The sequence below is a fragment of the Zingiber officinale genome, chromosome 8B, assembly GCF_018446385.1.
Source record: "Zingiber officinale cultivar Zhangliang chromosome 8B, Zo_v1.1, whole genome shotgun sequence".
Lineage (NCBI taxonomy): Eukaryota > Viridiplantae > Streptophyta > Magnoliopsida > Zingiberales > Zingiberaceae > Zingiber > Zingiber officinale.
The window spans coordinates 99,432,811-99,504,899 of NC_056001.1; the positions used below are offsets into that span (position 1 = coordinate 99,432,811).

Consider the following 72,089-nt stretch of genomic DNA (forward strand, 5'->3'; position numbering starts at 1 on the left):
ATCATCTGCTACAACTTTCCTTACTGTGTGCTACTTCAAAAAAACTTTAACAACACTATAACACTCCACCAACAACTAGACTTCAAGCTTTACTTAGTTTTCTTTATTGTTGGTAATCTTTCATATATAGTTCTTGTACTTCATTATTGTATCATTTCAAACTATTAATGGATTATGCAACGAAAGCACTCGACAAGTGTGGGCCTTGGAGTAGGAGTTATCGAAGGTTCTGAACTAAGTAAAAAATTACTTGTGTTAGCGCGCGCTTATTTTCTTCCTAGTTTCCTTTTTTTTATTCCACTGCGTAATTCATTTTAACTCTTGATTTTCAAATAACGCTATTCATCCCCCTCTAGTGTATTTACGGTCCTACAATACTTAGTTCTTAGATCTTGTTTTAGATAACTTAGTTTCTTCAATTGAGGGTTCAAGTAATTCAAAAAATTGTTGTAAGTTTCATTAGTGATTTTCGTAATCCAACATTATTTAGTTGGGTGTGGTTCTATCAAGTCATAGTGTGTTTCTTAAGCTCCCATTAACTTTAATTTTGTTAAGAAGTGTTTACATTGGGGTCATTGTTAAGTAGCTTATTAGTGAATTGTTTAAGTAGGTTTCTAAATTGTAGTTGGTAATTTAGTTTCAATAAAGTCTCAAGTAGTTGTTAATTTTTCAAGTAATTGTTAATCTTGCTTAAGCTTAGATTTTGGCTTTGTTGAGTGGATTAGTTTTCTATTAGCTATGATTTAATTACTATTTTAGATTAGATTTATTCACTTGTCATTCCCTTCATTAGGTTGCATTTCATTATGTAATTTAGGATTTAAATTTGAAAACTCAACAACCCCCCATTTGTAAGGAACCCCAAAAATAACTTCAAGTCTAAGGTAAACATCTGATTGTTAGTTCCTTGAGATATTTGATCTTGGAATCTTTATTACAACATCATTGTGTAACTAAAGCGTTCATTGAATATAAATTATTAATTTGAAGTCCACCCGCAGACACTAATAGTGTGTGTTTGTTTTTAGATTGTGCATAGTTTTATCTTTTCTTTGTTTCTATTTTCTTGATTTTATTATCTATTTACTCATGTCTAATCATTGAATTTGTGTATGACCAGGTCTTCAAGTGATAAACTATTTGAGTTTAATCTAGAGATTAAGAGGATTTTTAGAGCTTTAGGGATTCAAAAGAGGACACCAAGAATTTCTGAAAGTAGTCCTCAAGTTTTAGTCACTTAAATGGCAGAGAACAACCTGACTATGAAGGAGCTTGCGACTCATGATATGACCTACAAGGATTCTTACATTACTTATCCAGACTTGGTAGTGGATTTTGAGCTCAGATCAGGTTTAATTCATTTACTTCCTAAGTTTCAAGGATTATCAGGAGAAGATCCTAATAGGCATTTGTATGAGTTCCATGTGGTTTGCTTCACCATGAAACCATAAGGCATTTCAGATAAGTATATTAAGTTGAGAGCCTTCCCATTTTCCTTGTTAGGAGTAGTGAAAGAATGGTTATATTATCTTTCAACCGGATTCATTACAAGTTGGATTGATATAAAGAGGTTATTTTTGGAGAAATACTTTCTAGCATCTAGAACTACAACTATAAGGAAGAACATTTATGAAATTCAACAAGTTGTGGGGAAGACTCTTTATGATGATTGGAAAATATTCAAGAAATTATATTCAAGTTGCCCTCAACATCAAATTAGTGGCTAGTTGCTTGTCCAATACTTCTATAAAGGGTTACTCCCTATGAATAAGAGCATGATTGATATAGCAGCTGGAGGAGCTTTGGTTAATAAGACTCCAGAACAAGCTAGAGAGCTCATTGCAAATATGGCAGAAAATTTACAACAATTTCGGAGTAGAGCACTTCCTACAAGAGGTGTTGGAGAAGCTCAGTTGTATCTAATGAGCAAAAGGAGATCAAGAGTTTATTGTTGGAGTTGACATCTTTAGTCAAACAAAAGACATTGAATAGTGCTAGCCAAACTTTAGCTTTTCCAGTTCAAGTGATGAGGGTTTGTGGTATTTGTTCGAGTCAAGTTCACACTTAAGAATTATGTTAAAATCTCCCTCAAGATGAATCTCTGGCAACTATATCAAAACCTCAATTCCAACAAATATATGACCCTAATTCACCCAGTACAATCCGGGTTGGAAGGATCATCCTAATTTGAAGTATGAAAATTCATTCTACTAACAACCACCTCTCAATCAGAATGTACAAAGTTTTTAGCAACCTCATCAGAATGTACAGCAATCTTACAGTCCAAATCAATTCAACAGCAACAATATCAGCCACTTGCTATTCAAAATATTCCAAGTCAATTTCAGCAACAAAATTAGTAATTTCAACTTCCTAACCAATTTCAGTAGTAATCATATGCTCCATTCCAACAACAATTCCAGCCACAATATCAGTAAACCAACTTTCAACAGTAATTCTAACTTACACAGAATTTCTAAAACTTTCAGCAACCTTATTCTTCATTTTCTTTTCAACCAAGACCCCATGTGATTCAAAATAGCCACAACAACTCGTATGTGTCAAATTCACAGCAACAACAACAAAAGATGATGGAATTAATGCAGCAACTTTTAAAGCAGCAACAACATCAGCAAAGGACATATTTAACTCTATAAAACATTGAAAGATAAATTGGCTAGCTACCAACCAACATGAATCAAATGTAAACTCAAGGATCGAGTCAATTACCTTCACAAACAACTCTAAATCCTAAAGGGAATGTTAGTGCATTGACTCTTCAAAGTGGAAGAACTACAACTGCACCAGTGAGGAAAATTCTAGCAGAATCATGTGAGCAAAACCAACAACTAAATTAGAGATCAACCTTAGCAAAGATTCAAGGAAGTCCAGAAACTTCAACAAGGTCATTTCTAGCTTAAACAAATTTTAATACACCAGCATCAATAGGGTCTGCACTTTCACTAGATTTTGCTCAGGAAACTAGCATGAGTCAAGTTCAAATTGATCAAGTAATTCCAACTCAAGAACCAGTTCCATAGATCCCTACAAATTCAATTCTAGAATTAATTCCAGCAGCACTAAATCAACATTTGGCTCCATTCTCAGCTTCTAAACCAACTCAACAAAATATCCAGCAAGTACCCATTTCGGTTCTAGATTTAACTTAAACAGTTTTATCCCATTTCAAGTAACTTCATCAAATTCACCTTTAATTGCAATTGAAGATTTGAAGAATCCAAAGTTCACATTCCATTACTTTTTCCTCAAAGAAAAATTCAACAAAGAAAGAATGTAGAGGAAGAGAAATCTAGAGAGTTTCAAGACCTTGTGAATTTATTTAGGAAAGTGGAGGTGAGTGTGCCTTTGTTGACTATGATCAAGAAAATTCTAAAATATACCAAGTTTCTCAAGGATCTATGTGTGCACAAAAATAAATTGAAGGGGAGTGAATTGATTAGCATGGGAAAGAATATTTCAACACTTATTCAATCAGTTTCTCAAAAATATGAAGATCCTGGAGTTTTTATCGTCCCTTGTGTAATTGGAAGTTGCGTTTTTGAAGATGCTGTGTTGGATTTGGGAGTATCTATTAATGCAATGCCAAAATCAGTCTTTCAGATACTTGGAATTGGTCCTCTACAGCCTACAGCAGTTGGTATTCAGTTAGCTAACCGTAGCCAAGCTCATCTAGCTAGAATGATTGAAGATGTGTTGGTGAAGGTGAGAGAGTTTATTCTTCCTGTAGATATTTATATCATGGATATGGTGGGGGATTTACTAGCAAATAAGTCTCCACTCATTCTTAGTAGACCATTCTTGAAGACTGCAAGAACAAAGATCGATGTACATGCAGGGACACTATCGATGGAGATAGTAGATACAGTGGTTCAATTTAGTCTTTTTGATGCTATGAAGCACCCATCGGTGGATCACTATATTTTTAGTACTGATATACCAGATGAGCTGATTAGCATGAATTTATTTTTAAAGTTTGTTTCATAGTTGGATATTTCTAATATTGATGAGTTTGGATATGATTCTGAGGATTCTAATGATGTTGATGGTGATTTTAGAGTAGATAAGTTGAGACCTATGTGTGGTCCATTTTCATTTAAGGGAGAATATGTCAGTGAAGGGGATTGTATAGTGGAAGCAATACCCTAAGAATCACATATGTTGATTGAAGTATCACCTGAGTCAAGAAAAGGTGAATATGTAAGTGTAAAGAATTGCACAATGGGAGCAATACCCCAAGAATCACTACTCTCAGTTATTGAGTCACAACAGCCATAATTGAAACCCTTACCTAAGCACCTCAAGTATGCATATTTGGGAGAGGGTCAGTAACTACTTGTTATTATAGCCCAGAATTTGAAGTCAGATCGAGAGGAGAGATTATTGGAAATTCTAAGGCAACATAGAAAGACTATCAGGTGGACACTTGCTGATATACAATGCATTAGCCCTTCTATTTATATGAATAAGATTTATTTGGAGGAGGATGTGAAGCCAGTGAGATAACCACAGAGATGACTCAACCCATTGATTCTTGATGTAGTAAAGAAAGAGGTGACTAGACTTTTACAGGCTGGTATCATCTATCCTATTTCAGATAGTAAGTGGGTGAGTCCAGTTCAAGTGGTCCCAAAGAAATTTGGCATCATAGTGGTGGCAAATGAAGAGAATGAGCTGACTTCCACTAGAGTGCATAATTCATGGAGAGTTTGTGTCGATTATAGGAAGCTTAATCAGGCTAGAAGGAAAGACCACTATCCCTTGTCGTTTATTGATCAGATGTTAGAAAGGCTAGCAGACAAGTCACATTATTGCTTCCTCAATGGTTGCACAGGGTATTTTTAGATATGCATCGCCCCTAAGGATTAGGAGAAGACTACTTTCACTTGCCCCTTCAGGACTTTCGCTTATCATTGTATGCCATTCGGATTATGTAATTCTTTGGGGACCTTTCGGTGATGCATGGTGAGTATTTTTGGTGATTTATTAGAGCATTGCATGGAGGTATTCATGGATGATTTTTTAATTTATGGATCATCTTTTGATGCATGTTTGGATAATTTATTGTGAGTTTTGTGTAGATGTATTGAGATTGATCTGGTTTTGAATTTCAAGAAACGTCATTTTATGGTTGAGCATGACATTATTTTGGGTCATATCATCTCTAGGAAGGGTATTAAAGTAGATCCTGCTAAAATTTGTATTATATCTTCTCTATCTTACCCCGCATGCGTGTAGGAGGTTCGAGCTTTCCTTAGTCATGCAAGTTTCTACATGAGCCTTATTAGAGATTTCACTAAAATCGCCCTTCCACTAACCCATTTACTATAGAAGGATGTGATATTTCATTTTGATCAGAGGTGAAAGGATGCTTTTGATCGACTGAAGGAAGCTCTAGTATTAACACCTATCATCAGGCCTTCAGATTTGACTCTCTCATTTGAGTTAATGTGTGATGCCTCATATTATGCGATGGGAGCTATCTTGGCCCAGAGAGTTGATGGAGCACCACATGTTATCTGCTACGCTTCAAAGACTTTGGATGCTACACAAGCAAACTACACTACAATAGAAAAATAACTTTTATCTATAGTATTTGCCTTGGATAAATTTAGATCATATTTATTGTGTTCTCATGTGATTATTTTTTATGATAATGTAGCATTGAAGTTCCTCTTGAAGAAATTGGATGCTAATCCTAGGTTGATAAGATAGATGCTTTTGCTTCAAGAATTCAACGTGGAGATGTGTGATAGGAGCGGGAAGGAAAACTTAGTGGCAGATCACTTGAGCAGGACTAAGGGGGATGTGGACCACACAACTATTGTTGATGCATTTCCAGATGAGCAGCTTCTACTCATGCATGGTGAGTCACCATGGTATGCAGATCTAGTTAATTTTCTAGTAGCACATGTCTTTCCTACATAATTTACAAAAGCTCAAAAGAACAAATTAAAAAATGATGCAAAGTCTTATGTGTGGGATAACCCTTATTTGTAGAAATTTTATAGTGATCAGATCATTAGGAGAAGCATTCCTGATTATGAGTTTCATTCTTACTCACTTTTTGTCATTCTTTAGAGTATAGTGGTCATTTCAGACCTCAAAGGACTACTAGGAAGGTATTAGAGTGTGGTTTATATTGGCCCACCTTATTTCGTGATACATACATTTTTTTTATAAATCATGTGATAGGTGTTAGCGAATTGGGAACATAGGACCTAGGAATGAAATGCCTCAATAGTTTATATTGTTCTGTGGGATTTTTTATGTATGGGGTATCAATTTTATGGCTCTATTTCCTGTCTCTTTCATATTTCTATACATTTTAGTGATAGTTGCTTATGTTTCCAAATGAGTGGAGGTCATTCCCACCAGGACTGATAACTCTTCAGTTGTTGTTAGTTTTGTCAGGTCACACATATTCTGTAGGTTTGGATTACCCAGGATGATCATTAATGATCAAGGGTCTCACTTTTGTAATAGGTGCATGAAAGCTTTGTTAAAAAAGTACGAGGTGGCGCATAAGATTTCTACTCCCTATCACCCTCAGACGAATGGGTAAGCTGATGTGTCAAATAGAGAGGTCAAATCTATTCTGGAAAAGACAGTGAGACCTGATAGGAAAGATTGGAGTAGAAGGCTTGAAGATGTGTTATGGGTTTACCACACTACTTATAAGACCCCTATAGGAATGTCTCCATACAAGATTGTGTATGGAAAAGCTTGTTATCTACCAATGGAGTTGAGCATAGAGCTTATTGGGCAGTAAAAGCATGCAACTTTGATGCTAGCATAGTTGGGGAGGAAAGGAGATTGCAACTTCAAGAACTTGAGGAAATTATGTTGGAGGCATATGAGAACTCACAGATCTACAAAGAAAAGACCAAGAGCTTCCATGACAAGCACATTGTGGTAAAAGAATTCCAAATTGGTGACAAAGTACTTTTATATAGGTCTCATCTTAAACTGATAAAGAGTAAGTTAAGATCAAGATGGGAGGACCCTTTTGTGTTACTAACATTTTTTTTCTTATGGAGTGATTGAGATACAGAAGGTGTCTACTGGTCGAATTTCCAATGTGAATGGACACTGGCTAAGGAAGTTTCATGAAGGAGTTAATGGACTAGTGGTGGAAGAAGTGGACAGTAATGATGCTCTCTACCCACCTTGAAGGAGAGTTTTTTCCATTTCACACTTACTTTTCATTTGTTGATATCCATACCTTTACTTTGTTGCATGAATAATTCCTTTGTTTACATTTGCAATCTTTTTGCTTTGACATATAATGAATTTAGTTTTTGAAAAGTAAATTCTTCATTATAAATACCATTCTTTTATGCTTGATCAGTTTAGTTTTGCAAATAAATTTTTGATTTTTAGAATAAAATGTAACCCTTGGTATTTCTCTATATCATTTTAGAGAATTTTGGAAGTTGGTTAAATTTGATTGTTAAGTTTAAAATTTGTTGTCATGAATGGAATCTTGGATTGCATGAGGTTACTATTTAGTGATGGATTCTAGATTGATGAATTGAAATGATAATTTCCATACCTAGTGAGGATTAAGCCTTATTTGTGTGTTGCACTTGTGTGATTGTCACTCTAAAACTTGCCTTGATTCTTTCAAATCCACAATTCCATGGATTGAAGCATACTTATGAAGGTGAATCAATTTGTTTTTTTCTAATCTTCCACGCATATTTCTTGCTATAATTCTCGTAAATCATCATATCATTCTAGTTTGCTCTTTCATAACTCTTTTTGGATATGGTTACCTTGATTGTTATATGATAAATGTTTTGGCCGGGACAGACAAAGGTTAAAGTGTGGGGGAGATGCTTAGTGTTTTTAAGGAATTGGATGCATCTTCTACTGGTTGGAAATTCATTTTCAAATTTTTGGTGAATAATTTGAGTGTTGAATTTGAAGTAATAAGGGTCCTTGTTGAGAAAACCCTTTCACGATCCAAGCTTAGACTAGTTGCAAACCAATATGAAGAAGAGTACCAAAATAGAAACGTTATGAGTAGAAGAAGAGTTGTTTGAAAATTCTATTTTTCTTTGTGTTTTTAGAATAATTTGAAGGTCATAAGTGTTATACAATTCGGATTTGATTTTTGGAAGAGCCCATGGAAAAATTTTGAATTTCAAGTTAGCAGGAAATAATTTTACTATTTTAGTGCGGAATTGTGCTCTATCTTTTGTAAGAAAATTCTTAATTAAATAGATCTACACTCTGATTGCTTGAATTGAAATAAAGAAGTTTCAAGTATAGATTTAAGAAATCGGCCTAATTCTAGAAATTTAATGCTCATTGTGGAGTGATGCAATTCTTGTGCCAGATTCTTGATGCTGATTCTGAATAACAGTTATTTGAATTCAGCCACCTATTAATTCAGTGTTAAATGACACTTCCTCATGAGCCTAAAATCTACAAGATTTAAGCTTAAGGTTCCTTGAATTACAGATTTTGAAACTTAAGTCTTAAGTTGCAAAATTAGAGGGAAATAGTTTCAAATTCTAGAAATCCTAAAACTGAAATTTAAATCCATACTGTGTCAACTACCAAAATTGATCTTTCTAATCTAAAACTAATGGAATTCAAGCTTGTATTGATTAAATGCTAAATGAAATGATCTATAGGGATTAAATGTCAAAGCTTGATTAGAGACTTCATTAAGTTTGGCCAGCAAAACATTTGAACCATTTGAAGTTGGAAAGATAGTGTAGAGGTTTTGAAATTCTTTGTATGAAGTGTGTACCAAACTATTTGAAGAAGCACTAAAATCATTGAGAAACTCAAGTGAAGCTCTTGTATTTTCAGTAACAAATGGTATTCTTTTTTTTTCATTTCTTCTACAAACTGAATGGACAAATTTTTCAAGTTCTGAAACTTTGAAAATGCTAGAAACAGAGAGCTGTAATTGCTAAAAATCTGTTACTGAAAAGATGTTGATGGAAATTTAAGTTGTTGTTGTCTAAATCAAAATGAGACCATTTTCCAGCTAACCAAGGAATGAGTTCTAATTGAAAAAGAGGGGAAAAAATGTAAAATTGGCTAGAAGGCATGCATAAATACAAAATTACAGTTGTGATAGAAATGAAATGGAAGTTGAAGTTACTCTCTGTGCAAAAATGGTATCAGTGTGTTGTAAGGATTCTTCTTATTAGAAAGGAATTGAAGGCAAGCTAATTTTAGTTTATGTGAATTGAGAGATCTATTGAGATTTAACCACTCAAGTGCAAGAATTCAAAAATGGGAATGTTGTTTTTATTGGAGAATAAATCTGTTGGTTTCTTAACTATACTAAACATTGGTAGTCATCTTTGAGCTTATCAGGAAACAAGTGCTAAAGGCAAATGAAGAAACAAATTTTAAAAGCAGAAAAGTCAGTAAGATGGAAAATAGAATTCAGTTTTAGAGTTGAAGTAAGTGTGTACTAATCTTTTATCATCAACTCTCAAAGTAGTGAGAAAAAATAGTGAACCTCTTACATTTACAGTGACAAATGGTGTCTCAATTCTTTCTATGCCTTTCTAAATTGCTTTGAACAAAATTTTAAAAGTATCAAATGGTTTAAATGGAAAATTGTGAGTTATTTGAATAGGGTGAATGTAGCTGCTAGAGATCTATTATGGGGAGCGGAATTCGAAATTAAATTGGTGAGCACCATTTCTCTTATGAAGTACTTTAAGATAAAACATTATTTTTGGAGGAATGAAGACAATCACAGCCAATTGATACCCAATTAGTGATGAAGAAAGAAATATGGAAGTCGGCCAATTGAAATAGTTGGTGTGAATCTGTTTGGCAGTGAATTCGTGTGGGTTCTAATTGTAAAACAAAATTATCTTCCAGCTAACCAAAGAGAAGAATTACATGTAGATGAAGAATAGTTATTGAAATTCTAGATTGAAAGCTGAAATATGAAGGAAATTGAAATATACAGAAGATGTTAGAAGCCGAAAACTACTCAAATTTCACAATTCTGTAACAATATGCAAGACTATTTTCTTGATTGGAAATCAATTGTATTCAAGATAGAATTGATTGAGTGTTAAATGAGATGTTACTATAGAACTTAAATGTAAAGCTTGATCATCAAGAAATCAGGGAGATCAAGATTTGGAGTTATATTCAGAAATTACAGATTCACAGAATATGTTTTCTATAAGCTATTACAAAATTCAGAAATGACGATTTTGATTCAATTGTGTCAATTTGAGAAGGATTAGTTGAAAACTAGAAGGGAATACATGTTTATGAGTCACTAATCAAAAGAAACAACTGGAAAAGAATTTGGAAGAAAAGAATTATGATTGAATGAGTGAAGAAATGCAACACTGCGCAATCTATCACTATGTAGAATTCTATGGCAACTTTTAGAGTGATTCTGATCAAAAGTGAAGTGAGTGAAGCTTCATTCAATGAAGTGTTAAATGAAACTTTAACTTGGGCCCAATTCTTCAAGATGCAACTTAAACACTTCACCATTCAAAGTTTCAAAACCTTAAGTGAAAAATCATCTACCCTCTTTGAGTTTATAGAGGTTTATCAAATTGGTATGAACTGAAAAGAAGCTAAAATTTGGAAATAGTTGATGAGCATTGGTAAGTAAATCTAGAATGAAGAGAAAAGAGGGAAGTATAGTCGGAATTCATCTATATAGCATTCTTTTGTATTCATTCCTTCCACTATCATTTGAGTCAATTCTTTTCTTTTCTTTCCTAATACTTATACCTTGATTTCATTTTATGCATGCTTTCTTCATAATTATGTATTCTAATGCATAGGATAGAGGTGAAGAGTAGAAAATAAGCAAGCATAAGTAGTGCATGAAATATAAGTAGCTTGAGTGTGCTCCACATTACATTTGAGATTAGGTTGAGAGCCACATAAACTTACTTGGTAAGATTTAGTTGGTGAAATCATTCTCAGTTTATCCATTATGGATTGAAATCATTAAGTTGTTAACCAAAGCAAGAATTGAAACCATAAATGTTTGAATTATTGGAACTTGATGATCTTAGATAACTTCCTTTCACTATCTTCTAAACATGATTGAGAATTATTAAGGGGTATCATCTTTAGTTAATTCTTTAGTTTTGTTTACTTACACGGGGCATACAAGAATAAGTGTGGGGGATTTGATAATTCATTTATTTGGCATATCTTTTTTAGTTAATAATGGGCGATTTTGAGTTATTTCATTTGCTAATTGACACTTTTAAGATTGTTTACAAATTGAGAATCATTTTGAGCTTAAGTATATTTTTCTCTTAATTCATGATATATTCTTCTCAATTTGAATTTGGTCTTATAGGACATTTTAATTGATACATGACTCAAGTAAAGTCAAGCCAACTCAAGAGGAAGCAAACTAATTCAAGGGGAGGCTTGGTTCATTCAACCAAGTGAAGAAGCCCAAACCCTACTTGGGTTCAATTCGATTCCAATCCATCTCAAGGAATAAACCCACTTGAACCCAACCCAAGTCCACTGTGTTGGACCGAACCAACCTAGGTATTTAACCTAGGTTTTGGGATGGTGAACAGTGGCTTGTGCAATTATTCACCATGTCATCTTCTTTGAACGATCACACAACCCAATCCCCTCTTCCAGATCTGCATCTCAGCATGTCTTGATCGGCGTCGAGGTTTTCAGCCACTGGTGACCAGCTTCCAATCAACAAGAACGACCGGTTAGAGGTTTCCTGACGGTAATTCCATTTCTGCGATTCTCTGTTTCTGCCTTTAATATGGAGGTGTTCCTCTAATTTAGTGGTTCATCTTCACATCGGAAACAGGGGCGGCGTTCCTCCACTGTAACTGAGCATCCTCCGACAACAATCCATTCTCCACGGTCCTCATCAAGGTTCAGCAATTCTCGTTAGCAGAATTCCAATTTTTCATTCATTAACAGTCCCGATTGATCTTCTCACACTTGGGAGGTTTCTTGGGTATTCTTAGCTCTTCAAGATCGAGCTTGTAGCTGAAGTTCTCTTCTTCCAACACTACATGAAGTAGTCATTGTGGTTCCTTGTGTGATGGCTAGAGGAGGAAGTGTTGGAGTGTGATTAGGGATTCAGGATGTTTTTGTTCCTTTAGTTTCTGAATTTGTATTGATGTAATTCTATTCTTTAGCTTTCATTCTTGCAATTAAAGCTTTGTTTTTAGTTTCTGCGCACTTCATTACTCCAACTTCAATTCTATTTTTGTTCCTTTAGTTTCTGAATTATAGTTATTGCAATTAAATTCTGCAATCTCAGTTCATGTACTTAGTTCTTAGATCTTGTTTTGGATAACTTAGTTTCTTCAATTGAGAGTTCAAGTAATTTAGAAAATTATTGTAAGTTTCATTAGTGATTTTTGTAATCCAGCATTATTTAGTTGGGTATGGTTTTGTCAAGTCATAGTGTGTTTCTTAAGCTCTCATTAGCTTTAATTCTGTTAAGAAGTATTTACATTGAGGTCATTGTTAAGTGGATTAGTGAATTGTTTAAGTAGGTTTCTAAATTGTAGTTGGTTATTTAGTTTCAATAAAGTCTCGAGTAGTTGTTAATTTTTCAAGTAATTGTTAATCTTGCTTAAGCTTAGATTTTGGCATTGTTGAGTGGATTAGTTTTCTTTTAGCTAGGATTTAATTATTGTTTTAGATCAGATTTATTCACTTGTCATTCCCTTCATTAGGTTGCATTTCATTATGTAATTTAGGATTTAAATTCAAAAACTCAACAACCCCCATTTGTAAGGAGAAAACTCCAAAAAGAGTTTCAAGTCTAAAGCAAACATCTAATTGTTAGTTCCTTGAGAGATTCAACCCTAGGCTCTTTATTACAATATTATTATGTAGCTAAGGGGTTCATTGAATATAAATTATTAATTTGAAGTCCACTCGTGACACTCAATTTGGACTTATCAATCCCATAGCTTCTTCCATAGCAGACAAGTAAACCCACAATTGCTCTCTAACTTCTGGCTTGGAAAGGGACGGTAGCGCCCCCAAGTATTCTTTGAGCTCTACAAAGGCCTTGTCACAATCTTTGCCCCACTAGAATCTGGTAGCTCAGTGAAGTATTTTAAAGAAAGGGAGCGCCCTATCGAGCGATCGAGAGATGAACTTAGAGAACGCAGTGATTTGGCCTACAAGTCACTTGGCTTCTTTGAGATTTTATGGGGCATTCATATTTCTGAGTACTTGAATTTTTTCTGGGTTAGCTTTGATCCCCTGCTCAATGATCATATACCCTAGGAATCGATCTCCTTTCGCTCCAAACAAGCACTTCTTTGGGTTTAACTTGAGATGATATTTTCGCAGGGTGCTATAAGTTCCTTCTATGTCCAGAATTAGATCTGCTACTTGGGCAGATTTAATCAAGATATCATCTACATATACCTCAATATTCCTTCTGGTTGATGCCAGAAGATTTTATCCATAAGTCTTTAATAGGTTACTCCTATATTCTTTATTCTGAATGACATAATATTATAGTAGAAAGTACCGTCAGAGGTAATGAAACTAGCCTTCTCTTGATCTTCTCGAGTAGCAGGGGGGATTTACTAGTATCCTTAATAAGTATCCAACATACAGATCAACTCACTTCTAGCGGTGGAATCAACCATTTCGTCAATGCACCGGAGTATATAGCAATCTTTGGGGTAGGCCTTGTTAAGATCCCGAAAATCAATGCAGACTCGCTATTTATCATTAGGTTTGCCCACTAGTACTACGTTGATGAGTTAGGCTAGAAACTATACTTCTCGAATGCATCCTACTTCCAACAACTTGTTGACTTTCATTAGGATGATCTTATTCTAGTCTGCCCCGAAGTTCCTTTTTCTCTGCTTGACCAGTCAGACATCTGGAGAAATATGGAGCTTGTGTTCCATTATAGATAGAGCAATACCAATAAGTTTTTGTGGTGACCAAGCGAAAACATCCCTGTTACGGGATAGGCATGCCACCGATTCTTCCTATATTTCCTGGGATAGATCGACTACAATCCACGTAACTCCTTCCAGGGAATCAAGGTGGATTTACACTTCTTCTCGACCCTCAGTCCGCTGGGATATGGCTTCTTGTTTTATGGCATGTACCCCAATTACTTGACTTTTTTGGGCTTTGCATGCTTCCATTTTAACCAGTTCCACATAATGTTTGAGATCGGTGGTCGACTAGAAGAGGGGTTAAATAGACGGTGCCCTCAAGTCAACTTTCTTTCTACAAGATGATTATTGCGTAGAGGAAATACAAATACTAAGACAATGAAAGGAAATAAAATACAACGCTAACACAATTCCTTTTACATGGTTCATAGATTGCTTGCTCCTACTCTACGGCTTGTTCTTGAAGTGGACGAACCCTTAATCCTTTGGTGGATTAATCCTCGGCAATCCCAGGCTAGAGGTTACTCCTTATTGGTGGAGTACAACATCTCACGAAGCTCTCTTCCTCTTGTAATATTGAACTTAGTTTTAGGATAAAGAGAAATACTTGGAAGCTTTGAGCAAAGGCTTAGGAGTTATTCAATGAGCATCAGTAACCTCCTTCTTACCCCAAAGCTCCCCTTAAATAAGAGGAGAGAGTTGAACATAAGGTCAACTCATTTCGGCACCAGTCGACTGGTCCGTACACTAGTCGACTATGTAGCCGTTGGGCATAGCCAACGGCTCTCCACAGAATCCAGGATTCTACTAACGGTGGCCAACGACCTTGCACTAGTCGACTGGTATTAACACCAGTCGACTGGTCATTGTTGGCTAAGTGAACAGAGAGCTTCTGTTCATTGGACCAGCCGACTGGTCCTGGTTACACACTCACACTCATCCTTTCCGGAGTCGCCCTTTGAAGCCCTTCTTCCTCGGCCTTCATCCCTTAGATGCACACGAGCCCACAGCTCCTCTCGATACATCCTTCATATTGTCTTGAAGTCCACTTCCCTCAGCTCCACTTCATTGCTCCTTATCCGACGGTCCTTCAGATGCCTTCCACATCATCTTTCATCGTCTCAAGGATCCAAGCCCAAGGATGAGCTTCCCAAGCTTAACTATACCAAGCTCCTCATGTGTATTTCACCAAGTCCTACATGACTCAATTACACATATCAAACCAATATGAAAGTCTAACTTAAACTCTTTGATACACACATCAAAATCATGATCGTATCGATCAATCTTAGGTCGATTACACCAACACATAACACTTCTGCACTACTCGTTGGTCTCACTTTACCTCTCCTATTTGACCTTCTACAGTAAACTTTATCTTCTAGTAGAAGGTGGGCATTGCCGCTCATTATTCATATAGGGCCCGCCTTCCTAGGATGATGTTGTAAGCAGATGGGGCATCCACTACTATGAAGGTGCTCCTTTGAGTCCTCATCAGGGGTTCGACACCTAAGGAGATGGCCACTTTTACCTGACTGAGCGGCTACACTTTGTTGCTTATAAATCCATACAGAGTAATAGTCATAGGCTGAGACTCACCTTAATCTATTTTCATCTTATCGAAGACTGCTTTGAAAAAGACTTTGACAAAACTTCCCGTGTCCATAAAAACTCTAGCCACCTCGGAGTTGGCAATAATGGCCTTAATGATTAAGACATCATCATGGAGAAACTCTATCCCTTTAAGATTTTATGGCCCAAATCTGATCTAGAGGCCTTCTGCTTTCTCTTGGTTAGAATCGATTACATGAATTTCGAGTCTGTGACCATGGGTTTTTAGTACTCGGTTGGAATTTTCTTCAATGGGTCCATCGAAAATCATGTTTACCCTTCTTACTGTAATATTACTCTAATTTTCTTTCTACCTAGTCCAAGGAGATTCCTCATCATCATGAGGGGCATAGAGGTTGCCCAAAAACAGTCACATATTGGCAGGCCGACCGGCTAAGTACAGAATGTGGGTATCCCATGGCAAAGCTCAGCAAAAGAGGTTTGCGACACTTCCATGTGTTGTATTATCCTTCCTTCCTGAGCCATAGGGGGCGGGTTCAACTGAGGTTCCTTATGTCATAAGGGAGGAGGAGGGGCTTTTCACTTAGCCTGGACGGAGGGGGTTGGAGTAGGCACTTCTTTCTTCCCAGCAGCTTGAGCTTCTTCTATATTAATGTATTTGATAGTTTGTCCAACAAACTATCAAAGTCGTTGGGGGGATTCCTTACCAAGGAATGGAAAAAATCTCTTATCAATGAATCCCTGAGAAAAGATACTCACCAGTATTTCAAAAGTGACAGAGGAAAGATTCAAGGTCATCTGATTAAACCACTTTATGTATTATTTTATAGATTCTTTTGCTCCTTGCTTAAGGACGAAGAAGCTCAAGTTGGTTTTATGGTACCTTTGGCTGCTGGCAACTTGTTGCGAGAAGGCCCTCTTGAAATCTTTGAAGCACATAATGGAACTGTCAGGGAGCCGGTCAAACCACCTATGTGCCAAACTAGATAGGGTGGTTTAAAACGCTTGGCACTTGACTCCATTCGTGTACTGGTGTAGAAGAGTGACATTTTTGAATCGTTGGAGATGATCTTCAGGATTGGTGGAGCCTCCATATTATCCAGCCGGCAAAGGCTGGAAATACTTGGGCAACTTGTCTTCCAGAACCTCCTAACTGAAGGGCACGCTAGGCCGCTCTGGGGAATTGTTAGCGACAAGGGCCTTTCCTTGCTTAGGATCGCGGGGAGGCGAATCCACAACAGAAGAGGCTTGTGACTCTCAGATTTGGGCAAGTCCTCTATGAGCATTCAGAATAAGGCCTTGGGGAATTTCACCTCTGTCTTGGCTTGGATCTACTATTGGTGTCTTGCAACCCTTCAGACGATGTTGTTGGTGCCTTTGAGAGGGGTGGCTCAACCGTCTGTTTCTTTTGCGCCAACGCTTGTGATTTGGTTATGATCAGCAAATCTCAATCTTACCAACGTCGTCCATTTTCACGTTTCAGATTAGGTGGCGAGGTTCTCACAGACGATGCTAAATTTAATCCCATCTAAAAATTGTGAGCTATGGAGCGCCAGTGAGTTGGCATGGAAGTTGACTGAAAACAAGACTTCCATTGAAGAACTCTGGGAACCACCTACAAATACTAGTAAAGGGGGAGGAAAATCGTCAATAAGCAGGCCAGGGGAGTCCTTGACATAGCTACTCTGACGATCAAGTCAGAAATGAAAAGAGAAAAGAAATTGCGTAAGTGGAAGAAAATATGAGACTAGATGCACGCGTATCTATACCAGCAGCGAATGACCCATTTTTATAATGCCTCTCATAATCTCCATATTTAATGAGACATCATCTCGTTACCAGATAACCAATCCCATCGTCATGCTTTCATTGTATCTGGTAGTCACATCATGAGTATGAGAGGGTGTATTGTTTATCTATACATAAATACGATCTTCTGATTCTATGACAGACCCATATATTGTATTAATGTCAAAATGAATTCATGGGTTGGAAGGCCTATTAGGTTACTAGTTTAGAAGATGGGCCCAGTATGGGGAGCCCACTTTTTCATGAGGCCTAAATAGACTGTGATAGTATCCCAAGAGAGAGTGAAGCTTTATAGGTCACTAGTAAACTATAACGCTAGCCTCCTGAGAACCTACCTGATCGATGTCAACCGATCAAGAGAGAACGGGGAGCAAAGCCCCGTGAATGCTCGACAGAGCTGGAGAGTGGGGCCCTCTTGAGGGCATGTCTAATCGATGTTAGCCAATCGGGAGAGGATGAGGAGCAAAGTTTCGTGAGTGTCCGGCAAAGATAGGGAGTAAATTCCCTTGAGGGCTTGTCCGATCGGCAATAGCCGATCGGAAGAGATGGGGAGAGAACAAGGAGCAAAGCCTTGTGAGTGTCCAATAGATTCAGAGAGTCGGGCCTCTTGAGGGTCTATCCGATCGGCGATAGTCAATTGAGAGATGATGACCCTACTAGACCAGGTACTTAGCCTTTGACCTGTTTTGAACTTTGATTTGATTGCCACCTATTCCAGCTTATTAACCCCGGGCTCCACTGAAGGTCCTCTTCTATTCATCATATCACCGTTAATGGTGTAAGATCAGAATTAGTTGGGCTGTAACATTAATAATAATAATAATAATAATAATAATAATTCCGTTAATGGTCGTCCAATAATTAGTTTATTCACTTCCGTTGAAGTGTTATAAATGGAAGCAGAGAGCAAGCAGATCAGCGGAGGGAAAGAGAAGATGGCAATGGGAACGGCGATGAGTGCGGTTGCCGTGGGTGTAGTGATCTCGGTGGTGGCTCTCGTGGCCTCTACTGCGGTGGCGAGTGGCGGATGGCAAATCGCCGATGCTACGTTCTACGGCGACATGTCCGGTAGAGCCACCATGGGCGGCGACTGCGGCTATAGTGATCTGTTCGCGCAGGGGTACGGTCTGGCCAACACCGCCGTCTCCGGCGTGCTGTTCAATAACTACGAGACCTGCGGCGCGTGCTACGAGGTGCGGTGCTTCAACGACACGCGGCGGTGCCGGCCCGGGAGCAGCATCATGGTTACCGTCACCAGCCTCTGCCCGCCGGACCCGAAGCTGCCAGGCGGCGGGCTCTGCCAGCCACCCCGGAAGCACTTCGACATGTCGGAGGCGATGTACACGAGGATCGCGACGACCCCGTACGCAGGGAGCATCCCCATCCAGTTCCGGCGGGTGGCGTGCGTGAAAGACGGCGGGATCAAGTTCCAGATCAAGGGCAATCCGTGGTGGATCCTGGTGCTGGTGTACAACGTGGGCGGCTCCGGCGACGTGGCGTCAGTGGCGGTCAGGGGGTCCTCAGGCAGCGGCGCGTGGACGCCGATGGAGAGGGAGTGGGGACAAAACTGGCAGATCACCAAGACACCCGAGCTGATGGGGCAGGCACTGTCCTTCCAGGTGACCACGGGCGACGGCAGGGTGGTGCAGTCGGAGGACGTCGCGCCGGCGCACTGGCAGTTTGGCCAAATCTTCGAAGGCGGACAGTTTTAAACTAATCACGGCAGTCAATATGCTCCGTAAAATGACATCTGTTAGACAAAACATTGGACTTTGTCTGAGAGATAATCATAACGCTGGCAGTTATACAGTTAATTTAAATTCCTGTCTGATTTGTCTCCTATTAACTTTTAACAAACGGCAATTTATGAGCTGCTTACTCAGATTTTTATAATACCCCAAATATATACCCAACTTTTATGTTTATCAAAATATATAATTATTTTTTTATTATATCCCTCATTTATTAGTTGTCGTCCATAGTTCATCAGTATAAACTTTTTTCCATTATGCGTTAAATTTTGTAATCATATCTTAAAAATATCATTCTTAAAAACTCATAACTCTCTAGTTAAACTATGAAATCCATGTTGATTACACTTGAGATGATTGAATGAGTGTAATGAATTTGATTTAAAAGGTTTCTAAGATCCTAAAGTCATCAATAAATTTTGACCTAAGCTTGATTTTTAAAACTTTAAAATCACCTCAACTAAAATCATTATTGATCTCTTAAATGTATTTATACATTAGATCTTAATTTCACAACTTAGATTGAGAATCGTGAATTTTAGAATCTTCACATTCTCAATACAATTTGATATAAGCTTATTAAATAACTTAATTAGATTTATCATACTTGTTCACCAATACTATCAAAGGTTTCCGAACTTTCTTGATTCAGATTATGTTAAAAGTTTAAAATTTTAGAGATTGTAGAACTAATTTGGGTCAATACTTGCTATACACTACACCTCCAAATACTTCAAATTAAAATAGACTCAATTTGGTCTTGGTCAATTCTTATATCAGGCTTATAGTATTCATTGATCAGAACCAAAATTTGATATCATATTTACCTTTCTTTCATTCAAATTTACCGAATGAATACAAGTTTGTAAAAATTTAAATAACTTACGCCCATCAGTGAATTTCAGTTAAAACTCATTGTTTAACTTAGAGAGCTCAGATTACACACATTTCAGATCCTGTAGATTTCTGAGATTATAAGGAGTTCAAAAGTCTCCTCCTTTACTTATTTCAAACTCCTCATACTAGGCTCAACATGGTCCTAATTTACTTTCAGATCAAGACCAACATGGTCCTGGTCTCTTCGAGATCAGACCCAAGCATTTTAGCTAAGGATCTTTTTCTCCTTGACACTACTAGGGAAGTTCAAAAACAGAAAAAAGAAGGTACATTTGGACTCCTTGGTACTTTAGAAATTCACAAGACTTAGAATATGTACAATCAAAGCTCTTTAGGTTGCTCAGTGCATTTTAACTGAAATCCACTAATGTCCTATACTATTTATATTTTTGCGAATTTGCAACCACTTGAAAGAGTAGAGAAGGTAGATAGAAGGTATATTTGATGTTAAATCTTAGTTCTGATTTTAGTAGTTAAATTAAAAAAAATTGAGTTGTATAAATCAATAGGTGACGGGAAGGAAAAAAGAGATTTACTTTTCATGAGTGAAAAGAGAGGGACGGATAGAGATATTGAAATTGTATGCATTTAAATCACAGAAATAATTATTTTATCTATTATTTTGAATGTAGCTCAGGTATATTGAAAATCGACATGTGAAAAGTTAATATTGACGTGAGGGGTAGAATGGGAAGATCATCTAAATTAATATACTCTTTGCTCATTCTTATAGTTAGAGTTATCAATTTGGATTGGGTCTATCAGATTGGCTTGGCTGCCACGTCAAATAATTTAAATAAATTGGGTTAGAATTTTATCAATCCAAGTTTATAGTAGGTCGACCCACCTAGGCCACTGACTCGCATGGGTCAATCTACAACGGACTTGGGTAATTGACACTCGAGTTGAGAAATAAAGATACATTTGATTGATGAATTTTTTCGAAATAAAATCGTGAAATCTTTTTTATTTTATTTTTTAATTTTCAATGGGTTCAAATATTAGCCCATTTAATTCACATCTCATCTTAATTAGATTGAATTTGATCGAAAATTTTCTAATCTATCGTAATAATAGATCAGTCATTCTACTCCGTCAAATAAATGGTTGATTCTAAAATTTCCTAAATATGCGTGTCTTTGATAAATTTCAGAATAATTATTGAGAAGCTCGACGACAACGTCAAAAAACAGAGGGAAGCACATGCAGCAGCATTGCATGTTCCATTATTGTGGTTGTTGTATCATGCTCCATTATTGTGGTTGTTGTATCATCAGAAGTCAACAACAACGGCAACATCATCAAAACGGTTGGAAGAAGACAGAGAATTAATAAGAGGTAGCTAGCGAAGCAGAGCGCATGTGACATGTGCTTTCAGCCTCTGCCCTACCAATCAGTATAATGTCATGTCAGTTGAGGACGGTGGCTAGCTATTTATTATCCTTATCCCTGTAAAAGAAACCTGCATCATCTCTTCCATTTGTTTTGATCCATGTGTAAGAAAGAGTATTGTAATCCTTAACAAACAATAAAGCTACTGGCGCTAGCCATGTGATGTTTGTAGGACAAAAATCTTGACGTTTTTTATTCAGAACAAAATCACTAATCGGCGCAGGCCTTCTCAAGATTCCTCGAGATCTTAGAAAAAAATAAATTAATTTTTTTTTAATATATTTAAATTTTTTTCCCAATTTTTTTTCATTTGAATTTAACATTGAAAATGATTGATTTAAAAAAAATTAATTCATTTTTTAAAAAATAAAATATTTTTTATATAAAATTTAGTTTTCTCGTTAATATTTAGATAATTTTTTTAACACGGTTAAATTATTTAATCTTTTTGAGATAAATAAAATTTTATTAATTTTACTTTTTATTTTTTATGAAACATTTTACTTTACATTGTATGGATAAAAAAATCTCTTATTCATGTTGTTATCGAGAAAGAAAAAGAAAGAATGAAAAATAAATATTATCAGCGAGGGAAGAGAAGAGCGTTCTATGAGAGTATCACCGACGAGAAAGCATAAATGTACAAAATTATTGATGAGAAAAGAAAAAAGATACCGGTGAGAGAATATAAACATACAAAATTAATGAAGAAAAAAAAAATAGGCACGAAGCATTGGTGAAAGAACAATTAGAGTTTTTTTTAGAGATATTGAGAAGAAAAGAGTTTATTAGTTTTATAAGATATATAATTAAATAGAATAAAATCTTGGCTAAGTGCAATTATGAGGAAATAAGATTAAATAAAATAAAATCTTGGTTAATTGTAATTATGAGGAAATAAGGACACATGTAATGTGTAAATAAGAATAATGAATTAATTAATAAGATGCTATTAATGGGTTATCATGATATTTATTAATGTGTATGCTATCATTAATTAATATTAACGACTCAATTTATTTTTTTTAATGTCTTTACTTAATTATTTAATCAATGGGTCCCAATAATATTGGGGCCTAGACATAGGTCAATGCCTTGAGCCGGGCCTGAATCTACGTTCTAAGTTGTTTTTTTTAATTGGGTAAAAAATAAAAAGACTTTAGAATCACGATGTTCTAATTTGATATTTTGCTAGGGAGGGGTTATCGTTTGAATATATGTAAATAGTAAAGAGGGGTAAAGAAAAAATGTTTCATTATGGATGAGATTTTAATCTTGTATTGAGAGTTTTAAAATATATTAGTTAGTTTATATTAGTTTATATGTATATATGGTGTAAATAAATGTATGAATAGAGATTCTCTCTTATGTGTGGGTATAAGGGTACAAATCTAGGGCTCGGATTGTACTGAACCAAGTTGACTCGTTTATGAGCACGACCTGCGCGCACTGAATGTTGGATTGGTAGGGGCAAAAATTTCCCTAAGTGAGTATGTTGGATCGAGACGCGCTAGAGGGGGGGGTGAATAGCGCTCGTAGTTTTCACTCGGTTCGGAATCGTAAATCGTTCAATTAAACACTTGAGTAACACAGTGGAATAAAAGAGAAAAATAACACAAACACGAGGGTATTTACTTCATTCGGAGTCGAGCTCGACTCCTACTCGAAGGCCCGCGATCCTTGATCGCTTACTGTGGACAACAACTAATAGCTCGAATAGAATTACAAGTGAAGTACAATAATCAATAAGAAATGATTAAATTATACCGATGACAATATGAATAACTGAAGATTCGGAGCTCCGAGTCGTCGGGGGGTCGTCACAGCACTTCGGGATCGTGTCGTTAGCAGCTAGTCGTAGAAGGATTGCTTGGAGTGAGTTGTATAGAGCTGCTGGTCGAGACCCTCTTATAAAGGGTGTTCAAGACACCTTGAAAGCCATCCAAGGCGCCTCCATGCTGGCCGAGTCACACGCTGAGATAGGGGCAGAACTGGTCGAACCTTATCAAGTTTAAGGCACCTTCTATGCTCTCCAAGGTGCCTTCATCCACCAGTTCAAGGCGCCTTGAGCTTCCTTTAAGGCGCCTCCAAGCCTACTTCGCAGCTAGCTTATCTTTTGCACCCGAGGCGCCTCCAAGCTCCATGGAGGCGCCTCGGACACTGTTTATCCGAGGCTTAACCTTGTTCTTTCATACCTGCAAGACATGTTAGATCCAAAAACACAAACATATCCTGCAAAACAAAAGTTAGTACATAAAATATCTATATATGAAGTTTGACAGTCATCGGACTGTCCAGGTCTGACTTCGGATTTCCAACCGGAAACCCTAGGTCGATCCGACGCCTACTGTTGCCTCTGCAGGGAACGCGTCCTCACCTACTCCACTCAGGAGATTTACCTGTTGCCAGTGCGATCCTCCAGATCTATTGGACTTTTGCTCGGTGCTCGATGCTTCCGGACTTTCTGCTGGACTTCCGCTTCCCGGCTGGTCCAGTCTTTCACCTGGTTCGCGACACCAGGACTTTCCATCTAGGGTTACCCCCTAGGACTTTTGCCTGAAGCACTCGACCCACCAAGACTTTCCGCATAGGGTTACCACCCCCTATGACATAGGGTTACCACCCCCTAGGGTTTTCACCTGCCTAACCGCAATTAGGACTTTCCTGTAATTTCATTCAAGCATGTTAGATCACAACACACCTTAACTTTGAATCCTTTGCCATTATCAAAACTCAGGTTCGATCGTCGGATGCTTCCCGCACCAACAATCTCCCCCTTTTTTATTATGGCAACCCAAATTCAAAGTTAAGTTAAAACAAATGTATAAATATATTAAAAGGTTTTAAGTGAGCAAGCTTAAGTATATAAATTAAAATAAAAGCATAATTTAAGCTAACACTTAAACTTTGTGAAGCTCCCCCTTAACACAGGGCTTCCTTTTTGAATTAGATAGATTTTTACTTTTGAATTTCCTACTCTCCCCCTTTGTCATTTATCAAAAAATAAGTCAGTTGAAAGCACGTTTCAAGTTTTTAGAAAAAACAGATTAGGCTTTGAAAAAATGCTTGTGAAACACTTAGCTTATAATTAAATTTTACTAAAAAAATTGTTAGTTAATGGAGAAGGAGGACTTAAAAAGTAATATTTTTCTCCTAAGGTAAAAAGGCTAATTTATGGATGACTTTGAAGGATGACTTTAGCCTCTTTTTAAACTTAGTTGGTTTTAGAAGAAAAGAAAAAATATTTAACTAAGTTTAGAAAAACTTAGCTAGATTTTAAAGAATTTTGGAGGCAAATTATTTTGAAGGCTCTTTTTACTTAGCAAAAATTTTTGAAAGCCATGAGTTAAATTTTGCAAGTAAAGAAATATACTTTTAATACTTTTAGCTAAGTATAGAATGAATCTAATAGGTAACTTAGCAAAAATTCATAAAGATGGCTAAGTTTGAAGGTTGCTATATGAGTCACTTAGCTAAGCCTTTTGCAAACATTAAATTTTTGAAAATGTAGTTTCAGTTTGAAAAGGTACTTAAAAAAAACTTAATTTTGAAGAAAATAGGAGTAAGAATTTATGAAATTTTAGGACGAAGAGGGAGTAACTAAATATTTAATTTATGTTCAAGTTTAGTTAGTCCTTAAGTCCAAGCATGAGTCAAGTTAAATAGTTGTTAACTTATTAATTTGTTTTGATCATGTATCAGAGCCCTAAAGTACAAGCATGCTTAAGCTTAATATTTCCATTTTCTTCACCAACTGTCTAACCTTTAGCTACTTGCTGATTGCCTAGAGGGTAGCAGCTTTCACTTGGTTAGTCAAGTTAAGTCATTTAGTCCAGTTAGATTTGACTAAGGCTGGAAGACTTGACTTGATTACTGTTAATAAAGTATTTAACGCCCAGACTCATATTGATGCACAGAAATAAGCATTGTTGAGTCCAGGCTGTACCCTATGCATCTCACACCATTCGATGTTTTTCAAACACAAGCAAGGTATACCTAGGTGTTTGTGAGATGCTCTGGCTTAAATCTAGGGGAACAGGATTTCTAGGGTAGAGCCTAGGCTAAGTACAATTTTTGAAAATTCTAAGAAAATGGGATTTTAAAATCATTATTTTTCCTAGATTTTGAAAAGAATAAGAGAATAAGTTTTGAAGTAAAACAATGAATTTTGAAAATTAATATCTATTCTACCCAGCGCATTCCTATTTGTCTTCTAAGTGCACTGAACTCAAGTTCAGGTAAGGGTTTTGTGAAAATATCAGCTAGGTTTGATTTGGACTCAACATAGTTGAGTGCAAGTTCACCTTTAGCTACATGATCCCTTACAAAGTGGTGTTTTACCTCTATGTGTTTAGTCCTAGAGTGGTGAATTAGATTTTTAGTTAGATTAATTGAGCTTATATTATCAATTAAGATTTTTGTATTTTTGTATTCTAACTCATAGTCTTTTAAGGTATGCATCATCCACAAAAGTTGAGAGGCACACTCTCCTAGGGCTATGTATTCAGCTTCAGTGGTGGATAGAGCAACACAATGTTGCTTTCTGCTTGACCAACTTACTAGGCACTGACCTAGTATTTGGCAGCTACCACTTGTACTTTTTCTGTCTAATTTGTACCCAGCATAGTCTGAGTCAGAATAGCCAAATAGGTCAAAGGTGCTAGTTCTAGGGTACCAAAGTCCTATATTGAGGGTGCCTTTTATATATCTAAGTATTCTTTTAACATATGTTAGATGTGATTCTTTTGCATAAGATTGGTATCTTGCGCACATACCAACTGCAAATATTATATCCGGTCGACTTGCAGTTAGGTAGAGTAGTCTTCCTATTATACTTCTATAGTACTTTGGGTCTACTGATTTACCTTCTGGGTCCGAGTCAATGTTGATGTTAGTGGCCATTGGGGTATTTATGATTTTAGAATGTTCCATGCCAAATTTTTTAATTAGTTCTTTAGCATATTTAGTTTGGTAAATGTAGATTCCATCTTTCGTTTGTTTAATTTGTAAACCTAAGAAAAAATTTAGTTCTCCAACCATACTCATTTCAAACTAATTTTCCATTAATTTAATGAATTCTTTTAGAAATTTAGAGTTAGTTGAGCCGAAAATTATATCATCAACATAGATTTGGGCTATGAAGATGTCTTTTTCTATAATTTTTACAAATAGAGTTGGATCTATGTGACCTTGGATAAAGCCTTTGGATGTTAAGTAATTAGATAGTCGTTCATACCATGCTCTAGGAGCTTGTTTAAGTCCATATAAGGCCTTTTTCAATTTAAATACATGATTAGGATAGTCTAGGTCCTCAAATCTTGGGGGTTGGTTTACATAGACCTCTTCCTTAATGAATCCATTTAGGAATGCGGATTTTACATCCATTTGGTATAACTTAAACCCTTTATGTGCTACATAGGCTAACAACATTCTAATGGATTCAAGTCTAGCTACTGGTACATAGGTTTCGTCGTAGTCTAAACCCTCAATTTGACTAAATCCTTTGGCTTCTAGTCTAGCCTTGTTTCTAACTATTTCACCCTGATCATCCAATTTGTTCCTAAATACCCATTTGGTGTCAATTATGGACTTATCTATGGGTTTAGGTACAAGTTGTGCTAGCTCTTCTTGCATAGCAATAATCCAGTCTGGGTCGGGTAGGGCTTCTTCTATAGTCTTAGGCTCAATCTTTGAAATAAGGGCAATCTGACTCAGGTTCCTATACGAGGATCTAGTTCTTACTCCTAGGTTTGGATCACCCAAAATTTGGTCAGGTGGGTGAGAGGTACTTGCTCTAGTTGGTCTTATATTTGGGTCAGAAATTGGTTCCTCTGGTTTATTAGTGTTGGGATGAATTTCATCGTCTTCAATAATTCTTGGATTAATGTCAACATTTTCATTTAAGTTAGGTAGATTATTTTCTTCATCAAATATTATATTAGTTGTTTCTTCAACTTTTAGGGTATTTTGGTTATAGACTCTATAGGCCCTACTGGTTGTGGAGTATCCTAAAAAGATCCCTTGGTTTGATTTGGGTGTAAATTTTCCTAAGTAATCTTTAGTATTTAAAATATGAACTTTACATCCAAAAACTTTGAGGTAGTTTAGGTTGGGAATTTTATTATAATACATTTCATAAGGAGTTTTATTGTGATATTTGTTAATTAGAATTCTATTTTGAATCTAATTTGCTGTATTTATGGCTTCGGCCTAAAATTGATGACTTAAGTTATATTCATTTAGCATGGTTCTAGCGGCTTCTTGTAGGGTTCTATTTTTATGTTCCACTAGACCGTTTTGTTGGGGAGTTCTAGGACATGAAAATTCATGTTGGTATCCATTGATTTTACAGAATTGGGTAAACCTATGATTTTCAAATCCCCCCCCCATGATCACTTCTTATTCTTTTAATTTTAGTATCTTTTTCATTTTATGTTAACTTGCAAAAATTACTAAATTCTTCAAAAGTTTCATCTTTTGTTTTTAGAAATTTTACCCAGGTGAACTTAGAGTAGTCATCAATTATTACTAAGCAATACTGGTTCTTGCTTAGTGACTTGGCTCCATGTGAATCAAATAGGTCAAGGTGAAGGAGCTCAAGTAAGGAGTTAGTTCTTTCTAGATTAGTTGATCTGTGGGTTGACTTGGTTTGTTTTCCTTGTTGACAAGCATTACAGATTGAGTTTTCAATAAATTTTAATTTGGGCAAACCTTTAACTAGACCACTTTGACTCATTTTTGAAATGAGTCTAGTGTGAGTGTGACCCAGTCTTCTGTGCCAGAACTCAGTTTCCTCTTCTTGTGTTAGAAAACACTTTAATGAGGAAGTGGGTAGATCAATTGAGTACATATTATTTTTCCTAAGCCCCTTAAGTGTGATTTCAGGATTTTCAATATTTTTAACTAAACAACTAGATCTGTCAAAGGTAACTAAATATCCACTATCACATAATATTGGCTTATACTTAGAAGATTAAAATTGAAGTTTTCAACTAATAGAACTTTTCGAATAATAAAATCGGAACTAAGTTCGATGTTACCTCTTCCGATTACCTTAAGTTTGTCGTCGTTGCCGAATGCAACAGACCCTAAATTCTTTAGTTTGAGTTTTGTGAACTTTAGTTTATCTCCAGTCATGTGTCTGGAGCATCCACTATCTAACATCCACTGATCCAATTCTTTATGTTCCTACACATAAATTGTTTGAATTAGACTCTATTTGATGTAAAGAAAGTGAAGTGATTAAGTTTGAATTTGTATTTGTTGAAACAAAGATCTAACTTTAGGTTTATTTTGAAGTTTAATGATTTTAAGTTAACTGATTTTGAAAATTAAGTTTGATTGATTTTGTAAATAATTTAAGTTAATTAAGTTTTGAAAAATAATTTAAGTTACTTAAGTTTTGAAAAATAATTTTAAGTTAATTAATTTTGAAAAATAATTTTAAGTTAATTTTGAAAAGAAATTTGAAATTGATTTTGAAAATAATTTTTAAATAATTTTGAAATTGAGTTTTTAAAAGATTTTGAAGTTGATTTTAAAAATATTTTTTAAATAATTTTGAAATTGAGTTTTTAAAAGATTTTTAAATTGAGTTTTAAAAGATTTTAAAAGGTTTTGAAATTGATTTTGAAAATATTTTTAAATAATTTTGAAATTGATTTTTTTAAAAAGATTTTTAAATGATTTTTCAAATAATTTTGAAATTAAGTTTGAAAAGATTTTTTAAAAAATAATATTAATTACAAATTTAATTTTCAATTTGAATTTCAAATTTGGTTCTCTTTTAAATTTTTATTCCTTAGTCATCTCACCCCATCTAAATTTTCAATCAGGTAATCCTACAATTTGTTGTGAGATGAATTAGGTTCAAGTTTTAGGGTTTGGTTTAACTTTGTGTTAGATTCAGGTTTAGCTTTGGGTTCAACAAGTTGGCATTCTTTGGATAAACTTCTGGGCTATGGTGAGTCACAAGGACATCATTAAAGTAACCATGCCTTCGAGGTTTTCCAAATAGTCCTACCCATTGAACTTAATACAAAACCTTGGTCTAACTAGTTAGGATCCATAAAGGGTAGCTTCGGTCAGTTCCACTTAGCCAAATGCACCAGGTCGATGCCATATCTTCCTAGACATGCGATGACTAAGCTTCCCCAACGTACTATCATCCAATACTTCACCAGTATTGTGGATCAAGTTAAACCTAACTCCTTTTAATCTAACCTTAATTACCCTGCCGGGTAGTCTACTCTTGTTTACCCATTTCGGGTAGATTAAGTTGGTTTACCTAGTCGGGTAGTTTAGTTGGGGGTATCAGCTATTCTATATCCTCTTCTAATCTTTATTTGATTTAAGTTGAATTTGAATTAATTTTGAATTGAATTTAATTTCGAATTTTTAATTGAATTTTGAATTTTAATTTAATTTTAAAATTTTAATTTAATTTTGAATCTTAATTTAATTTCAAATTTTTAATTTAATTTTGAATTTTGAATTTTAATTTAATTTTGAATTTTTAATTTAATTTTAAATTTTGAACTTTGAATTTTAATTTAGAATTTTTTTAATTAATATTGAATTTTGAATTTTAAATTTTAATTAAGTTCGTTTTATTAATATCGTTTTTCTTTTTTTTGCTCCCCTTGGATCATAGCCTCAATATGGTCTATCGAGGTAGTGTATTTGATCCTTCGGGATCCAATATTGACCAAGTCCAACTTGATTAATCAATTTGGACTTGGGGGCCCATGCTTGGACTGTTTTTCTATTTGTTCTTTCTACAAGAGATAAGTAAGATTTATATTTCCTTTTTGGTTTAAATCCTAGACCAGTTCTATTGTAAACGACTCTTTGTGTCCCAAGAATTAGGCCAAGATTCTTGGAACTTAAAGAGAACCGTTCTAGTGTTTTCTCCAGATCCTTGACTTGAGTTTTCAGGCTGGAATTCTCTTCCTCAAGTTTTTGGGCTTGAGTTGAGTTTCCAGTCTGAACTGGTTCAGTCAAAGATTCGGAGTTAGTCACTTCTTTAAGGATTTCTATTTCCTTTAAAAGTGACTTAATTTTAAGATTCGATTTAGCTAACTTTCACAATAAATAATTAACTAGATTATTAAGTCTAGAAATACTCACAGCGGGGTCTGGCCCTTCGGAAACGGATACGGATCCGTGGCTTCGCTCGGACTCGGCCTCCGACTCGCTCTAGCTCTCGGATTCGTCGATCTGGTCCCAGGCCATCAGTGCGAGGAGACTCGTCTGATCGAGTTCGTCATCGGAATCTTCTTCTGAGGATTCGTCCCACGTCGCCTTCAGGGCCTTCTTCTTTCGCTTCTTTGCATCCTTTAGACTTGGGAAGTTGGCCTTGATGTGCCCCTTCTGGTTGCACCCGTAGCAGATAACCTCGAACTTACCCTTCGAACTCGGTTGAACCTCTTTGGATTGTACTGCCTTCTTTAGATCTCTCTTGTTGAAGCCCTTCTTCTTCTTGTAGAGCTTCTTTACGAGGTTTACGAGCTCGGTTGTTAATTCATCGTCTTCATTGTCTGACTCGGGTTCTTCTTCTGACTCTAGTTCAGTTCTTCATCGTGATCTCGGTTCGCGTGTTCGACTGGTACATGCAACCAAAGCAACCCCCTTCTCGGTTGGTTGTGCATTAGTCTGCTCGTGAAGTTCGAATTCCAAAAACAATTCATCTAATTTAATACAAGATAGATCTTTAGAGACTTTGTAGGCATCTACCATTGATGCTCACAATGTACTCCTTGGAAACGAGTTAAGAGCGTACCTTATGATATCCCTATTTTCTACCTTCTGCCCGATTCCGTGGAGGGAGTTGAGGATATCTTGAATTCTTGCGTGCAGTGAACTCGCCGTCTCACCTTCCTGCATCTTTAGATTATACAATTTATTAAGCAATATATCTCTCTTGCTTACCTTAGTATCGGAGGTGCCCTCGTGGAGTTCGATCAGCTTCTCCCAGAGCTCCTTAGCTGATGTGAACGGACCAACTCGATTGAGCTCCTCCTTGGTCAGTCCGCACTGGAGGGTGCATGTCGCTTTGGCATCAGCTTCCACTTTCTTGATTGTGGTTGGTTCCCATTTTTCGCAGGGTGTTGGCTTGCCGTCTTCGTCGGATGGGAGTTGTAGTCCGGTCTTGATTATCATCCACGTATCGAATTGCGTCTTCAGGAAGGTTTCCATTCACCCTTCCAATATCCGAAGTCTTCTCCGGAGAAAAATGGGGGGCGAACGGTGTTGAACCCTTCTTGTTGAGCCATTTGTAATATGCAACAAAAAAAGTAAAGAATGTTCCAAGACTAGGTCTTGGATTAGTATAGTGCGGGAGATAGAGTTAAAGATTTGCGAACTCGAGTGGTGTTGCACCAGTCTCGAGCAAAATTTGATTCGAAAAATTAATTAGAATATAGCTATTAAGCTAATTCAAATTGACTCCGTAAAAACTAAAAATACCATGAAAAAAAAATTGTTTTGAATAGTGGTTGCACTGATTCAAAATGACCCCGCTCTAATACCAATTGTTGGATCGAGACGTGCTAGAGGGGGGGTGAATAGCGCTCGTGGCTTTCACTCGGTTCGGAATCGTAAATCGTTCGATTAAACACTTGAGTAACGCAGCGGAATAAAAGAGAAAAACAACACAAACACGAGGGTATTTACTTCGTTCGGAGCCGAGCTCGACTCCTACTCGAAGGCCCGCGATCCTTGATCACTTACTGTGGGCAACAACTAATAGCTCGAATAGAATTACAAGTGAAGTACAATAATCAATAAGAAATGATTAAGTTATACCGACGACAATATGAATAACTGAAGATTCGGAGCTCCGGGTCGTCGGGGGGTCGTCGCAGCACTTCGGGATCGTGTCGTTAGCAGCTAGTCGCAGAAGGATTGCTTGGAGTGAGTTGTAAAGAGCTGCTGGTCGAGACCCTCTTATAAAGGGTGTTCAAGGCGCCTTGAAAGCCATCCAAGGCGCCTCCATGTTGGCCGAGTCACACGCTGAGATAGGGGCTGAACTGGTCGAACCTTATCAGGTTCAAGGCGCCTTCTATGCTCTCCAAGGCGCCTTCATCCACCAGTCCAAGGCGCCTCCAAGCCTGCTTCGCAGCCAGCTCATCTTTTGCACCCGTGGCGCCTCCAAGCTCCATGGAGGCACCTCGGACACTGTTTATCCGAGGCTTAACCTTGTTCTTTCGTACCTGCAAGACATGTTAGATCCAAAAACACAAACATATCCTGTAAAACAAAAGTTAGCACATAAAATATCTAAATATGAAGTTTGACAGACATCGGACTGTCCGGGTCTGACTTCGGATTTCCAACCGGAAACCCTAGGTCGATCCGACGCCTACTGTTCCCTCTATGGGGAACGCGTCCTCACCTACTCCACTCAGGAGATTTACCTGTTGCCAGTGTGATCCTCCAGATCGACTGGACTTTTGCTCGGTGCTCGATGCTTCCGGACTTTCTACTGGACTTCCGCTTCCCGGCTGGTCCAGTCTTTCACCTGGTTCGCGACACCAGGACTTTCCACCTAGGGTTACCCCCCTAGGACTTTTGCCTGAAGCACTCGACCTACCAAGACTTTCCGCATAGGGTTACCACCCCCTAGGGTTTTCACCTGCCTAACCGCAGTTAGGACTTTCCTGCAATCTCATTCAAGCACGTTAGATCACAACACACCTTAACTTTGAATCCTTTGCCATTATCAAAACTCAGGTTCAATCGTCGGATGCTTCCCGCACCAACAGAATAAACTAATAGGAAAATTTTTCCCAAGCGAATGTTGACTTGCTGCTTATTTAAGTGTGTAACGGATGCATTAAATTGAAGATTAATACAAAATCGGTAAACGGTTGAATGAACATTGGCGAGTAATAATTATTAATCGATCATTAAATGTTGCCCATTGGTTTGAGCTTCTAAATAAGGAGGCTGTGATCACAGACAAAAAAAAACACACACGAAAAGAAAAGCTAAAGTTTCCCACCTACATTCTCCTACTCTCTTTTTCTATGGTACATCTCCTACTCGGTGGTGTACTCATGATAGTAGTCGGATACCTCTCAGTTCGCCATGACCACCACTGCTTGGTGTATATCACGATTAATCATTCTATCTTGGGAAACAAAAGACCTAAGAAAATCTCGAAGCACAACTAGAGGTGGGGCAAATATGTTTCAAGGAAACTGTGTCCATCGCAGGCCTCGGTCTACTTGGTTGCTCTACCCGCTCGACTGCTCTGCCTGCTTAGTGGCGTTGCCACTTGATCGCTCTGTCTGTTCGGCTGCTCTGCCTGCTCGGCTGCTTTGCTTGCCCGACAGCTCTTCTTGCTCGGCTGCTTTGCTTGCTTGGTAGTTCTGCTTGCTAGGTTGCTTTTCTACTCGGTCGCTCTGCCTACTCAACCGATGTGCTCGCTCGGCCATTTTGCCACTCGACTGTTCTTCTTGCTCGGCCGCTCTGCTTGCTCGGTCGCTTTACCTGCTCGACAACTCTTCTTGCTCGGTTGTTGTGCCCGTTCTATCACTTGGCCACTCTGCTTGCTTGGCCGATGTGCCTGCTCGGCCTATGTGCTCACTCAACTACTCTGCCACTTGGTCGCTCAATTGCTCGTCCACTTAGCAACTCTGCCTGCTTTGCCGCTCTACCACTAGGCCGCTCTGCTTGCTTAGTCACTTTGCCCGCTTGACCGCTCTGCCTACTCAGCCGCTCTCCCGCTCGGCTACTCTATAGTTTATACTTAGCACTTGGCAGAAACTAACCCCCACTAGCAGCTTGAGATTATCTGCTCAAGTCATCTCAATAGATAAGTTGAATTTAATTTAGTATAATTTTAATCCATCTAATTCCTAAAAAATCTTCGACAGATTGTCCAACACTATCCACCCTCACTTTCACTAAACACACCCATTTTCTAAATATACCCATCAATAATTTTTTTAACATAAATTTTTCTAAATACATCCTAATCCTATAATATTACTATTTTACCCTTTTTGAAAATTCTAAAAACTCTAATATATATATATATATATATATATATATATAGCATAAAAAATCTACATCTCCTACTTTCCCTCTCTTCTCTCCATCTCTCTCGTCTCTTCAGTGCATAAACATCAATCGGATTTAGACAACTCGATTTCTAACAATACCATCCAACAATGGTGCTCGAATTATACAGGTTAGTTCTCGTTCGACCTTTTATTTTTTTCTACATTATCATTACATAGGTAAATTTTTATTTTTTTTAAGATTTGTGTTTAGTTTTCATTTTCCATTTGTGTAAAAACTTACTTGTGTTGGTCCCCTGGCGACCGGCTAGGGGGGGGGGGGTGAATAACCCTATATAAAAATAACAGAAACAAAAACCCTTCTCAAACTTTACATCTTTATTAAACTAACACTTGCATAAAAAGAAACTGATTAATTAAAGAAAGAAAAGAGGTACAAAAGAAGTTACTTAGTTTGTAATCAGATAATTGATAATCTAAGGTAGTTGAAGCTCACTATCAAAGTCTCCTTCAGGCGAAAAAGCCTCTTACAGCATTGATGGCTCACAACAAATAACAGAACAAAAGAGAAGTGTTTACAAGTATTGTTCTAAGCTATTGGGATCAGGGTTGTATTTATAATTCTGATTGGGGCGCTTGGAAGGGTTCTAGGCGCCTAGAGGGGGATAAAATTTTATCCTTGTTACAAAGGAAAGCACCACGTCGCGTTCCGATAAACTTCTGGTCTGAGCGCCTGAACCCAAAAGTCAACACCCTACTGACTTTTTGGTCTGGGTCTTCCGCTCCGGTTCCACTTGCTTGGGTCCAGATCTTCCACTCCAGCTCTGCTTGCTTGGGTGATTTCGACCATTCAGAATATAATAGGGCTCACTCAAACTCATTTTCTGGCCTTCGAGCCATCTTCCATGCTGGCTTCTCGTCCCTCGGAAACGTCATGTGTCTCCTTTTAGTCTACCAGCGTACTCTTCCATGGCACCACATCCCTTGAACACACCGAGCTCGTTGGCTCTCTCCCGTGTCGTCCTTCTCACTAGTTGCGTCTTTCGCTTGACTTCTTATGCTCCTAAGTTCCTACACATTTAGACACAAAGTATCAAAATAACAATAATACCTAACTTGACTTGGTTGATCACATTAAAGCTATCACAGGTACTTACGATCTCCTGCTTTTTGATGTAAATCAACCCAAGTTAAGTTGGGTAAACCAAGAAACATATAGAAATAGCAAGTACATATTTTGCATATAAGAAAAATATGTGTAAAAATAAAAAAATGTCCCTCACCATTAGAGTTAACCTCTAATTTTCCCCTTTTATCATATTAAAATCGGATATTTTTTGCAAAGTTTAAGGAATAAAATCAAGAAGTTTTGAAAATAGAGATTTTTTAATTTATAAACTATTTTTGAAAATTTTAAAAAAAATTAAGTTTTGAAAAATTCTCTTAGATAGAGAAAATGATAAAATTCCTTAAAAAAATAAATTTTGTAGAAAATAGCATTGCAAGATCAATTTAACAGATGAGTATTGAAATTTTAGTTTTTGAAAAAAAATTATTATGTGAAAATATTAGATAATTTTATAACAGTTAAATGCTTTAATAATTAGTTAATTAAATATTTATTTCAGTAATTAGCTTCCAGATTATGACGAGACACTAAGCCTTCTTGGTTATTGGAACAATAATCACTTTTAAACAAAGTCTTTTAAAGAAATTAAATATTTAATTTTCTTTCTGAAAGCCCTAGGTCTAACTTTCAAAAATTTTAAAAAAATATGCACAAAATGATAATTTTAATTTAAAAAGACTTTGGAACCCAAAATAGATTCCTTACAACTGGGTTAATTAAAAATTTCTTAAGGATATATCTATGTGATATTCTTCTAATTTGACCCTTATAATATCTAAAATACCAATTTAGTTCATTATAATTTCTAACTTGTGAGTATCCATTATTTTTAATTTCTTCTTTCAATTTTTCATTTTTCATTTTTTATTTTTTATTTTTATCTTGTCTAAATCCTCTAGTTAACAAGATGTTGTGAAGGATAATTTAAATTAGTCATTTTCTTTTAATAATTTTTTATTTTCTATCTCTAATTTATATGAACTTTTCGAAAGTATTTTTATAAATTTAAATAATTGGTCAGGAGGTAGGGACCGTACCTAACTTACCTTGTCGATTTCTGATGCTCCCCCTGTAGTGCTGCTTTCCTCTGACGATGCTCCCCCTTCATCGATGCTCATTGAAGATGAGCTTGTTTCGTCTTCTTCTTCTTGGTGACTTGCTACTAGCGCAAGTCTGGCAATGGCTTTGATCTCCAATTCGGATGACATTTCATCCCATGTCGCATTTAGATTTTGATGCTTTGTCTGGACTGGTCTCTTGTCCTTGCTCTTCAATTTAGAGAAGTTGTCTTTCACGTGCCCTTCTTCATTGTAGTGGTAGAATCTTATCTTTCTTCTTCTTCTTTATCTTGCATTGATTAAATTTATTAGTTTTAAATAAATTTTTAAATCTCCTTACCATGAACGTTGTTTCGTCATCATAAAGAGAAGATTCAGAGTCAGGTTTGCCCACTTTTGCTTTTAGGAAAATGTTGTGTTTCGGCTCCTTCTTCAGATCTATACATTTTGTTTCATGAACTTCATATGTTGAAAATAATTCTTCTAAGGTACTTACCTCTAGATCCTTAGATATATAATAAGCATCCACTAAGGATACCCATTCAGAATTCCTAGGAAAGGCATTAAGCGCATACTTTAGCGAATCTCGGTTGGTTACCTTTTCTCTAAGGTTCATGAGTTCGATGATGAGTTCCTTGATCCTTGAGTGAAGGTATGCAATAGTTTCACCTTCTTTTAATCGAACGTTGCTGATCTGATTGCGAAGCAGGTCCCATTTCACGAGTTTGGTTTCGGGCGTACCTTTGTGTAGCTCAAGGAACTTCTCCCAAAGCTCCTTTGCTGATTCGTAGGAGCCGATTCTATTGACTTCTTGCAGAGGTAGCACACTCAGTAGATGGAATTCGGCTCATCCATTTGCTACGAAGTCTGCTTGCTCCTTCTTTGTCCATTGATATTCTTCTTTGTCCTTTGGAGCTACAAAGTCATACTTTAAGATTAGTAATAAATCAAAGAATGGCTCCATTTTTCTTTTCCAAATTGTGAATTCCCCCTCAAACTTAGGTGGATAGATACTCGGTCCGGTCATCTCTTATGCTTCGATCAGCGGTTAGTCCTCTTGAAGTGAACTTGGCTTTGATACCAATTGTTGGTCCCCTGGCAGCTGGCTAGGGGGGGGCGAATAGCCCTGTATAAAAATAACAGAAATAAAAACCCTTCTCACACTTTATAGTCTTATTAAACTAACACTTGTATAAAAAGAACTGATTAATTAAAGAAAGAAAAGAGGCACAAAAGAAGTTACTTGGTTTGTAATCAGATGATTGCTAATCCAAGGCAGTTGAAGCTCACTATCAAAGTCTCCTTCAGGTGGAGAAGCCTCTTATAGAGTTGACAGCTCACAGATAAGTAGTAGAACAAAAGAGAAGCGTTTACAAGTGTTGTTCTAAGCTATTAGGATCAGGACTGTATTATAGCCTTGGTCGGGGTACCTGGAAGGGTTCCAGGCACCTGGAAGGGTTCCAGGCACCTGGAAGGGTTCCAGGCACCTAGAGGGGAATAAAATTTTATCCTTGTCATAAAGAAACGTGCCACATCGCATTCTGATAAACTTCTGGTCCTAGCGCTCGGAAGGGTTCCGAGCCCTCAGACCTAAAAGTCAACACCCTATTGACATTTTGGTCTAGATCTTCCACTCTGGTTCCACTCTCTTGGGTCTGGATCTTCCGCTCTGGCTCTGCTTGCTTGGATGATTTCGTCCATTCGGAATAGGGCTCACCCGAACCCATTTTCCGGCCTTCTAGCAGTCTTCTACTATGGCTTCTCATCCCTCGGAAACATAACGCGCCTTCTTCTCATCCACCAACATACTCTTCCACAATGCCTTGTCCCTCAGACGCACCGAGTCCGTCAGCTCTCTCTCGTGCCATCCTTCTTACTATCTGCGTCTTTCGCTTGACTTCTTGTGCTCCTAAGTTTCTGCATACTTAGACACAAGGCACCAAAATAACAATAGGACTAACTTGACTTGGTTGATCACATCAAAACTATTACGGGGTACAAACAACTTGAATATGATAATTTTACATGAAAAGACTTTATGGTGTTGTGTTGTTGAAATTACAAAATGTATGGTAGAGATATGACAAAAATCTTGAATTTTAACTATGCGTCGTTCAGTCCTAGTCCGCCGAACACATTGCTGCCTGTTTGGTTACCATCAATTGAACTCATTAGGATATGTTCGGTCATGGTCCATCGAACGCAACACAATATATTTAATCAATGACCGCTAAACGTAATCGAACGTGTTCAGTTTCTATCTATCGAACAAAACACAAAATGTTAGGCCTCTAGGAGTTGAACATCGATGGATTTGTTCAATTGTGTGCTTTCAAACACATTTTGTTTTTTTTTGGTTTAAGTAGCCACAACACCATTTCCTTTCAATAACACATGTTGGTTGTATATCTAATTCACTTATTTCTTATGTGCAGTAAAAATGCTGAAGACATTTTCAAGGAGGAATAGACCAACGACTTTTAACAAAAAGAGCTGAGAAGAGAAACTTGCATGAGAGGTACAATCATCACAAGAAGAGGTACAATCATCACAAGTACCCCAAGAAGAGGTACCACCATAAGTACTATAACAAGAAGATGTTCATGAAGAGATACCTACAAAGAAAATTTACTTTCAGGAATGAATGAGGGTGAAGGAGAGCAAGCTCCCATTAGAGAGAATAATGAAGATGATGAAATATTACGCGAACCATTTCTAGGTGGTCCATATGATCCATCACTGTTGTGGGGTTTCAAAATGCACGTAACATTAAAAATTTGGTTTAGTGAAGAGCTAGACATGCTCAAATGTCTATGTCACACAACCAAATTACTGCAATGAGACTTTGATTTAGGAGTAATCCAAATGTGGAGGAGTCTCTTTAGGGACTCCCATCTTAATCAAGTGAGGGAGATGTCGTACTAGAAATTGAATAGAAATTTAATTGTTGCTTTTGTGAAATGTTAACAATCAGGGATCAATACCTTTTATATGCCATTTGGAGAGATGACAATCACTTTAGATGTCGTGTATTGTCTTCTTGGTCTATTGGTGAAAGGGATTCCATTGTAGCCTACAAGCGATGACAAACCTTACATTCGTCAATAGATTAGTCGATTGTTCAGTGTGACGTTAGACAAAGTTAATAAGTCCTTGGAGGGTGCGAGGGGTTCGTCTATGAAGTTAGAGTGGCTGTGCAAGAACATTAGTCATAAATTACTAACAATTCTAATGATGAAACTACAACATATTCAGCATGGGCGTATTTGCAATATATAAGATATGGGCTACACTCTTTTTTCTGACAAGACTTTACTCAGGTCTCAATAAACCTCTTGGATTTTTTTTAGAGGATATAGGTATGGTACATAGGTATGCACAGGGAGCTGCTGCTTTAGCTCATCTATATCGATAGCTGGGGCTCACATCTAGGATTGGGATGAAATAAATTTCTGGATATTTGATCTTGTTCGAGGTAATAGACATTCTATATGCATATTTATTTTGTTATTTAATTGCCTTGAATTTAATATGTTCTCTCACATGTAGGCATGTATATATGAACACTTCCTAACAACTAGGCCTCAGCACAACCTACAATATACTGTTGGAGAACCACTTGCGATGAGGTGGTCACAACAGGCACATGCTGGAGCATCTTTAGAAGGTGTACAAACATAGAGAGAGTGGAAGGATTCGCTTAATCCGAAAGATGTGAGTACTTAACTTATTTTATCTATTTATTTATATTTTATATACTTATTCAACTATTTGACTTAGCATCATATAATGTGAATACATTGCAAGTTATTTGAGATCCATGTGTTGATGTGAGGCATATCTTTCTACATCTTGAAGTTACCTTTTACTATGGCTACATAAGATCATTAGAAATTATGGAGCCATACCATCCTAATCATGTGCTTATAAACAATTTGGACATGTACAGACAATTCCACTAGAACCTCTTGTTCCTATTAGGAAAAAGAAGAGGTAATATGCATGTCCATTACAATGTCTTATGGGGAGTTCTTGGAGGGTACTTTGTAGCTTGGGACTGTTAGTATTAGCCCTTAGAAACAATTATGAGATGATTGACAAGAGAACTTTTGTATAATATTTCATTAATAAAATGTAAAGTTTATGGTTATTATATTTATTTCAGACTTGTGATAGATGAATAAGTATAATAATATCCTAGGGTAGTAGATTCTAGTCTACAACATATCAATTGGTTAAATTGATAGTGGATGACTGTAGATATATATAGAACACTACTTTTAACTATTCTTAATCAAACATTAATATACAAGGATAATATTAATGCATTAAGACTAGCATGTAGGTCAATTGATGACTTAATCTCATAATTCATAGATACATGATATCAAGTTGACACATGGGTATATATTAGAGAATATGATGCATTAGATGTGTCATGTCTTATGCTTGCTACTATGAACTCTGAGCTTCAGAAGAAACATGAGGACATGAATGCTTATGATATGGTTACAAATCTTAAACAACTATATTAGGGGCAGGCAAGACATGAGAGGTTTGAGATATCCAAACCCTTGTTTCAATGAAAGATGTAAGAAGGAAGTCCTATAGGAACTCATATACTCAAAATGATTGGGTACGTTGAGAACCTTGAAAGATTGAGATTTCCATTGGGCCAGAATTGGCCATAGACCTTGTTCTACAATCGTTGCTTAAAGGCTATAGTCAATTTGTCATGAACTATAATATGAATAAAATTGATAAGTCATTGCCTAAGATGTTAAACATGTTGAGAACTGTTGAACTCAATCTCAAGAAGACAAAGCCTAGTACCATTTTGATGGTGCAAAAGGGAAAAGGCAAACGACAGCCCAAAGATAAGGGTAAGACTCAAGCCAAAGGCAAGACCAAGTCTCATGTTTTGAAACCTAAAGGTGGGGTGTCTAAGGAAGAAACCTACTTCCACTGTAGTGAGACCGGACATTAAAAGAGGAACAGTAAGTTGTACTTAGAGGAAGTAAAAATAAAGAGAAGTGAGACTTTTACCTCAGGTATATATGTTATATAAGTCAATCTATCTATTTCTTCTTCATGGGTATTAGATATCGATTGTGCATCTCACATTTGTACAATGTGCAGGGCCTAAAAAAGATTAGATTGTTGACAAAGGGAAAAGTAAACTTACGAGTAGGTAATGGTGCAAGAGTTGCTATAGTCATAGGAACATATTTCTTATCTCTGTCTATTGGGCTTATTTTAGAACTTGAAGAGTGCTATTATGCTACTTTAACCAAGAACATTATCTCTATTTCTTGTTTAGACAAGAAAGATTTTTTTATTTATAATAAAAGATAAATGTTGTTCTATTTATTTAAATGAAATGTTCTATTATAGTAAAAATATCATGAATGGACTCTATGTTTGAGACTTTGAAAACCCAATCTATAACATAAATACAAAATAGTTCAAATCTAATAATTTAAACCAAACATATCTCTTGCATTATCACTTGGGTCACATAAATGAGAATCGCATATCACAACTCCATAAAGATAGACTTTTGGACTCATTTAATTTTGAATCATATGGGACATATAAATCTTGTCTACTAGGCAAGATAACAAAGACTTCTTTTAGTGGACACAGCGAAAGAGTTAATGATTTGTTTGGACTCATACATACTGATGTATGCGGCCCTTTCAATAAAGCAGTTAGAGGAGGCTATCAATACTGTATTACTTTTATTGATGATTTCAGTATATATGACTATGTGTATCTCATGAAACACAAGTCTGAATCTTTTGAAAAAATTCAAAGAATTCAAGAATGAAGTACAAAACTAACTTGGTAAATGTATTAAGATGCTTCGATCAGTTTGAGATGGGGAATACCTTAGCCAAGAGTTTCGTGACCATCTAGTTGAGTTTGGGATTTATCTCAACTCACTCCATCTAGAATACCATAGTGGAATGGTGTATTAGAAAGAAGAAATCATACTTTATTAGATATGGTACAATCAATGATGAGTCAGATAGATCTTCCTATTTCATTATGAGGACATGATCTAGAGACAGCTACTTTCATACTTAACTGTGTTCCGTCTAAAGTCGTCATAAAGATACATATATGATATGGATTGGGAAGAGTCCCAAGATGTCTTTTATAAAGATTTGTGGAGTAACAACGTATTCTAGTAGACCAAGCTCTATGAAGATCTGATAGGATATGCCATCAACTTGAGAGATTTTTTTTCTCTTGTCTGACCACGATGATGTAATGCTTGTTGATATCAATGAGCTTACATCCTATCAAGAAGTTGTAATGAACCTAGATTCTGAGAAATGACTAGAGCCTATAAGGTCTAAAATGGAATTCATGTACACTAACCAAGTATAGATTTTGGTTGATCCACCTGAAGGGATCAAACCCATTGGGTGCAAGTGGATTTTTAAGAGAAAGACTAACATGGATGGTCATATGAATACTTATAAGAGGTGATTCATAGCTAAAGGATTCAAGCAGATTCATAGTATAGACTATAATGAAACCTTTTCACCAGTTTCAATGGTTAAGTCTATTCAGATCATGCATGTTATTACATCTTACCATGATTATGAGATCTAATAGATGGATGTCAAAACTATATTTTTGAATGAAAATATACTCGAGGATGTATACATGACACAACCTGAGGGTTTTGTAGATCTAAAGGGTGATGGAAAGGTATGTAAGTTGCAAAGGTCTATTTATGGATTAAAGCAAGCTTCGAGAAGCTAGAATCTATGATTCAATGATGCGATTAGAACATTTGGTTTTATAAAGAATGAAGATGAACCTTGTGTTTACAAAAGGGTTAGTGGGAGCACAATCATCTTTCTCATCTTATATGTAGATGACATATTTCTCATTAGAAATGATATCCCTACACTGCAGTCTGTGAAGACTTGGCTTGGGAATTATTTCTCAATAAAGACTTAGGTGAAGTAGCCTACATTTTAGGCATCAATATCTATAGAGATAGATCTAATAGATTGCTTGGCCTAAGTTAGAGTATATTTATTGACAAGGTGCTTAATCATTTTGCTATGCAGAATTCCAAAAAAGGATTCCTGTCGATGTCACATGATATGAGCCTTTTGAAGGCTCAATGCCCCTCTTCTAGGGAAGAAAGGGATAGCATGGATAAGATTCCTTATACATCTGATATAGGGTCTATCATGTGCACTATGTTATGTACTCGTCCTGATATCTCATATAAGTTAAGTATGACGAGCAGATATGAGTCAGATGTAGGTGAAAGTCACTGACAGTAGTCAAGAATATTCTTAAGTATTTGAAAAAAATAAAAGATTATTTCTTGATATTTGGAAATGAGGAGGAGCTCGCTGTAAAAGGTTACAGTGATGCAAGCTTCTAAACTGACAAGGATGATTCTAGATCACAGCCAGGATATGTATTTTGCTTAAATGGTGGTGTTGTGAGCTGGAAGAGTTCAAAGCAAGATACAGTTGCTGATTCTACTATTGAGGCCAAGTATATTGCTGCTTCTGATGCAGCAAAAGAGTCTACTTGGATCAGAAAATTAATTATAGAGCTTGGTGTAGTTCCTAGTATAGCGAACCCAATAGACCTCAATTGTGATAATAATGTTGCTATTGACAAGCTAAGGAACCTCACTTTTATCAGCGATCCAAACATATACCACGACAATTCCATCTTATTCAAGAGATCATCAATAGAAGAGATGTGAGGATATATAGAGTACCAACTGATGCTAACATTGTATATCTTTGACTAAGGCTTGGCACAAAAGAAGCATGATGGGTACACTAGGTCACTGAGTATTAGATATTTTAGTGATTGACACTAGTGCTAGTGGGGGATTATTAGTATTAGTCCTTAGAGCCAATTATGAGATGATTGACAAGAGAATTTTTGTATCATATTTTATTAATAAAAGATAAAATTTATGGTTATTATATTTATTTCAGACCTATGTCAGATGAATAAGTATAATAATATCTTAGGGTAGTAGGTTCTAGTCTACAACATATCAATTGGTTGAATTAATAGTAGGTGATTGTAGATATATATAGAATACTACTCTTAACTATTCCTAATCAAGCATTAATATACAAGAATAATACTAATGCATTGAGACTAGCATGTAGGTCAACTAATGACTTAATCTCATAAGTCATGGATACATGATATCAAGTTGACACATGAGTATATATTAGAGAATATATACTAAATTGACCTGCCATGAGAATGTTTCATGGATCATTATATGAGTGTCATAATACTCTCATAGTGACTATTGGTATGAATAGTCCTTAAGCCTGAAGATACTACGGTTTCCTACATAAGGAGTTGTGTGTTTTGGCATCAACAAACGTCACCTATAACAAGGTAGACTATAAAGTCGATCACTGGATATACAATAAGTTAGGTGGAGGGATGTGAGCGATATAAATTGGATCTATCCCTTCCATATGATAGAACATATATCTGTAGGACCCTTGATTAAGTAGGACTACTAAAATTCATGGTCATGCACAAATAAGTCAATATGAGATATTGAGCTTATTTGGTTAAGTGAGTCTACTTGAATATCAAGAAGCATAAAGATTAACAAGAGGATGACACAGTCTATGTCTCATTGATCGATCTAGATATCATAGATAGAATGACCAAGTCATAAAAGATAATAGACACAGAAAGGTTAGGTCGGATCTCAACATTCTCATCACTTGGGTAGCAATGATGCATTACTAGATGTCACTCATTGTTTATGTATCTAAAATATTTGTTTAGAGACATTTCCAACGTTACAAGAACATATTGGGCCACATACAAAGAACATGTTGATTTGGAGATGAGTTTATTTTAGTTTGACTAAAATATGATGGACCCTAAGATTATAGGGTTAAGTATAATCCGAATTTAACTCATTGAGTTAGACTCAAATAAATTTGGATTAGACTCATTGGCTTATTAGATTAATGATTAATCTAATATATTAACATCCACTAAAGAAGATTAATGTCCATTACTAGAGATTATTGGAGTATTCATGAAAAAGGGAGACAAAAAGATATAAACCTTTTATATTCATTGGATGAGTACAAAAACATTTGTAAAAGTAACCTTTAGGTGAAGTAACTTTTTTGGTAAAGTAACCTTTTGATAAAGTAACCTTTTTGGTAAGATAACCTTTTTATGAAGTATCCTAATATAAGTGAAGTAACATTTTGGGTGATGGTGATCAATTTGGATTTTTGCTTCTTCTTCCTCATTTTATCTTGGCCAAAGAAACAACCTTGGGTAGTTGCTAGCACGACAAACGTTGTTCTTCTCTGAATACTGAGTTCATGCGACGAACGAAGGGCTTGTTCATATGGATATCATAGAGGCGTGAATACTTGATCATGCTGAGATCCACTGAGGACAAAGTTGCTGCCAGGAGTTCTGATGGGATCCGGTGCATTACTGTTGGTATAATCGCACCTATCCTTTCTACCACACACTCTCTATTTAAACCGCAAATGGCCCTCATGTAAATCAACCCTCCGCCACCGCCTCCCCCCGACGAAACAACCAAATAACAAAAATAAAAAAAATAAAAGTTAAATAAACAAACAACCGTGGCTTCTCAGTGGTCACCACCACCTTCCGAGGAACACATATTTATTAGAAACAAGTGCAACACGAGGACTTCCCAAGGGGTCACCCATCATAGTACTGCTCTCATCCAAACACAATTAACTTCGGAGTTCTGATGGCATCCGATGCATTAATGTTGGTATAATCATACACATTCTTTTTACCACACGCTCCTTATTTAAACCGCCAATGACCATCACGTGAATCAACCCTCCGCAAACAAACAGTAAAGACCTCCCACTAAAAAAATCAATGTGATGTACTGATAACAATCATTTTGTCACATAATTTTAGCCATTGATTTCCATGTTTTAAATCTCTTATATGATTAATTATTGATTTTTATCATGTTTATTGAGTTAGATTCGTATTATGAGTTTTGTTATAATTCTTCTTATTTTTATGGATTTATACTTATAATTATGTACTTTGTTCTTGTAGCTATTGAATTCAAGTTAGACCAAATTGCATATAAAGGAATGAGTAAAAGAGAAGTCTAATCTCAAGAAATCTAAATCATTGGATTAAATCTGAAGAAAATTGATTATAGGGCTCAGTTATAATTAATTCTTCTCATTCATCAAGATCTGGTTGATTCTAGTCAATATGTGTAGATGTGGGATGATCAGAGCCATTCATTAAGATCTAGCCATCCTGACCATTCAACTAGTTCTAGCTGATCTTGACCGTTCAATCAAATTTAATCTCATCAATTTACCTAGATCCGAAGAAATAAAATTGATGAAGCACTCTCGTAAATCATCAAACCTCCGTCGCCACCCTCCCACAATGAAACAACCAGATAACAAAAATAAAAAAAAATTAAAAGTTAAATAAACAAGCCACCATGGCTTCTAAGTGGTCACCACCACCTTCCAGGGTAAAAACATTAACAAATAAACAATCGATGAAAAATAAACACACTGATAACATATTTTTATTAAAAAGTAGGTGCAACACAAGGACTTACTATAGGGTCATCCATCGTAGTACTGCTCTCCTCCAAGCACGCTTAATTTCAAAGTTTTGATGTGATTCGGTGCAATAATGCTGGTATGATCGCATCTATCCTTTCTACCACATGCTCCATAATTAATCTGCCAACAGCCCTCGTGCGAATCAACCATCTGTCGCTGCTCTCCCCCCGATGAAACAACTAGAAAACAAAAATTAAAAAAAATAAAAGTTAAATAAATAAACCGCTAGGGCTTCTCAACAGTCACCACCACCTTCCGAGGAAAAAAATTAACAAATAAATAACCCACGGAAAATAGACACACTAGTAACACATTTTTATTAAAAAGTAGGTGCAACACAAGGATTTCCTAGGGGGTCACTCATCCTAGTACTGGTCTCACTGAAGCACGCTTAACTTTAAAGTTCTGATGGGATCCAGTGCATTACTACTGGTATGATCACACCCATCCTTTCTACCACACGCACTTTATTTAAACTGTCAAAGACCCTCACACAAATCAACCCTCTGCAAACAAATAGTACAATATCTCCCGCTAAAAAAATCAATATGACGTACTGATAACTACTATTTAGTCACATAATTTTAGCTGTTAATTTCCATATTTTGAATCTCTTATTTGGTTAATTATTGATTTTTATCATGTTTATTGAGTTGGATTTATATTATGAGTTTTGTTATAATTCTTCTTATTTTTATGGATTTGTACTTATAAGTACACACCTTTATCTTGTAGGCAGTTAGGCAAAATTGAACCAAAAGTTTGAGTCAAAGAGATGTCTAATCTCGAGAAATCTAAATCATTGGTTCAAATCCAAAGAAAATTGATCTTAGGGTTCAGATATAATTAATTCTTGTCATTCATCAAAATCTAGTTGATTCTAGTCAATCTATATAGATCTGAGATGATCAAAGTCATTCATTAAGATCTAGCCATCCTGACCATTCAACTGGTTCCAGCTGATCTTGACCATTCATTCAGATTTAATCTCATCAATTTACCTAGATCTGAGTAAATAAAATTAATAAAGTACTCACATGAATCAATCCTCTGCCGCCGCCCTCCCCCTATAAAATAACCAGCCAATAAAAATCAAAAAGTTAAAAGTTAAATAAATAAACCACCATGGCTTCTCAGCAGTTACTAACACCTTTTGGGGAGGGGGGGGGGGGGGAATTAACAAATAAACAATAGAAAAAAATAGACACACTGATATTACATTTTTATTAAAAAGTAGGTGCAATACAAGGACTTCTCAACGGGTCACCCATCGTAGTACTGCTCTCACCCAAGCACACTTAACTTCGAAGTTTTGATGGGATCCAGTGTATTAGTACTGGTATGATCACACTCACACTCATCCTTTTTTCCATACGCTCCATATTTAATCCACCAAAAGCCCTCGCGCGAATCAACCCTCTACTGCTACCCTCCCCCAATGAAACAATCAGACAAAAAAATGAAAATTTTTAAGTTAAATAAACAAACCTCCAGCTTCTCAGTAGTCACTACCACCTCCTAGGGAAAAAAATTAACAAATAAAGAACCCATGAAAAATAGACACATTGATAACATATTTTTATTAAAGGGCGACTCATCCTAGTACTGGAGTCTCGCCCAAGGACACTTAACTTCAAAGTTCTGATGGGATCAGGTGCATTAGTGCTAGTATGATCGCACCCATCCTTTCTATCACATGTTCCCTATTTAAACTGCCAATGGTCCTCACACAAATCAACTCTCCACAAACAAATTGCACAATACCTCCCGCTAAAAAAAATCAGTGTGACATACTGATAACTACCATTTTATCATATAATTTTAACCCTTAATTTCCATGTTTTAAATTGTTGGTGCAGGGAGCACCAGACGATCGAAGTTAAGTTTTGATTATGGCAAATGGTCCAAAGTTAAGATGTCTTGTTATCTAACAAGCGTGAATGAACTTACAGGAAAGTCCTAAGTGTTCTTAGGCAAAAGTCCTAGTGTATTCTAGGCAGGTGGAATCCCCTAGGGGGAGGTAACCCTAGGTGATGGAAAGTCCTAACTGCGGTTAAGCAAGGTGAAGTCCTGGCGGGTAGAGCAATTTGGGCGAAATCCTAAAGTCGGGGACTCTAGGTAAAAATCTTGGTGGTCTTGAACCAGGTGGAAGTCTGGATGGTTGGGGATCGGACGTCCAGCAGAAAAATCTTGAAGACTCGGACGCTGAACAAAAGTCCAATCGATCTGGAGGAGTAGGTGAGAACGTGTTCCACGAAGAGGGAACAGTAGACATCGGTTCAACGTAGAGTTTCAGCCAAACTCAAAGTCAGAATCGGACAGTTCGGAGACTGTCAAAATAATTTATTATTTTATATTTTATTGTACTAACTCTATTTTACAGGGTATATTAGTATTTGGACTAATATGCCTTACAGGAAGTGGAAAGCACAAAAGAGCCTCCGATGAACAGTGTTCAAGGTGCCTTCCATGGAGATTGAAGGCACCTCCAGTGAACAGTATTCAAGGTGCCTTCCATGGAGCTTGAAGGCGCCATCGGACAGATAAAATTCGGAGAAAGTAGATTTTATCAACGACCAAATCTGCGAGGATGGAATTCAAGCTAGAGACGCCTTCCATGGAGGCTGAGGTGCCTTCAACAGCCTATTTAAGGTAGGTTCGAGTAGAGCCTTAATATCACTTGATCTTCGCAATCTTTCTACTACACGCCGCTCAAAAGACGATCTGACGAAGATGTAATGCAACTCCGACAACCGGAAGCCCAAAATTCTTTATTCGTAGTTGTCGGTATACATTCAATTATTGCACTTATACAATTGTACTTGTAATTTCTGGATTGATAGTGAATTGCCCAAAGTAAACACTCAACGAGTGGGGAGCTTGGAGTAGGAGTCGTCACAGGCTCCGAATCAAGTAAAAGAAACTTGTTAGCGATTGCTTTTGCTTTGTTCTTTTCCGCTGCATTATTACTCTATGTTTTTCGTAAAACGTGAAAAATTCACGAGCGCTATTCACCCCCTCTAGTGCTTTTCGATCCTACATAAATTTCGTATTTGGTTAATTATTGATTTTTATCATGTTTATTGAGTTAGATTTGTATTATGCGTTTTGTTATAATTCTTCTTAATTTATGGATTTCTACTTATAATTATGCACTTTTTTCTTGTAGGTATTGAATTCAAGTTAGGCCAAATTGAATCAAATGGTTTGAGTCAAAGAGATGTCTAATCTAGAGAAATCTAAACCATTGGTTCAAATCTAAAGCAAATTGATTATAGAGCTCAGATATAATTAATTCTTGTCATTCATCAAGATCTGGTTGATTCTAGTCAATTTGTATAGATCTAGGATGATCAGAGTCGTTCATTAAGATCTAGCCATTCTGACCATTCAACTGGTTCTAGTCGATCTTGATCGTTCACTCAGATTTAATCTCATAAATTTACTTAGATTCGAGGAAATAAAATTAATGAAGCACTCATGTGAATCATCAAGCCTCTGTCGCCACCCTCCCCCCATGAAACAACCAGACAATAAAAATCAAAAATTAAAAGTTAAATAAAAAAAACCGCCGTGGCTTCTCAACAGTCACCACCACCTTCCGGGGGGAAAAAATAACAAATAAACAATCGACGAAAATAGATACTGATAACACATTTTTATTAAAAAATGTGTGCAACACAAGGACTTCCCATGGGGTCACCCATCGTAGTACTGGTCTCGTCTAAGCATGCTTAAGTTCGGAGTTCTGATGAGATCCAGTGCATTAATACTAGTATGATCGCACCCCAACCATTTTACCACACACTCCCTATTTAAACCGTCAACAACCCTCACTCTCCACCGCCTCCCTCGCCCCGACAAAACAACCAAACAATAAAAATTAAAAAAATTAAAAGTTAAATAAACAAACGGCTTCTTAGCAGTCACCACCACCTTCTGAAAATACACACTAATAACACATTTTTATTAAAAAGTAGGTGCAACACAATGACTTCCCAAGGGGTCACTCATCTTAGTACTACTCTCTCCTAAGCACAGTTATAGTTCTGATTAGATTCAGTGCATTTGCGTTGGTATGATCACACTCATTCTTTCTACCACATGCTCCCTATTTAAACCACCAATGACCCTTGCATGAATCAACCATCTGTAACAAACTGTACAATACCTCCCGCTAAAAAAGAATCAATGTGACGTACTGATAACTACCATTTTGTCACATAATTTTAACCTTTAATTTTCATTTTTAAATCTCCTATTTGGTTAATTATTGATTTTTATCATGTTTATTGAGTTGGATTCTTATTATGAGTTTTGATATAATTCTTCTTATTTTTATGGATTTCTACTTATAATTATGCACTTTTATCCTGTACGTATTGAACTCAAGTTAAACCAAATTGAATCAAAAGGTTTGAGTCAAAGAGATCTCTAATCTTGAGAAATCTAAATCATTGGTTCAAATCTGAAGCAAATTGATCAATGGGCTCAAATATAATTAATTTTTATCATTCATCAAGATCTAATTGATTCTAGTGAGTCTATGTAGATGTGGGATGATTAGAGCCATTCATTAAGATCTAGTCATCCTAACCATTCAATTGGTTCTAGACAATCTTGACCGTTCACTTAGATTTAATCTCATAAATTTATCTAAATCTGAGGAAATAAAATTGATGAAGCACTCATGTGAATTAACTCTCCGCCGCTGCCCTCCCCCCAATGAAACAACCACACAACAAAAATAAAAATAAAATAAAAGTTAAATAAACAAACCGTCGCTGCTTCTTAGTGGTCACCACCACCTTCCACAAGAAAAAAATTAACAAATAAACAATAGGCAAAAAGTAGACACACTGACAACACATTTTTATTAAAAAATAGGTACAATAGGAGGACTTCCCAGGGGATCACCCATCCTAGTTCTGCTTTGGTCTTAGCACGCTTAACTTCATAGTTCTGATGAGATCTGGTGCATTAGTGCTTGTATGATCGCACCCATCCTTTCTACCACATGTTCCCTATTTAATCCGCTAATAGCCCTCGTGCGAATCAACCCTACCTGGATGCCCTCCCCTTAATGAAACAACCACAGCAAAAATATATATAAAAAATAAAAGTTAAATAAATAAACTGTCATGGCTTCTCAGCGGTCACCACCACCTTCCGAGGGAAAAAAATTTAACAAATAAACATATTGGCGCAGTTAGCACTGATGGTCAAACTTGAGTTTTGATGAATGACAAATCAGGTAAAGTTAGACATGTTTCAATTTAACCATATTACCGAGTGTGCAGGGTTAACTAACCCTACTCAGGATGTTTTATTCCTAATTGGTTGAAGACCGGATGTATAATTCCGACAAGTCAGGATGTTCGATTCCTGATAGGTTAAAGTCCAAATATGGGATTCTGGCAAGCAACAGAATATACGATTCCTGTTTGAGAAGACTAGATGTGCGATTTCGGTAGATCGGGATGTGCGATTCCCGATTGAAGAAGACCGAATGTGTAATTCTGGTAGGTCAGGATGTTTGATTTCTAAAGTCTGGATGTTTGATTCTGGAAGGTAACTCTACACCTGGTAAGTAGAGGTAACTCACTAGAGGAGAGTGACTAAGTGAGGATGCGTCCCCGTTCAAAGGGACATTAGGCGTCAGTCTAATTTAGATCCATTTCAGAAACCTAAATTAAGACCCTGACTAGATCCTAATCTCAAGGAGGCAAGGTCTAATTACTATTCATTATTACTGTGCTAATATTTGTCTTGCAGATGATTAGACTAACACTTTTTGCAGGGCAAAAAGAGCACAAAAGGCTTCGGGTGAACAGTGCCCGAGGCACCTTCAAGCATAGGAAGGCACCTTCGTACTGTTCATAGAAGGTGCCTTTGGTACTGTAGAAGGTGTCTTCTGTATGATAAAATTTAGACCTCATTGCAGATAAGGAGTGGGTGGTTGGGGATCAGATTTCTCACATTGGAGGCACCTTCAAGGCTATGGAAGGCGGCTTTCATGCTCAATAAAAGGATGTTTCTCCCAAGGCCTCAACATCAACTTCTATACGAGCTTCTATGCGTCCAAATGACTTTCTAACTGCTCCAACTTGTTGTCGCTACTCTACTACGACTCTGCTATGTCTGATTTCCACTGAGAAGCTACCTAAACACTAAGCTAAAGCCGACCAACTATAAACAAGTGTTTGGTAACAAGTTAATTACTGCACTTACTTTCTACAAACTGGAAGTGTAGCGAGTTACACTTCTCTGACTTTTCTTTTACTCGATTACTCTTCCAGAGGTTCTAGAAGAGTTATTTAGTGGATTACCCATCGATAGGTCTGTGGGACCTGGGTCTTAGAGTAGGAGTCGCCGAAGGCTCTGAACCAAGTAAAATCGGTCGCATGTTTTATTGCTTGTTCTTTTATTTTTCTTTAGTACTTAATTTTTAGTTGTGCACTTGATTTTATAAAATGAAAAAAAAACAAGTTTTTCAAAACCATGTGATTCACCCCAATCTCACGTGCGTCTCGATCTAAGAAGTGGTATCAGAGCAAGTTCTGCTCTGAATTGGTGCAACCACCAATCAAGTCAGGGGAACCATTTTTTTGGATTTTGTTGTTTGTTCTTTGCATCTTACTTGAATTGGTAAAACTTACCCTTTCAAGTAATTATTTTTCGTTTGGTTTTACTTAAAATTTATGCCGCACCACTCAAGTTGTCAACACATTTTTTCTTTTCTCAAACACTACTAATCCAAGACCAAGTCTTGGTACCTTTTTCTAGTTTTTTCTTTTAACAAATCAAATAACCCAACTTAAGGGATTCACCACCACTTGTCCTCCTTTATTCAAAGGAAATGACTTTCCATACTGGAAGAAAAGGATGAAAATTTATTTAAAGATGAATATCAAGCAATGGTTCATCATCTGATGAGGGTACCGGGTGCTTGTAGATGAAGTAATAAAAGTACCACTCGATCTAGAAAGATGGAGTCCAGAAAATAAAAAGAAAGCTCATATCGACTCTAAAGCATTGAACACGATCCCATGTAGACTCACAAAGGAAGAGCTCAATCGAAGGAACTCCCGATTCGAAGGTAACGAAACACGACCTACTTCTTAATTCATTAGTTAACATTAAAATATAGGATGGTGAGACCATAAACCTGCACCACGCTTGAATCAAGGACATCCTCAATGGATTTCACCTAATTGAACATTAGATCAAAAACTGGAATGTAATAAAGTACGCTCGTAACTCATTCCCTAGAAATGCACTATGGGCATCAATCATAGATGCCTATAAGATTTATAGGAACCTCTCTAAATTAAAACTAAATGAATTATTTTGTGAATTAAAGCTACATGAACAAACTAACGACCCAAAGGTCTAGAAAGGAATTACTTTTCTTGTAGGTACATCAAAGGGAACTAAACCTGAAGATGAGACTGAATCTGAATCAGAGTCAGATGAAGAAGAGCAACTAGTGAACCTGGTAAGGAAGATGTTCACTAGATGCAAGAAAAGCTTCACCAAATAGGACATGAAGAAGATGTCCAAGTCTGCATCCAACAACACAAAAGCAAACGTCATATGCTACGATTGTAATAAGAAGGGGCACTTCAAACACGAATGCCCGACCGAAGTCTAAGTCAAGAAGACAAAGCAAAAGAAAACACTAAAAGTGACTTGGGATGAGTCTTTGGATGGATCAAGAGCAGACAAATCGAAGCAAGCAAGCTACCTCATATGGATGGCAAACAAAGGTGACTTAAACGAAGAAGATGAGTCTGAATATGAGTCGAGCCATAAATCTTCATCCGGGTCAGACTGGCCTGATGTAAATTATTTTATCAGCATAAATTCATTTAAGATAATTTCTTGAATAAATAAAAAATTAATTAAAATCGAGGAACATAATAAACAACTCCTAAAGGAAAATAACATCCTTAAGGAAAAACTAAACATGAACTCGGTGACTAGCCAAGTTCAAGACAAATATTTAAGTCAGTTGTAAAACATGAGGAAGAAAATTATGTCCTGAAAAGTCAAGTCAATGAGCTCAAAGGGCAGTTGAAAAAGTTTACCTCGAGAACCAAGTACCTAAACATGATGCTTAGATCCCAAAGAGCTGTGTATAATAAAACTGGACTTGGATACAAGTCTAACACTGTGATTAAATCATTTTTAACTGTAACTCAAAATTCAAAGTTAACTAAAGCTTGGGTTCCAAAAGCATGCCTAACCATGCAAGTAGGACTCAATCAATACTATATACCAAAAGATAAAATTCACTATATAAATCCAAATAAACCAAATAAATTACTCTTAACCTCAAAAATTAAAACCTCAAAAATAAATTTAAAGAATAAAGTAAATAAACCTAAATTAAACAAAAAAATCAATATAAACTCAGACTATAACCAAGTCTACTATAACTATAAAGCAAATCGACATAAACCTAAAACCTAAGCCCGAAGTCCAATAATTTAGGGGAAGACTTCAAACTAGTTGACACCTACAAAAATAATAATTTACCCGAGTGGGTAATTAGGACTAGATTAAATAGGGACAAAAGTTTAACTTGATAAATGATACTGGTGAAGTTTTGGATGATAGTAGGTTAAGAAAGCTCTACCTATGCATGTCTAGGAATATATGACTTCGGCCTGTATATTTGGCTTAGTGGAACTAACTGAAGCTACCCCTTACGAATCCTGACTAGTTAGACCAGAGCTTTGTATTAAGTTCAGTGGATAGGACTATTTAGAAAATTTCGAAGGCATGATTATTCTAATGATGTCTAGGTGACTCACCACAACTTAGAAGTTTATCCAAAGAATACATGTTTGTTGAACCTAAAATTAAATTTGAATCTAACACAAAGTTAAACCAAACCCTGAAATTCAACTTAACTCATCTCACAAAATTATAGGATTCCCTGATTGAAAATATAGATCAGGTGAGATGACTAAGGATTTAATTTAAAATAAAAATTAAAATTAAAATTAAAATTCAAGTTCAAATTTTAATTTAATTCAAACTAAGGTCACACTTAAACTGAATGTTGGTGCAATATCCCTTAGGTCAAGGTTGACTGGTTTGACCAAGCTTGAGTCTTGGTCATAGTTTCAATGTTTGACAATACACGTAGACACATGGACAATGCAGGTGCAGTTGGTCATGTGGGGAGACTCTGATCAGGGACTGATCAGTGTGATTGAAGAAGAGTCAAGTAGGTCAAGGATGACCGGATACTTGACTGGGAAGACCTAACTAGGATGTTAGGCAGAAGAAGGAAAGTCCTAGTGAGTGAAGCTAGGCAAAAGGAAAGTCCTAGTGAGTGAAGCTAGGCAAAAGGAAAGTCCTAGTGAGTGAAGCTAGGCAAAATGGAAGTTCTAGTGAGTGAAGCTAGGCAAAATGGAAGTCCTGGTGAGTGAAGCCAGGCAGAAGGAAAATCCTGGTGAGTGAAGCCAGGTGAAAGACCTAGTGAGTGAAACTAGGCAGTGTGAAAGTCCTAGTGAGTGAAGCTAGGCAGATGGAAAACCCTAGTGAGTGAAGCTAGGTGAAAGCCCTGTTGGTGCGGGAAGCATCTAACGATCAAACCTAAGTTTTGATAATGGCAAAGGATTCAAAGTTAAGGTGAGTTGTGATCTAACATGTTGAATGAGTGTCTCAGGAAAAGTCCTAACTGCGGTTAGGCAGAGGGAAAACCCTAGGGGGTGGTAACCCTAGGTCATAGGGGGTGGCAACCCTATGCGGAAAGTCTTGGCAGGTCGATAGCTTCAGGCAAAAGTCCTAGGGGGTGGTAACCCTAGGTGGAAAGTCCTGGTGTCGCGAACCAGGTGAAAGTCTGGACTAGCCGGGAAGCGGATGTCCAGCAGAAAGTCCGGAAGCGTCGAGTGCTGAGCAAAAGTCCAGTCGATCTGGAGGATCGCACTGGCAACAGGTAAATCTCCTGAGTGGAGTAGGTGAGGACGCGTTCCCCGTAGAGGGAACAATAGGCGTCGGGTCGACCTAGGGTTTCCGGTAGGAAACCCGAAGTCAGACTCGGACAGTCCGGAGACTGTCTATACTTCATTTATCACATTTATTGCATTAGGTGCTAACTTTGTGTTGCAGGGTAGTGTTTGGGACTAACGTATCTTGCAGGGGCAAAGGAGCAACCTAAAGCCTCGGATGAACAGTGTCCGAGGCGCCTTCATGGAGCTTGGAGGCGCCTCGGGTGCAAGGCAAGGAGCTGGCTGCGAGAAGCTGTTCAAGGCGCCTTGGTGAACAGTGTAAGGCGCCTTGAACAGATGAAGGCGCCCTGTGAACAGTGGAAGGCGCCTTGAATCTGTGATAAGGTTCAACCAGTTCGCCCCTTATCTCCGTGGCTGACTCGGCCATTCAAGGCGCCTTGGTGAACAGTAGAAGGCGCCTTGAACACCCTTTATAAGGGGTTTCGACCAGCAGCTCTCTTCAACGAACTCCAAGCAATCCTTACGCTACAAGCTGCTCTAGAAACGCCCAGAAGTGCTGTTACAAGTCCCCGACAACCCGGAGCTTCAGATTCTGCTACTTTATTGTTGTCGGTATAATTTGTTTTAGTTCTTTCAATTATAATATCTTATTGTACATTTTACGAGCTTATAGTTGTTGCCCACGGAAAGCGATCAAGGATCGCGGGCCTTCGAGTAGGAGTCGCCTTAGGCTCCGAACGAAGTAAAATCTCTCGTGTCTCTCTGTGTGTGTTTGTTCTTTATTCCGCTGCGTGTTTTTAAACTCCGATAGTTTTCCGATTTGAAAAAGAAATAGCCACGAGCGCTATTCACCCCCCTCTAGCGCGTCTCGATCCAACAAGTCCAAGTAGGTCAAGAGAGTGACCGGATACTTGGCATGAAGAGAAAAGTCCAAGTGGGTCAAAGGGATTGACCGGACACTTGGTGTGGGAAGTCCTAGCAGGTCAAGGGAGTGACTAGGTGCTAGGCATGACGTACCAACAGGTTAGGGTTGACCGGATGTTGGTTTGGGAGGTTTGAGACTTGGTTTTGGGCAAAAACCAAGTGCTGGATCGATCAGTGGATCGATCCAGACCTTTCCCAGTGAACAGAAAGCCTCTGGATCGATCAGTGGATCGATCCAGAGGTCCCAATCGATCAGTGGATCGATTGGGACGCTGCTGCTTCGCGCGATAAGCGCTGGATCGATCATGGATCGATCCAGGCATTTTTTCCAGAGCACAGAGGCGCTCTGGATCGATCCGTGGATCGATCCAAAGCCTCCCCGATCGATTGGGAGCAATCCAATCAATCGGGATCCGACCGTTGGCGTCGATAAAGGCCGCAGGCGCACGATTCCTTCGGATCACTTCACCGATTCAACTCAGATCTTCACCAGCTCCTCCACAGCTCTTCTCAAGCTCGAGATCGCCAGTTCTTGAAGGTTCTTGGAGGCTCTTCCAAGTCAAGAGGCGGATCAAAGCAAGAAGAAGAAACTAGGGTTAGGGTTTGTGCTTTCATTGTAAGCTTGTATTTCTTTACTACCCTTTCTTCTTCTTGTATTGAGTCTTGTAGGGCTTTTCCGCCCTTGGTAGTTACCATAAAGGAGAGTTTTACTAGTGGAGGGTGTGTGCGTTGGTGTGGATCCTTGGACTAGTCACCTCTTGTGAGGTGGATACCAAGTAAACCAACCGTGTTAGCGTTGTGTGATTGTTTCTTTGTATTTCCGCTGCGCATCCTTGAAGAAACAAGCAACGAAGCACACCGAGCAAGCGACGAGCTATTCACCCCCCCTCTAGCTACTTTTGGTCCTAACAAGTGGTATCAGAGCAAGGTTGCTCTTCACCGGAATCATCGCCGGAAGGGTCAAGCATAACAAGCAAAGCTAGAGGGTGAAGAAGTTGGAGCAAATTCTTCAAGTTCAAGATTTTATCAAGCTTAACTTCAAGATGCAATTCCAAGATGGACTTGGATTTGACACAAGGGTGGCTCCACCATACACTTCCACGAGTTTCAATTCTTGGAAATCAAGAATCGAAAATTTCCTTATGATGGAGATAGAGCAATGGTTTGCTCTAATGGAAGGCTTCGAGGCTCCAAAAAATTCAAAGGGCAAGCTTCTCAAGAAGAGCAAATGGAGCTCGGAGCAAATCCAAAGGTGCGAGGCCAATGACAAAGTGACCAAGCTTTTGGTCAATTTATTGCCAAGCACCATCCTTTGCAAAATTGGAGAATTTGAAGATGCAAAGGAATTATGGAGCAAATTGGCCAAGCTTCATGAAGAGATCCCCTCCACTGTACAAGAGCAAGAAGAATCTAGAGAGGGTGACTCTTTAGAGCAAGACCAAGAGGAGGACTCCGAGGTTGAGAGATGCTCAACCTCCGAAGAAGAGGAAATCCAAGAAGCTTCATCCTCAAGGGAATGCATCGAAGGGAACAAGGAGGGAGCATACTCCTTGTTTCATATTCAAGATGGTGAAGCCTCCACCTCTAGGATTGAGGGGGAGCAATCCTTGGTGAAACCGGATCAAGAAGAAGGAGAAGCCTCGACATCCGGGTCAAGAGACGAAGAGGAGGAAGAAGATTCTACCTCCACAAGTCAAGCAAAATCAAATGGAGGAGAATCAAGGTCCGATCAAGAGGAAGCTTCTACCTCCGGATCCAAAGGAAAAGATGTCACCCCTACAAGCAAAGGTATAAATGTTTCAATTAATAATAAAAATCATATTATATGCTTTGAATGTAGGGAACATGGGCACTACAAGAGCAAGTGCCCTAAATTGGCCAAGAAGAAGGGCCAAGTGACACAAAAGGGCAAGGTGAAGCCCAAGGAGACCATCCCCAACACAAAGAAGAGCAAGGAGCATATTATATGCTCCTCTTGCAATCAAAAGGGGCATTACCGAAGTCAATGCCCTAAGGGGAAGAAGGTGGTCAAGGCTCATGGAGGAAGCTCAAGTCAAGGGGGAGCCTCCAAGGTAAAGAAGAAGGTAACATTTATTGAGCCTACCCCTTTACATTATGGTAAAAAGCATGATAGTTCAAATTTTTATCATTTTAATGCAATTTACCATAAGAATAGAAAGCATGAGGGCTTTAAGGAAAAGCATGTGGCCCTACATGCTAAAACTACCCAACCTAAGGTTAGGAAGGCAGATAGACATTTGGGCGGGAACACTAAGTATAATAGATACATGCCCAAGAACAAAAATGCTCATGAACCAAAACCTAAGGATTTAATGATAGAAAATCAAGTCTTGAGGTCAAGGCTTGATAAAATGGAAAAGACCCTAAAAAGGATGGAAAATATCCTAAAAGGGCAAAATGAGCATAGCCTAGGTCTAGGAGAACAAAGGTCATCTAATGGCCATAGAGGTTTGGGATACAAACCCAAGGCTAAGAAGGATGTGCCCTCTTACCATAGGGTTCCATATAGTTATGGAACCAACCCTAGGTCTAGTGGTCAAGTCAAAAATACTAGGAAGGTTATTCCTAAGAGTATTTTTGCAATAAATGTGACTAATGCTTCTAAGAAGTCTAAGAAAGTCACAAACAAGGTCACAAGGGAGGCCATCTCTAGAGTTGACCTAGAAAATGTGACCAAGGCTTCTAAGAAGCCCAACAAGGTCACTAGGAAGATATCTAGGGAAGTTATCCCTAGTGAGTACCTAGAGCATCCAAGGAGCACCAATAGGTGTTGGGTTCCTAGGAGCATCTTCTCTACCCCATAGATGGGTTAGAGAGTGTCAACTCCGATTAGAAGGGTAGTTAACCCAACTTTGAGGAAATTGACACTCAAGGAGCATTTTCAAGGTTTTGTTAACCTTTGAAAATGAAATGGAATTATTATTTACTCCTTGAAAGAGTAAAATGTGCCTAATGGTGGAAAATTGATTTTATTTAAAAAAAAAAGGCATAAATTGGGAAAATCTAGAGAAATACCAAGTTGGGATTTTGGTATTCTCTTAGAAATTTTGAGGCAATCCGGGCCTTGATTTATGTGTTTACTCTTGAGGAAAAATGGAATACGCCAACATTTGAGGATATGCTTAATTTTTAAGTGGCATAAACAAATCAAGAGATTAAAGAAATGTCAAGTTGGGTTTTGGCATTTTCTTAAGGAAATTGGGCGATTTAGGGTTTATGCTCTTTGATTTAGCTAAGTGGTTAAGGATACTTAGATAGGTAATCTAGGTATATTTCATTTATGCTAAACCTTGCCATGATTGTTTGCCCATAATATGCCATGACATCATATTTTATTTTAATTTATATTTTGCATTCATGACTTATCATGAAAAATACAAAAATACCATGTCATGTCATACATACATCATGTAGTTATAGGAATCTTTCTTTTGAAAGTTATTTTATTTTTGATGTATGCCATAACATAATCATGCATTAGTTTAATTCCTTGTAATTAAGGACAAATGGCATTTAACAACACTTATTAACAAGTGACATCCTAGGTGGATGTCTAATATCTCTAAAATGCCTAGATAGATATGCATGATCCCTAAATTAGGGCAAAACCAAAATCTACATCTCACAAAGACTATAAGGTGACTTGTATGTGTTTTAGTGCACATTAGATACAAGTGAGATGTTAGGATGATGAACAAAGCTCAAGATGTTGATTTAGTGCATTCTTTTGAGTTTTTAGGTTCATCAAAACACATAGTTATGTGTTTTCCCATCATTGGGAAAGCTAATGTACAAGTCATGTGCATTATGCCCAAGGAACATGATGGGATATTGGTTTTGAAAATGTTTTTTAAAAAAAAAATGCTTTTGGAAAACCATGGTGAAGGCTATCTTTTGATAGTAATCACCATTGAAGAGTTAGACACAAACTTGAAGAAAACGCTAAAGTTTTAGCAAGTTTTCAAGCTTGTGTCAATCTTTGAAAATATGATGTATTTTCATAGAAAACTATTTTTCCATGATTAAGTATGCCCTATATAATGTCTACACGAAATTTCATGATTTTTGGATTTTTGTAGAATTTTCTAGGGGTTTCTGAAGTTGACTGAAATGGAATTTCAGCAACTATCAGAGCTCCGATCGATCCATGGATCGATTGGAGTGCCTGAATTGATCCGTGGATCGATTCAGAAGGCAAGTCTCCCGCGAGCAGAAGCTCGCTGGATTGATCAGCCGATCGATCCAGGTAGTCTGAATCGATCAGTGGATCGATTCAAAATGGTTCAATCGATTGGAACCCAACTCCAATCGATCCAAGTTGCTGATTTTGGCTGGGAAGGCCTGATTTCAGCATCTTTGAACCTCTTTGAGTCTAGGTAACCATTCCAAACCCCTAAAATACATTTGTATACATAAAAAGGGTGTTTTCGTGTGGAAAACAAGGATGGATTGGTTAAGGAAGGCTAAGTTGAAGTTTAGGTTGAGGTTTGTTTCAAATTTTAAATGTTTGAACCTCAAAAACTTCTCAATTTGGGTTTCCTAAAGGTTTAGGGATTCCAAGTCATTGTTGGTGCAATGACAGAAGTTACCACCATGTCTTTAGGGGGAGGGACTCTTTAAAGGCATGAAAATTATTTTTCATAAACCTTGGAAGGTGGTTAACCTTCCGTTAAGAAAATGCTCATGGATGAGTGTTTGAACTTGATATGGGGAGTGGATATCCTCAGTATTTCAAGTGATCTCAAGTAGTTGAAAAATGCTCAAGGTTGGGCATTTGTCTACATTGAGGAAGAATTTAGCAGGAAGAATGAAGGGGATGGAACCTTCATTATCGTATTGCTCACAACAAGTGAAGTTATGAACATTGAGGGGCAACTCTTCAGGGGGAGAGTTTTCAACAATGGATTTGTTGAAGTATGCCCAAAATTGAGGCACGGGTTAATGTGTGCTCAAGGATGGGTTGATGTGTGCCAATAGGGGGAGAATGTGTGGTTTAAGTTAAGCCTTCATTACCTATGGGGGAGGACATAGGGGGAGAATGAAGGGAACCAACATTCATACTTTGGCATGAATGGAGTTAAGGCTATGAGATTAGCTTAACTCAGAATGGTCTAAACTTAAAGGTATTGTCAAACATCAAAAAGGGGGAGATTGTTGGTGCAATATCCCTTAGGTCAAGGTTGACTGGTTTGACCAAGCTTGAGTCTTGGTCATAGTTTCAATGTTTGACAATACACGTAGACACATGGACAATGCAGGTGCAGTTGGTCATGTGGGGAGACTCTGATCAGGGACTGATCAGTGTGATTGAAGAAGAGTCAAGTAGGTCAAGGATGACCGGATACTTGACTGGGAAGACCTAACTAGGATGTTAGGCAGAAGAAGGAAAGTCCTAGTGAGTGAAGCTAGGCAAAAGGAAAGTCCTAGTGAGTGAAGCTAGGCAAAATAGAAGTCCTAGTGAGTGAAGTTATGCAAAATGGAAGTCCTGGTGAGTGAAGCCAGACAGAAGGAAAATCCTGGTGAGTGAAGCCAGGTGAAAGACCTAGTGAGTGAAGCTAGGCAGTGTGAAAGTCCTAGTGAGTGAAGCTAGGCAGATGGAAAACCCTAGTGAGTGAAGCTAGGTGAAAGTCCAAGTAGGTCAAGAGAGTGACCGGATACTTGGCATGAAGAGAAAAGTCCAAGTGGGTCAAAGGGATTGACCGGACACTTGGTGTGGGAAGTCCTAGCAGGTCAAGGGAGTGACTAGGTGCTAGGCATGACGTACCAATAGGTTAGGGTTGACCGGATGTTGGTTTGGGAGGTTTGGGACTTGGTTTTGGGCAAAAACCAAGTGCTGGATCGATCAGTGGATCGATCCAGGCTCTGGATCGATCACTGGATCGATCCAGATCTTTCCCAGCGAACAGAAAGCCTCTGGATCGATCAGTGGATCGATCCAGAGGTCCCAATCGATCAGTGGATCGATTGGGACGCTGCTGCTTCGCGCGATAAGCGCTGGATCGATCATGGATCGATCCAGGCGCTCTGGATCGATCCGTGGATCGATCCAAAGCCTCCCCGATCGATTGGGAGCAATCCAATCGATCGGGATCCGACCGTTGGCGTCGATAAAGGCCGTAGGCGCACGATTCCTTCGGATCACTTCACCGATTCAACTCAGATCTTCACCAGCTCCTCCATAGCTCTTCTCAAGCTCGAGATCGCCAGTTCTTGAAGGTTCTTGGAGGCTCTTCCAAGTCAAGAGGCGGATCAAAGCAAGAAGAAGAAACTAGGGTTAGGGTTTGTGCTTTCATTGTAAGCTTGTAAGCTTGTATTTCTTTATTACCCTTTCTTCTTCTTGTATTGAGTCTTGTAGGGCTTCTCCGCCCTTGGTAGTTACCATAAAGGAGAGTTTTACTAGTGGAGGGTGTGTGCGTTGGTGTGGATCCTTGGACTAGTCACCTCTTATGAGGTGGATACCAAGTAAACCAACCGTGTTAGCGTTGTGTGATTGTTTCTTTGTATTTCCGCTGCGCATCCTTGAAGAAACAAGCAACGAAGCACACTGAGCAAGCGACGAGCTATTCACCCCCCCCTCCCCCCCCTCTAGCTACTTTTGGTCCTAACACTGAATTCTTCTCCTTTCTTCCTAATCTTTATAGGAATCTAAGTGGATATTCGATAGTGGTTGCTCTCGACACATGACTGGGGATCAAAAAATATTTACAAACTTGACATAAAAGACTAGAAATAGTTGCCTTTGGAAATAATAACAAACTTAAGATAATTGGGATATGTAACATTGAACTAGAATCTAACTTTGTTATTCATAAAGTACTACTTATTAAAAAATTTAAATTTAATCTACTCAGTGTTAGTCTATTGTGTGATTCAAAATATAAGGTTAGATTTATATCCACTGGATGTGTAATTAAGCACATAAAAGACCCTACAATAAAATTGAAAGGACTTAGGAATAATAACATTTATATAATTAACCTAGCCAACCCCTTACCTATGTGTCACTTGACACAAAAAGAGGAAATCTAGTTGTGGCATAGGAGAATGTTTCACATTAACTTTAGAAACCTCTCCAAACTAAATGGCTTAGTTAGAGGACTACCAAAACTACCCAACTTAAACTCAACAATCTGTAATGCTTGTCAACAAGAAAAATTTACTAAGTCAATCCACAAATCAATTAATCTAACTCAAACTAATTCAATCCTTGAATTACTACATTTAGATCTATTTAACTCATATGGGATTAAGTACAATAATGGAAATTTATATTGTCTAGTAATAATTGATGATTACTCAAGATTCACTCAGGTAAAATTCCTAAAAAATAAAGATAGAACATTTGAAATATTTAACAATCTTTGTAAACAAATTTAAAATGAAAAATATTTGAAAATTAAGAGAATCAGGAGTGATAATGGTCGGGAGTTTAAAAATCATAAGTTCACTAAATTATACTTAGAAAATGAGTACCACCAAGAATTCTCATGCCCTAACACACATCAATAAAATGAAATAGTGTAAAGAAAAAATAGAACTCTCTAAGAAGCCACTAGAACAATGCTTAATGAATACCAATTACTAAAATATTTCTGGGCAGAAACTATTAGTACAACCTGCTATATACAAAATAGATCACAACAATAAATAAGAAACATAATAAAACTCTATTTGAAATTTACTATAATAAATTACCAAATATCAAATACTTTAAGGTATTTGGATGTCCTATTTACATATTAAACACAATAGAATACTTAAGAAAATTTATCTCAAAAGAAGAAAATAGAATCTGCTAGGATATATACTAAAAGCCTAGCTTTTGTATGAATATTTATATTTTAAAATGAGAATCACTTTGGTCAAATGTTGCATTCTATATGTTAATGCAGTTGTCCATTTAATTTATATTATAGATAACATGATGTGTGGTGTCACACAAAAGATCATGTTATCAGTTCCTCATAAATTATAAATAGTAGCTCACGACCGAGATGGATAGGGACAAACCATTGGAACGGTTATAGTGTAATTGGTATTAGTCCATCTTGACTATAAAATTACACTAGTACACTATGTGTGTATTGAGCAAGACCATTTGAGGTTGTTCGATTTATACTGATTGTGTAACGACCCGCCTTCTACTAACTAAGCTGTAAGGCCGAACCGTCACATTATGCTGTGCTAAGCTATATCCATGACCATCACTAAGTCTAGATGCGGAAGCTGTACTAATTAAAACTTTGCTAACTATTATCATTTCTTGATTCTATATGGGCTAAGGGGTGTAATCTAAACTATTCATGTCATATATTACCTTCCCCGTGGTTAAGGAACTGAACTAAGGGGTTTGCAGCTATTATCAGGCCTCCCAATCGATCGGTGGATCGATTGGAATGGTCTGATCGATCCAGTGATCGACTCAGCATGCTACTGTATACGGAACTTAGGTTGGATCGATCCAGTGATCGATTCAGCACGCTACTGTGCTCGGGGCAATATTCTAGATCGATCGGCTGATCGATCCAGACTGGCCAATCGATCCAGTGATCGATCCCAGGGCTTTCTGTTCGTGACAGAAAGCATCCGGATCGATCGGCTGATCGATCCAGGAGCTTACTGTTCGTGGTACGAACTTCTCAATCGATCGGCTGATCGATTGAGAAGCCTCCAATCGATCGGCCGATCGATTGGGGTTTTGATTTCGTACCAGAAGTCTAATTTCAGCACTGTTTCGTGCCTCAATCACACACACAAGTTCTAAAATGACTGAGAAATATTCTAATAACACTAACTGACATTCTAAGCATGAACACTAATAAACTAAACAGGTCTTTCATGATTCATAACATTAAAATAACTGAAAATAAAGAAAGTAACAACTTAATAAAATGCTAAAGTTTCGGATGTATTTCTAGTTTCTCCAAGGTCTTTATTCCAAGTTCCATCCACACACATCTTCATCGCATTGCCCTCCAGCCTCCTCTAGTCCATCTCTCCTTTACCTTTATCTGCAGTATAAGGAAAGAGTATCTGTAAGTTTTACGCTTAGTAAGAAACCATCTACCTCACAAAACATGCATACGATGCAATTTATGTTTTTTAAACATGCTATTTGAAATACATACTGAATATGCTAAGCATGACATGACATACAACACATAAAAGCAAAGCTGATCATAACAATAGAGCTAATCATAAACTATCATGTTGTATCAACAGAAAGCTACACCGATATAAAACTGAGCTAAGCTAATACTAATCTGATACTAAAGCTGAACTGAATTCACATAACTATTTTGTGATGTTTGAAAACTATATTCATAAGTAGGTTAAAATAGTAATCATGCTACTGTTTGGGCCCGGCAACTGTACTTGCTGTGCGCGCATCCCTAACTAAACCCGGGGTTGCAAATTCTGAATCTAGTAGGGTTTACTAGGTTAGCTGAACCTAGGAACGACTATGGGAGTCCAACCCAATGGATATCTAATCCAGTACAGTGCCACTGAGAAAATAAAATACTGAATATAAGCTAATAAATTCTTGTCTTGCTTTTACTAGGTTGTATAAACCCAGAACTAGGTTATCTAAACCTAGAGGCGGCTGTGGGAGCCCACCCATTGGACGTCTAGTCCATAAAAGCTGTAGCAAGACTATATAAGCTGTAAAAATGCTTCTATTGCATTTGTCTAAGCTAATAAAATGCCTAAGTCGCATTTTAACTGTGCTAACAATTTATTCGAACACCTGGTATGCACTAGTTCGCATCCCTTGTGCCGGAAGTCTTCATACTACAAAACTGAAGCTTAAAATTCATACGAAAGCTACTTATACTGCAGGTGAGGGGTTTCTTACCTCCTGCTCGAAGTTTCTTACGATTCTAATCGCTAGATTTCCGGAGAAGACGATCCTTTCGACGATCTTCTCGCGTCTATGCGTTCCTCTCGCGGAGGGGAGCGCCCTCGTGTCGGAGTCGTCGCCGGAAGATGCTCCTAGAGCCTTTTGGATGAAACCCTAGCCTTTGGGGGCTTGGTGCGCTGAGAGAAGGAGAAAAGGGAGAGGTGGCGTCGGTGAGGGTTTGAGGGAGAGGAAATCCCGAATAGAATAAAACCTCACTTATTAATTTCCTATTTGTATTAAGTGGGTAACTCAGCCCAACTCTAATATAAATTTAATTGCCTCCCTGTTCTTTCAGCACGGCCCTGCTGGGTTCACCTGGTTACTAGAGTCCGCTATAGGTCGTAGGACCCAACAGGTCTCGAGTTCAATTCCCGCGTAGGCTATTTTCGTTATCTATTTATTTTTGCTACTTTCGCTAATTTAAAAATTCCATAAAAATATCCTAAAATTCCAGAAAAATACTAGGATATTTCTAATAATTATTTTGAGAATTTTCGGGCGTTACAGATTTCATAAAAGAACAAAACCTCTATTATTATGGATGTGCATTCTCTTAATCCCGATATAATAACAAACACGTATACTTAGTATTTGTTTCTTTGACTTATCAATGAGTGAGATTTATTTGTTAAATTGATAAGCCCGATGAGTTGGGAGATAGTACCATTTATATGGTGTGTTGTTGATTATAAAAGGAAACTGTGTCCTATTTATTTAGGTTGATGATGTCCCCTTGAGGAGCTCATAAAGATTATCATGTAAACCCTACAGGTGGACTTAGTCCGACATGATAATAAGGTTGAGTGGTACTACTCTTGGAGCTAGATGTTAATTAAGTGGATTGTCAGTAACTCATTTAATTAGCGGGTGTACGATATCTTAAACACAGGGAGACTAACGCACTCATGATAAGTAGGAGCTCATATTATAATATGGGATTAGTGTGCTAGTTCAATAATAACTCTTTAGTGGTATGAGTTATTATTGATAAACTTGAGTTGGGTGTTCGGGTCGAACACAGGAAGCTCAAGTCCATCAGGAGGCCAAAACCAATTCCTCCTCTCAGTCCCTGTTGTAGCCTCTATAAAGCCTCGCATTCATCCATTTTAGTTTTGCTTCCTACCCAAGAAAGGGGTCGTCCACATCCTTGCTTGGTGCCCAAGCAAGGGGCCAGCCAAGCCTTGCTTCCTACCCAAGAAAGGGGTCGGCCATATCCTTGCTTGGTGCCCAAGCAAGGGGCTGACCAAACCTTGCTTGTTGCCCAAGCATAGGATCGGTCAAGCCTTGCTTGGTGCCCAAGCAAGGGGTCGGCCACGATAAAAGAAAAAAAAGGGAGTTAAGAAAAGGGAGATTTTTTCTCTCAACAGAATTTAAAAAATCTATTACTTTTTATTCTTTTTTATCTGGCATAGAGGGTTATAAAAAGAGAGGAAGTCACGCTTAACTTCGGAGTTCTAATGGGATCCGGAACATTAGTGCTGCTATGATCGCACCCATCCTTTCTACCACACTCTCCCTATTTAAACCGCCAACGACCCCCGCGCGAATCAACCCTCCGCCGTCAAACCCCTCCCTCCCCCCGACGAAACAACCAAACAACATAAATCAAAAAATTTAAAGTCAAATAAACAAACCACTGCAGCTTCCCGTACGGTCACCACCGCCTTCAGGGGGAAGGGAACAAAAAAACAATTAACGAATAAACAACCCACGAAAAATAGACACACTGATACCATGTTTTTATTAAAAACAATGATAACAATAATAATACTAAAATAAAAAAAATAGGTGCAACACGAGGACTTCCCTGGGGGTCACCCATCCTAGTATTGTTCTCGCCCAAGCACGCATAACTTCGGAGTTCTGATGGGATCCGATGCGCTAGTGCTGATATGATCGTACCCATCGTTTCTACCACACCACTACAAGAAAAAAGTCTAACAACAACAGTTTTTCACCGTTGTCGTAGCCCTTTTAGAACTGTTGTTAAAGGTCATGTTGTTAAAAGGGGTACTCAATAACAACAGTTTAAAATATTGTCTTTGAAGGCGAAGACAACAGTTTTACAACTGTAAAACACCGTTGTCTTTTTTTAGATAAAAACAAAAAAAATAATATAAAATTTTCTAATATTATAAATCATTTAAAATTTAAAATTTGAAAATACAATTTAATATATAATTTTCCAACATTCAAAAATAATATTTACAACATTCTGAAGAAATTTTATAAGCAACTAACATAATGGCAAGTACCAAAACTAATAAAACAAAGGTAGACTAATACAACAACATGAGATTTTCTACTTAGATGTTGATGAAGAGGCGGCATTGTAGCTCCCATTACTCCTTAACCTGCTAAAGTCTCCATTTTTTCAGCTTTCCGACATTCTTCCCAGTATCATTGAGGACTCCTGCTCAAATAAATATATATATTACAAATTAGAAACCATAATTGTATACCTAATAGATTGATATAAAGTCATGCTAGTGTAACTTCTTAAGCTTTTGTAAATTTATTTCAACCCCTCTTTGGCTTCAACACATGGTATGAAAAGTATAAAACCATGAATAAGATTCTAAATTTAATAACTATAAACATCAATAAAGGGCTACTAGTTTAGAAAATCTATAACTTATCATAGCTTGCTAGTCGTTCTGTGCCGATTCTTGCCAACTCTAATACCAATATGTCTGGAAAAATAGTCAAAGGACTACATAACATTATGATCAAAATACTCTAATATAAAAAGTACGAGAGAACATAACTATGTATTATCGAGGAAATGAAATAAAAAAAGAGAAACCTTCTCATGAACGGATAAACTAGTATGACCATGGCTCCATCTTGCACTGTGTACATTACCAACCCGAACATCAAAACCACTATCTGCAAGGATGAAATCTAGTGACTACTTAAATGAATTCATGAACTATATGTCTCCACCCTACTCACATGAGAAGACAAAAGAACAATAATCTGAAAATAACATGAACAAATATTCAAATTTGGGAGACATCCACATCAAAAGGATTTGAGTTAATACCTGAAAAGACCATGTTGGAGGAAAACCGGAGAGCCATGTCTTTCTCCCAAAGTATTTTTCCCATGATAAACATGTTGAATGGACAAAAGATAAACATCTTTAGTCTCAACCTGCAATTTTCACTAGTCCATCAGCAGTTGGAGTTGTGTTTTGGGAAACCAAAGAAAAGCTTTTTTGTATGCTAAACCATCAAGCTAGATAGTATCATCAAAAGAATCACTTAACTTTGTGCTAACTAATCATATTAATATAAGTATAATGGAAAAACTAATAACATAGCAAGGTTAAATAATGTAAGGTAACAAGCGGATTAAGTTGCAATGATAAACAACAAATTGTCATTATTTTCATATATTACTTTATTGAAGCGGTTATTTCTTAATTGGATGCTGCATATTTTAATCTTGTTAGATGTGTTTCATGCATTATTTCTAACACATGCATAGTGCCAAGACCAATGGTCATAGCTAAAGAGTTTCCCATAAATTATATGCCTATGTAATCATAAAAAATTAGAGCACATTATCATTATTGCTAAAAAAAAATAGAGAAAAGCAATAATTTTCCCACACCAGAAAATGGAGGAAGTTTGCTAAAGGTTAAAGCTAGTGCCAATAATTTTCCCACACTAGAAACAAAATAATAGAATAAAGCAACTTAAAAGTGCAAGTACATAGAATAGAAGCAGCATTCACTAGTTACTACAATAACAATAAAACAAACAAAATAGAGAAAAATCAAAACATTTGTAACTTCTGCTCTGCTCTGTTTTTTGATATGTCTTTTGGACGTTAAAAGTTAATTGTGTTATACAGGTTCTTGATCATTAAGCTCAATCTACTGCTTACCATCCACATTGATCGAACAAGGTAATAAAGCAGAGCTATTGCAGAGAAGATGGAAGCTCTTGATGAGAACAGAGCAGATGTATTCACAAAGGCGGAGGACGATGTAGGTGGCAATGCCACCGATGATGTCGTACGTAATTGAGTAGGTGAGGGGCATCAAAATGATGGTGATGAAGGCGGAGACGGCTTCCCTCATGT

At 37.3% G+C, this 72,089-nt stretch overlaps 1 protein-coding gene, 1 long non-coding RNA gene, 1 other non-coding gene and 6 pseudogenes across 4 annotated transcripts in view; 1 reads left to right on the top strand and 8 right to left on the bottom strand.

Annotated features, from left to right (window-relative positions):
- The first annotated feature begins 18,187 nt into the window (after positions 1-18,187).
- LOC122016018 (expansin-A4-like) lies at positions 18,188-19,181 on the top strand. The gene has a single exon (XM_042573146.1). It carries the CDS (start codon positions 18,224-18,226, stop codon positions 18,998-19,000), a length of 777 nt encoding a protein of 258 aa, XP_042429080.1. The 5' UTR covers positions 18,188-18,223; the 3' UTR covers positions 19,001-19,181.
- A 27,062-nt stretch (positions 19,182-46,243) lies between these two features.
- LOC122018090 lies at positions 46,244-46,362 on the bottom strand (annotated as a pseudogene).
- A 795-nt stretch (positions 46,363-47,157) lies between these two features.
- LOC122018097 lies at positions 47,158-47,276 on the bottom strand (annotated as a pseudogene).
- Positions 47,277-47,513: 237 nt separating this feature from the next.
- LOC122018093 lies at positions 47,514-47,632 on the bottom strand (annotated as a pseudogene).
- A 788-nt stretch (positions 47,633-48,420) lies between these two features.
- On the bottom strand, positions 48,421-48,539 carry LOC122018074 (annotated as a pseudogene).
- Positions 48,540-50,856: 2,317 nt separating this feature from the next.
- Positions 50,857-50,975, bottom strand: LOC122018046. Its single transcript, XR_006121557.1, has one exon. It is a non-coding gene; the product is annotated as a 5S ribosomal RNA (ribosomal RNA).
- Positions 50,976-52,070: 1,095 nt separating this feature from the next.
- On the bottom strand, positions 52,071-52,189 carry LOC122018095 (annotated as a pseudogene).
- Positions 52,190-69,782: 17,593 nt separating this feature from the next.
- LOC122018068 lies at positions 69,783-69,901 on the bottom strand (annotated as a pseudogene).
- Positions 69,902-70,182: 281 nt separating this feature from the next.
- The window catches only part of LOC122016392, a 2,389-nt gene continuing 482 nt past the window's right edge, over positions 70,183-72,089 (bottom strand). Inside the window, exons 1-4 of one of the 2 annotated variants that reach the window (XR_006121113.1) lie at positions 71,892-72,089; positions 71,044-71,153; positions 70,804-70,886; positions 70,183-70,690 (exon numbers count right to left, since the gene is read on the bottom strand). The exon at positions 71,892-72,089 is cut by the window's right edge and continues 482 nt beyond it. This is a non-coding gene — a long non-coding RNA (uncharacterized LOC122016392). Of the gene's footprint in view, positions 70,887-71,043; positions 71,154-71,891 lie in introns of both variants that reach the window. The other variant, XR_006121112.1, reaches the window with a different exon arrangement.

Bases quoted from the DNA above. Each gene is read 5' to 3' on its own strand.
- LOC122016018 (XM_042573146.1), top strand. From the start codon at position 18,224: ATGGCAATGGGAACGGCGATGAGTGCGGTTGCCGTGGGTGTAGTGATC.